We start from the raw sequence: 72,089 nt of genomic DNA, 5'->3' as shown, positions 1-72,089 counted from the left end.
TTTACCCCTTGTGAAAAACAAAAGTATCAAGTTACCTTTGCAACTAAAAATAAAAATATGTCGTGCCATTTGCATACTACTTACTCATGAACTGTTTCAAAACTCAAGGCTCATCTCGTTCATAACTAGCCACCATTACACTGAACATTATGCACTCTAAAACAACTCAATGTATGTATGTAACTGTCACACTCTGCTCCAAACGGAACTAAAAATCACAAACCGGCAACATACACATCGGTCTTTATTTTTCAATTACCAAAGTCCTTGTGTTTAATACAATAAAAGGCTAAAAGCTTCATATACCTCACTTAAGTTATCTTGAACACAAATAATTTCCTTTTTCTTCCACTACAATTCGTGTTGGTTATTAATGTGAATAAGCGAAAACCCTGATAACATTGAAGAGAAAAGATTTAGTTTCATTAAAACTTATCTTCTCATTCCAGTAGTAAACAAGACTCATTAAAATTGTAAAATCGTCACAGAATAATATCTTTTTGTTCTGTTGACCAAAATAATAGTAGTCTCTTCGCTTTTCACATTGAAACTTGTCAATGGATGCTGAAATTAACGACACGCCCGGAACACTCATTGCGAACTCTGCAGCAATACTTAGGTTTCAATATACAACACGCAAACGATTTGAACCTGGTCACAACCTCTTCATATTCCCAGTAGTGCATTCCACCCCGCTAAAATATAATTGATCCTATCATAGAAACCACTTCAACTTGTTTTTCATTCACATCTTAAACCTAGTAATTGAGCGGCTCAATTCAAAGACTCAATTCAAAAACTTATCTGGTGGGAAAAGCTCACCCTTCATCGCATGCTCGTAGTTATATGCCAAACACTATGTTTCTTTGACTGATTATCCAGTTGCAAATGATTATCAAACCCGCCCACATAATCATCAGCCTAACCCACAGAAAATGTCGAAGTAAGCCCAATATATGAATACTTCCTCCTCTTTTATAGAAGCCGGAGAATAAATATGGCCGTTCTGAACTGTATCGGGATCTCTCACAAACCATTTACCTTTACAACAAGAAATTTTATTGGCTGTTTATATTAGATCCAATCTGATTGGTGTGACATACATACATCTCTCACTCACTCGCTCGCTCGCTCGCTCACTCACTCACTCACTCACTCACTCACTCACTGACTCACTGACTCACTCACTGACTCACTCATCCATTGACCCGTCCATGACATACCCCGACGCGCCGACTAAGAGGCTTTTTTTTTTTTTTTCACAAAAAAATAACTCAGAAAGTGTAATTTTAGGGTTGTGTTTTGCTTTTTGCAGGTTAAAATATGTAAATGTGAGGCTGTCTCAACAAGAAAATAATATTCAAACAACCTCAAAGTTACAGTTTTGAAACAACTTACTGAAAACATTCTTCCTGACAAAGTTTGAGAAAAATCATTTCTTTTCTATCCTGCATAGGTATAATATCTGGTCGCAAAAACTCGATTTTGGATGTCATTGATGACCAGAGAATCGCTATTTTGAGCCCTGAAATGGTTACAATAAGTAGATATTTAGCAATTAGTACATTAAAACAATGATTTCTTCATCCTCTGTTCTGAGTCCTGGGTCCTCTCTCCTGGGTCCTCTGTCCTCTGTCCCGCTCTGTCCTGGGTCCCAGGTCCTTTATCCTGTGATCTATGTCTCGTCTCTAACAACTTGCCTGCAAATCCAATATGTAACTAGGGGGAGGGGAGGAGAATCGCAATGAAATGAAGACTCCGCTCTTCTCATTAATCTCCTTATTATGACAACATAAAATTTAAATAGTTTACATATACATTAATTGCAAAAAAATTTCAAACAACATTAATTTCGGACAAAAAAAGTGTCCAGAAATATAATCGTCCGAAATTTGTAAGCACCTGAAATTTTAAGCATCCAAAATATTTACGTTACAGTATAAAGTATATACTTTCTTCTTGCATGATAAAGCTAGAACTTGGATTAGGATTTCCCTGTTCTTAATATCACTGGAGAGGAAAATTTTTGCTTCTTTTATGAGAACATAATACAGATCAATTCCATAAAATTTCCAGTCTGATTCAAGTTTTGAAGACAAAAATTTGCCTATTAAGCTATGTTCCAGCCAAGTGACCCAAACTAAAATGTCCGAAAATAATGTTAACGTCCAAATTTTTTGTGCAAGTAATACAGTACCTTTGACAAATATCAAAACAAAATTAATGTTTATCAAAAATATATCTCATTCACAGTAAGTTGCATATAATTTTCAAAATAATGGCTGACACCTCATAGGGATGAGTTACAGTACAGTGTCTGTTTAATATCCAAACTTTCGTATTAAAAACTGAACAAAACCTCTTTCTTGGAATGACACTTGAAACAGCAAAACATTGTCAACTAGTCATGATTCACACGCGTCTAAGACTCACATTCGAGGAATCAATCAAATATCAATGATTTATTTACTCGATACGTGTACATAAATCATTAATATTTGATCAATTCCTCGAATCGTGAGTCTGGGACGCCTGTGCATGATTCTGATGGAAAAGGAAATAATTATAATCATACTAACCATGCTGGCATAAAGTGCAAACTAAATCTTCCATATGGTCCAGTCTGCTGGTGTGGATGTATGTGTTCTCATCTTGTCAGGATACAGATTCTAAAAGATAAAAGACATACATGTATTAAGTAATGTGTTTTAATTAGTTCACTAGTCAATTAACCACAGTTTTTACAACGTACAATGTAGCTTAAACATAACATTAAGCAGTGGCCTTAGAATGGTATGTGCGTTAGACTCTGTATCTCGATGCTAAGGATTTTACTCCTCAATGTCATTGCCCAAATGACATGATCCTGGGCAGGAAAGTTTACTTTGACTCACAGTAACTCTTTCCACCCATGGTGTATAAACAGGTTAAACCTAGTGGTTAGACTACCCAGGAAATCTAGGGAGTAACCTTGAATGGATTTCATACAATCATGAACTGGCAGCATCCCACACAGAAGGGAGGCCTGGGAGAGACATATACTTACTGTACCATGTGCATCTAGAGTGTGAACCTTATCCTCCATTTGGTTCAGTCTGCCTGAATAATATTGGTCTGTTCACTTTCTGGTGTGCATGTTCATGTCAAGGCATGTTGCAGGAATACTGATCCTTAAAGATATAAGACACATTTTAGTTCAGTAGTAAATTAATCACAATTATTACATGTACTGTACAAATGACATACTATAAGAAACACTCTTCCTTACAAATTATTGAAAACCACTTATCCTGCTTGTGTCGATGTACATGTACAATGTATGGCTATAGAGAATTACCTACGCTGCTAACTTGCAAAGACATGTATTGTCCAGTGCACGCAGTGTAAAGAGCCCTGGTGAATATATACAAGTAATGTACCCTGCGCAAGTATAACCACCAGATACATGTTGTACAGGGTCTAATGCCTCCATGCTACAACTGTCAGCACTCTAAAGAATACTTATATCTAACAAAATAACGCACAGTCGTGTACATTGTACAAGGTGTAAAAAATGCTAAAATCCAAGACTTGTCCAGACGGTATCCGCTTGTTTCGCCAACGAGTTGTTTAGCCAACGTCTCGTTCGCCAACGTCTTAGGTCGATTCGCCAACGTCCTAAGTCGCTTCGCCAACGTCCTACTGGTCGATTCGCGAATGTCTTAATACTTCACTTGTGTGTTGACGGCAGTTCTCTTGCAATATTGTGTGCTTACCTGATTAATTATTTTGTCTGCCAGTGGATTCTTAATCAACAACAACGCTGCTTTGACCTCTTTTCTTTATTGTCTGATCGTTTGACGTCTCGTCAAACTCAAAACAACCCCAAGCTGGATAATGTGTGAATATCCTAAGCCGTCATAATCGTAATTGCGAATCTGCTACGCTACCCCTCCTGCTAAGATTTTTTTTTAAGGCACAAGAGCTTTTGCCTTCAGTCGGCTTACTCTGGTGACGATGCGGTGTACCAGTAATAACATCAGAAAGATAATGGCCCTACCATGAAAATTACCCTGAGAATTACCGCGATGTAGTGCTCACGAGCCGGCTTGTGAAAATATCAAAAACATACAAATTGATCTAAAGTCAGTCAAGCGAAACTGGCAGTGACTTAAAAATTGTTAACCCAAGGATCACCCAAGGATCAGGATCCCATTCCAAACATCAATAAGCAGCTTTTTTTTTTTTTTTTCGTTAGTACTGGATATCTGACGTTGATGACTTGACCAGTAGGACGTTGGAGAAGCGACTTAGGACGTTGGTGAATCCACTAAGACGTTGGCGAATCCACCTAAGACGTTGGCGAATGAGTCGTTGGCTAAACAACTTGTTGGCGAAACAACCACAATTTGTTAAGACACTAAAACTCTTACAAGACGACGGCCAAATCCCTAACTACTACAAACGATATGTTGACGACACATACAATCATGCCTAGCTCCAAAGCGGCTACCTCCTTTCTTGATGTTTTGAACTCAGAACACCCCTCTTTAAATTTCACCATGCAAACTGCTATGGACAACAGCCTTCCTTTTCTGGGGATGAACGTTGCAAAGAACGGCACTATACTCAGCACAAGTGTCTACAGAGAGCCAAAAAACACTGGGCTTTACCTGCATTATGATAGTCATGTTGACCATTGCTACAAGACCAGCCTATTAAAAATGATACTAAAAATTAATTCTTGCTTAAAAATTTGATGCAGGATAAGTTAAGCAAAATGTGCTATAGGGTCTGCTCAAATGGACAATAATTTATAATGCAACATGTGAAAAATAACAATTTTAAAATTGAAGATATTATTTTCCTTTCAAGGAAAAGTTGGCATTCACAGGATGTCTAGACTAATCCGGACTAATCTGGCTAAAAGCTGGCTCTGAGACAAGAAGATTTACACTGAGATGAGGATTCCAAGATTTTGAGATCAAATCGAAAGTTAGACTGTGTCAGCCAAGATTTTCAAGTTACCATTTGCAACCTCTCATATGTGTTTAAATACATTGTACATACTGTACATTTGTATTTTCAAACTCAAACACCAGGTCAAACATCAGGGGTTACATCTCTTCATGAACAGCATTTCCTTTTTTGATTAAGTGATGGTGGATAGCTTGCCATCTACAAGTAGCCGGCACACAATGTTGCTATGAAGCATCCAGGTATCAGAACAATTTCCACAAGTCACAAATTAATTATTAAGTAACCTATTAGGTACCATTCAAACATTCAAAGAAGAACATTAATTCATATCACTCACTATGACTCTTAACTTTTCTGTCTCTCATTCACATTCCATCTGACTTGAGTCTGGTCTTAGATCTTCTAACCTTCTATTTGGTTTGGATTATTAACGCCTTGGTCAGTTCCTTTATAAAAGACAAAAATAAAAATAAACAAGCCAGTTAGCCTCTCAGTATCAAAGGCACAAGAGCTTGCATGCAACAAGTCCAGCAGTTACTGATAGTACCTACAGAACTGGATCTACAGCAGAAATCCCTCCATCCCTCTCCCCCCCTCTCCCCCTGAACAGTGCTCCCCTTGCTGAGAATGACAGGAATCATAGTATGTTCTGCTCTAGAAAACATAAATAAATATAATTATATAGATTTAGGCAAGCCTTTAGAAGAGCAGAGCTCCTGGACCTTATCACTTTATTTCATCTTGTTCTATTGACGTGACAAGTTAATAAGATTGTTTTCTCAATGCCTCATACAGTTGCACAATGTCACTGGATACAGTAAAAATTAAAGCCATAATACAAATTATTATGTGAAATTCACACTGCAAAATCACTTGGTTGTGGAAGGTCATTCTCGTAATTAGTTGGTCATCCTTCTTTTTAGGTGCTCTCTTACTCTCCCGTATTCTTTCGTGTTACGCTATATGTAGATGAAGCAAGAAAAAAAGTGAAGAAGGCTACTTAGATTCTATGACTAGCACACTTCAGATGAGCTTATGATCTCCAAGAATGATCTTGCTGCCAAATCCACTTACCATGACTTTTAACTCTCCTGTAACTCATTCACGTTCTTGACTGGCTAAATCCTCCATTAATTTTGAGTGAGTTTATATCATTTTTGATCTTGTGAAGGTGAATTAATCAACATGACACGAGCGTGGGACAGAAAAATTCTGAGTCCCCGACAGGAATCGATCCCATGACCTCCCGAACACCGGGCAGGGGCTCTATCCACTGAGCTACGAGAACTCATGGAGAGCGAGATCATTTAACTGAGTTCATATATGACAGGTGTCCTGCATACTGCTACGATCAACGCTATCGACGTCATCGTGAGTAGTGATAAATTAATAAAGATGGTGAATTTTAAGCTTGGTAATGAAATGTGAAGGTGAATTAATCAACATGACACGAGCGTGGGACAGGAATTCCCCGACAGGAATTCACCTTCACATTTCATTACCGAGCCTAAAATTCACCATCTTTATTAATTTATTACTACTCACGATGACTTCGATAGCGTTGATCCTAGCAGTATGCAGGACACCTGTCATATATGAACTCAGTTAAATGACCTCGCTCTCCGTGAGTTCTCGTAGCTCAGTGGATAGAGCGCCCGCCCGGTGTTCGGGAGGTCATGGGATCGATTCCTGTCGGGGACCAAGCATTTTTCTGTCCCATACTCGTGTCATGTTGATTAATTCACCTTCACATTTCATTACCGAGCTTAAAATTCACCATCTTTATTAATTTATCATTTTTGATCTTGTTTGTCCATCAGGACCTTAAAGATGCAAAAAGATCATTTAATTTTTACCTCATGAGGTATGACATTAAATTACTATTTAAAACTTAGTTACCAACTGAGATTACTTCTACCGAGCTACATGTATACAGCAGATCTACTGTAGCAAGCAATCCCCGAATCTCACCCCCCCCCCTGCACATTCCGCCCTCCCCTCCCCCCACTTGCCACTGCAGTATTGAGATTCTCTTTTTGAGCAGTTCTGGTCAGGGGTTCTTGGATGTTAATGCGGATGCAGTGCACCCCATAACAGAAGCATGTTCAAGCGCCATGTACATGTGCATGCAGTTCAGTGATTTTTAAGTGAAGCTACCTATTTTGCCTCGTCTTTTTCTGCTATTGTCACCTGGTTTTTTTCTGGTCTTCAAAGTGAAATTTTCCAGCACTTGGCATCAACAAAGTGCTTTCTGTTTTTCTCCCAAGGTATTGACTTTTTAAAGCCAGCTGTTCAATGAACAATAGTCTTGCATCATTCAAGTTTCCCGAGTCAGTTTGAAATTTCGCTGAAAGTGAATTACCGTGCTATCAAGCGTAGCCAGCGTCATTTCCACTGCAGGACAGCCCACAGTACCAAGGAAAGTTTCAGGCAATGTTGCTTACCTGAATTTCTTGCCACAATCCACAAACACGACTCGGTCCCATGTAGAACACCTCATCAAAAACGAGTCCCATCTCAATGTTGACACTACCTTCACAAACACAAGCTTCCCCAAGTCAGGTCATTGATGTCAGGCAGCATCACAGTTCCTTCATTCATGTCTACTTTCTGTACTGTTTCTTTGCCGCCTTATTTTGCTATTGGCAGGCTCGCATTCATCGAGTGCTGGGGGCGGTGCCGTGTCCTTCATTCCAGCCATTTCAGCTTTAGCTATGTGTGTGATCAGAAAAGATTTTGTAACTGGCACAAGCTACTCTCCCATCCTGCACAAGTTGGTGCTCATTTAAATCAACAACAGAAAGTTCATCAAGCTGGCCAACCTTTTACCAGACAACCTCAGGGCAATGAGTATGAGACACACATGTTTTCAGAGGCCAAACGCGTGGTCTATCATTTTCAGCCATTGCAGTTGACATTGATTTCAGCCTGGAGAGGTAATTTAGACATAAAGAATACTTAAAAAGCTGCTTACAGGAGCGCTGTAAAATGTAATTTCTATGTTGTCATATTTTGCTTAAAAAATACAGTCATATGATTGCAGCAAAGTCTCCCTATCAATCTCAGTATACTTTAGCATACATCGTAACCCAATAACACATGCTCATGGTGTGAGTAAAGTTGTCAATTTGATTCACCAGACAGAATTATTTCCAAAAACCAAAAATTAAAGGTTTTAGACTGATTAGGTCATCTTCGGGGTAAAAGGCCATCTGCTACAGGTATATTTTATATGTTTAGGTGATTTCCAATGAGAACAGTTTTGCTCCAAAAGCGTGAATGTTCAAGCTGGGGCTCCATTATTCGATCATTACAATATAGCTCTTCAATGATTCTGCACTCAGGAAAAGATTGGGCCTTACCAAGTATTCGCCAACCAGAAAAATGGGAGAGGTTCAGGGCTCGACATTAACTTTTCAACTTACCAGCCTAGTGGCTAATGAAAACTTAGATGCTACTGGCCAAAACCTTTTTTTACTAGCCAAGCATTGTGGTTGGCTACCTTATTACATGAAATTTTTGCGACACGTTTATTTCACCATTTGGGGGTGTACATATTTTGCAACACTTTAGTTCGGTGATTTTGCAAAAAAAAAATGTATTTTGAATCACTTCGACTTCGCGTGTTTGAGTAATACAAAATGTATTTCCTTGGCAATGTTACTTAAACATGTCTTTGAATTTAGTAAACTGACTCTATCAAAGGTACAATAAAATCAAAAGTAACAAAAACACAATGGCGGTATTATATGTCAACAGTAACATAATGTGTTACTTATTTGCATCACTTTCATTGTGTGATTTTTTTTTTAAATCGCGAAATTCGCAAAATTATTGGTCGCAAAAATTTCAGGTAAATACAATAACAACAGTAGTACTAGCAAGACTTGAAAGCACAACACAAGTGACTCTCTTTAATACATAATGTTGGTAATTATACTGTACTTAAACTAGTTTCAAAAAAGTTCCAGTTACCGAAAAGACTTTCAGGACTCTGTTTTTCTGTGAGACTTCTTTGGGAAATATCGAGACCCCCAAGACGTCACGGTAAAAACTGTCGAGACTTCTTCACAGACAGGCGCTGTAGAAATGTTTCAAAAGCAAAATCACCCATGTATTGTTACGCTAAATGAAATGTTATCCCTTTACAGTTCCGTAATATTTTGCGCATGAAAAAAATTTCATAACAAAAAAACATTGGTGTGTGCTTTAAGAAAGTGCTGTCTTGTTTTTCAAATGTTTCTTTCAGCAAAAGTAACATGTTCAGTTCCCCGTTTACATACCACCCAGCGAAAAGTAGACAAACTTAAATTTGCATATATGTATGTGCTGAACAGCACATGCCCGGTACCATGATATGTCCACAAGGAAATTCTGACCTTGTTTCCGAGAAAAGTGTAAATTTTGTGTTTGTCTACCTTGAAGGAGACAGAAACTAGTTCAGCCAATTTCATTCTGTTGACTAGCCAAAGTGGTTAGTGGAAATCAACAACCTACTAGCCAAAACTAAATTTCTACTAGTCTGTAGCTAATTAGCTACCGTGACGAGCCCTGAGGTTCTCGTGCAGGTGATGGGCAGGTTCAGAATGATTACATTAACTTTTACAAGGGCTTGAATGTTCATCATTTCACATCTCTACATTTCTCATGGCTTCACCAATGCAATCAACACCACAAGAGCAGCCCCCTTTATAGATCATGTGCGAGCTGTGAATGTTTTTTGTTCTTGAGGTTGCAAAGACTTTTTACTTGTCTTGTTTACCAATCAGAATGAACAATGAAATTCTATTTGAATCCCGTGAAATAAGAAATTGTTCAGCTTGGAGATAAAGGTTTGGCAAAGTCTTTCATTTTTGCTGCAGGAAGAAAATTTGAAGAAAATCTTCTTAAACTTGTCATCGTTGGGTGAATCTTCCAGAAAACTGTACACTGTGTGAGAAATACAACAATTGAGGTATCCTGCATTTAGAAACGAAATTGTATTACTCACGTTCTACATCAAAACAATGGAAACAACCTTTTTAAATGCCAGATACCCCAAGCATTTTATTTTTCACAAAAATGAAAGACTTTGCAAAACTTGAAACAGAGCAGTTTTAACTGAAGGGACACGTCAGTCAACTTGTTTCTGCACAAAACCCACTGACCCTATAATGAGATTTTTTTACAAAAAAAAATATCTATTGCACCGATTATGATAAGAGAGATTAAGAACTAATTTCACACGTGTTTTGGCAAAATCCTAATAATTTTGCGAGCCTTCAAGCAAGGGAAATTGTAAGAATAATTTTGAAAAAAGACACATGAAATTTTTTCCTAATCTCACTTGTCAGATCATTTGATTACCGATACTAATTTTCTTAATTTTATGAGTATACCATTTGATTATGTATTAATATCATGGGTGACAAATAATTAATGATTATTAATTAAATAATTAATTACGCTTACAATTCTGGGTTTTTTCTTGTTTATTGTATTGAGAACTTTTGTGCCAAACATTGCCATGGCAAATTTGAATTTCACATGTGAAATTATAAATTGATGCCATATAAAATTTCGCACCAAAATAAGAACTTTTTTTTGTCATCTATAATATCATGCAAATTGCACGCTGTCCCAATAATTTTAGCACCTTCAGGCATCTTTTAGGAATTATTTTTGTGCAATTAAGACTCATGCAGACATTAAGCCTACTCTCCAATATTTCTGTTCAAAGCAACTAGCGTCCATGCTAAACGTTAGAAATTTAAATTTCCTGCGGGTATGGACAGGACTTAACATGTCGATAATTTCGATAGTCGATAAAAATCGATCATTGTCGATCGTTGTTGATACTAATCAATCGACAAATATCAGAAAACGATAAAAGTCGATCACACAATTTATTGTGATTATAATTGATTTTGATCGATTTTGATCGATTTTAATCAACAAGTATCGAAAATACAAAACACGATGTTTGGCGAATTTAGCCAACCTAGCGGTGAGGGAGGAGAGTCAAGCAGCTTGTATTTGTCAAATGTTGAACTGAGTAAAAACACTGATGAAAATAAATTGTCAAATTTACTTTACTTTTTAAGAATGGCTGACTGTTAGGATCGAGAAACGCCGGTCAACGTCCCATTTGACAAATCGCTCATATTTTGCCCAAAGATACCCTTAGGTGACCTAATTCTAAAAATCATATTTAGAGGTTCAGCGAATTTTTATTTTTCAGAAATTCGCGAAAATTTGAAAGCGCGGTCAAAGTGCGGTTTTTCGTGTAATAAAATGACCGAAATAAGGTGCGAGGACGAAGCGCTGCTTAAGTCTTAAAATAAACTCAATTGACTTCAAACTTCACACAAATGTGGAACAACCACTCTAATTTATTCCTCGCTTTAAACTAATCTCAGATATGTTGATATAGTGGTTTTCCGAACCATTTTAAAAACAGCTATGAAGTGTGTGAAAAATAACGGCCAAATATAGGTCATGTTTAACAGCATGAAAATGCATCTGGTACCTCACTTTCCGATTATTTTACATTACAGCCTTAAAACATCATTATTAAAGATATACCATGCCAAGTTTCATGCTCGAACTCGCAGTATTTCCCTTTGTGAAAAACGAAAATCGATGTCAATGTGTTGGGCGCAAATAACACAATAACTATGCACGAACCAGAGACAAATCAATTTCAATGGCGAAAGTAAAAGGCTATCATTAATTAGAATCCCGTCAATTCACTGCTATCAGTAGAAACATAATGTCCCCTGCATAAAAACTGTTTTCAGACGTTTTCGAACCATTGCGCGTTAACTTTGTTTAATTTCGTGTCCGCCGTCATGCCTAGTTTGTCATCGCGTGTATTTCCTTAATGTCAACAACACGTGAATGGTTGTCATAACAAACGCAAGAGATTTCCTGGAACCTTAATGTTTTCGATTCACCAAAACGCTTTAAGTTCGTTAAGACACAATAATGGGTCAACTTGGAATGCTTTTTAGCATCAAGGACGTTAAAGGACTGTAAATTAATCGAGTTGAAATATCTTGAAGCAAATCAAAATCGCGCCCTTATTCTAATTTGGTAAACAGCCGATCTCCGTTCAAGTTCAAGAAGTCGAGAGGTTAATCCGGCAATGTATTACCGGTACAACAACAAAATCAAACCGTGGTCATCAAAAGTGTAAGTTTAAAAGTGTAGTGGCAAGTTCCAAATAAATTTCGCCTACATAAATTGGAAACAAGATGTGAAGCGGTCTGACCCGAAACAAGTAAACAAAATATTAATACGACTAATTTAACCCGAAAATGTTACAGAAAACATACCTAAAAGCCGTCGATTCCCCTCGATACCACTCCGCATTGCCTTAAAGAGCCCAAGCTTTCTGCTGTAAGAATCAGGGGCCCCGTGAATCTGTATTTATTATATCGGCAACCATGCTGTGTGGCTGATATTCGAGACTCAGTAAAAGTTGTCACACAACCGTACGAGCAGCCCAGTCACGCTTTCACTGCTCTTGCGCAAATGTTCAACATTTCGCAATTTACATAAACCGACTACAAGTTTAAAGTAGTGACAGTAGATTGAAATGCGCTTTTTAAAGCTGTCCTATCGCGGAACAATTATTTCTTGTTTTTGAATGGCTCTTAGTTGTAGCTACAGTCGGGGAGGGGGGAGAGGGTATTCCCGGAAATTTCGGATATCTGTATGCCGTGGAAGATTAAGTGGTCTCCAGCTCTTAACGCCAGCACTGAAACACTAGATGATTCTCGAAGTATCACAGGGGTCACTAAGCTAAATAATTTTGAGTGTAGCTCCGCTGAGTCAATTAACCGTTGGCGCGCATATTGCATTGACCGTGCACAGGTGGAAAAACAGTTAAACCGGAAAAGCCTGTTGCACATTGTAATTTAGCGTTGTCCAACACGCAGTCGGTCTGGTTGTAATGTTAATCGTATTTGAGAGAATCTCAAGTTTTCTTTCGACACATACTGGGGTGACATACTACTAGATGGGCGTGGCCGCGAGCCACGAGTCAAGTCAGTCAACTCGCCATGCTTAACCGAGAAGAGTGACTGCGACCTTAACATCAGTGCCATTATCAACGGGTGTGACCGAGGAAGCGTCTGCTGAGGTTTCCATAGATAGTAACCATGCACGGTAGGGGTGTATTGATGTCTTCAAGGCCGCTGCATTCGTGTCTGTTATAGGCTGTCTACTTTAGAGAGGCACTTATCGCTGGAGAAATGTACTCAGTCCCTTGAAAGCTATTCCCTTATGAACTTAGCCAAAATGTGCTACAAACCTTGCTTGGAACAGGCGTTGGCGCTTAACTCAAAGCCACAATAGGTCACCAGGAAGCCCTCGTTGTTTTGAAAAAGGTTTGGGCTCTCAGGGCAGTCAGTGACAAGCAGCAATCGTATCTTATGGCAAAATTCCGCGTTGGTCAAACGACAGGCCGAAAGGTTGACGCCGAACTGGTGGCACGGGAATGCGCAGTGCCCGGGATCCTTATAATATTCGTCTTTTTCAGGTGCTACTTTTTCTCTCACCTAAGTGCGCAATGCGCCAAAGTGATCCTGATGAGATGCATGTTCACGCATGTGAAGAGGAGAGAAATTTTAGTCAGGCAAAGGAAGTTGTAGAAATACTCCAGCTCCAGCATCCTTTGGTACACGACCAGGAAGGCTCCTGTGCCTTGGCGATGGAGGGTGACCTAAAGAACCTGAAACTGTGTATGCTACCGTGCGGGTACGAAGACATGGGACTAGATATACCTCTCCCACTCGTGCGCGGAAAAGGTCCAAACTCGGCGCTTCTGAAGTATTTTACTAATAACTGCACTTGGCGGAAGTATTCTTAGAAACTGCCGGTGTTTGGCTTCTTCGTTATTTAGCAAACACCTTTTACGGGGGTGGGAGGGGGGAGGATCGTTAAATTTTTGTAGAGAAGGGGAGGAAGTAGAGGAAGAAGACACACAGTCCTTCCACTAGTGGCTCACTATCACTCTTCGCGGTTAAGCATGGTAAATTGACTGACTTGACTCGTGGCTCGCGGCCACGCCCATCTAGTAGTATGTCACCCCAGTATGTGTCGAAAGAAAACTTGAGATTCTCTCAAATACGATTAACATTACAACCAGACCGACTGCGTGTTGGACAACGCTAAATTACAATGTGCAACAGGCTTTTCCGGTTTAACTGTTTTTCCACCTGTGCACGGTCAATGCAATATGCGCGCCAACGGTTAATTGACTCAGCGGAGCTACACTCAAAATTATTTAGCTTAGTGACCCCTGTGATACTTCGAGAATCATCTAGTGTTTCAGTGCTGGCGTTAAGAGCTGGAGACCACTTAATCTTCCACGGCATACAGATATCCGAAATTTCCGGGAATACCCTCTCCCCCCTCCCCGACTGTAGCTACAACTAAGAGCCATTCAAAAACAAGAAATAATTGTTCCGCGATAGGACAGCTTTAAAAAGCGCATTTCAATCTACTGTCACTACTTTAAACTTGTAGTCGGTTTATGTAAATTGCGAAATGTTGAACATTTGCGCAAGAGCAGTGAAAGCGTGACTGGGCTGCTCGTACGGTTGTGTGACAACTTTTACTGAGTCTCGAATATCAGCCACACAGCATGGTTGCCGATATAATAAATACAGATTCACGGGGCCCCTGATTCTTACAGCAGAAAGCTTGGGCTCTTTAAGGCAATGCGGAGTGGTATCGAGGGGAATCGACGGCTTTTAGGTATGTTTTCTGTAACATTTTCGGGTTAAATTAGTCGTATTAATATTTTGTTTACTTGTTTCGGGTCAGACCGCTTCACATCTTGTTTCCAATTTATGTAGGCGAAATTTATTTGGAACTTGCCACTACACTTTTAAACTTACACTTTTGATGACCACGGTTTGATTTTGTTGTTGTACCGGTAATACATTGCCGGATTAACCCCTCGACTTCTTGAACTTGAACGGAGATCGGCTGTTTACCAAATTAGAATAAGGGCGCGATTTTGATTTGCTTCAAGATATTTCAACTCGATTAATTTACAGTCCTTTAACGTCCTTGATGCTAAAAAGCATTCCAAGTTGACCCATTATTGTGTCTTAACGAACTTAAAGCGTTTTGGTGAATCGAAAACATTAAGGTTCCAGGAAATCTCTTGCGTTTGTTATGACAACCATTCACGTGTTGTTGACATTAAGGAAATACACGCGATGACAAACTAGGCATGACGGCGGACACGAAATTAAACAAAGTTAACGCGCAATGGTTCGAAAACGTCTGAAAACAGTTTTTATGCAGTGGACATTATGTTTCTACTGATAGCAGTGAATTGACGGGATTCTAATTAATGATAGCCTTTTACTTTCGCCATTGAAATTGATTTGTCTCTGGTTCGTGCATAGTTATTGTGTTATTTGCGCCCAACACATTGACATCGATTTTCGTTTTTCACAAAGGGAAATACTGCGAGTTCGAGCATGAAACTTGGCATGGTATATCTTTAATAATGATGTTTTAAGGCTGTAATGTAAAATAATCGGAAAGTGAGGTACCAGATGCATTTTCATGCTGTTAAACATGACCTATATTTGGCCGTTATTTTTCACACACTTCATAGCTGTTTTTAAAATGGTTCGGAAAACCACTATATCAACATATCTGAGATTAGTTTAAAGCGAGGAATAAATTAGAGTGGTTGTTCCACATTTGTGTGAAGTTTGAAGTCAATTGAGTTTATTTTAAGACTTAAGCAGCGCTTCGTCCTCGCACCTTATTTCGGTCATTTTATTACACGAAAAACCACACTTTGACCGCGCTTTTAAATTTTCGCGAATTTCTGAAAAAATAAAAATTCGCTGGAACCTCTAAATATGATTTTTAGAATTAGGTCACCTAAGGGTATCTTTGGGCAAAATATGAGCGGTTTGTCAAATGGGACGTTGACCTGCGTTTCTCGATCCTAACAGTCAGCCATTCTTAAAAACTAAAGTAAATTTGACAATTTATTTTCATCAGTGTTTTTACTCAGTTCAACATTTGACAAATACAAGCTGCTTGACTCTCCTCCCTCACCGCTAGGTTGGCTAAATTCACAGTCAGCCATTCTTAATTGCTTTGGTGGCCTCGATTTTTTCCCGCATCTAGTCTAAACTTTAGCCCGTCCTGTGCCCCCGAAGAAACACAACTTCGAGTTCCCAGGATCTCTCATCTTTCCCGCCTAGAAAGACCCTGGGAACTAGGTTGGTTCGAGTTATGTTACAGATCGCGATTTAGTTCAGCTGAAACTGTTAATCGATCATTTCTCGAGGTAATTTAAACATTCTATTCTGTAATGAATAACAGACCACGTGGTTGTTCAGGTTTTTATTTAACTTTATTGCCATACAGATTTACTTTAGAGCTGTTTACACTTCCATAAAAAAAGTCATTGGAGGTATTATTGGTTTGGGTACTTGAATTTCGTAGCTCATTGAAACATTTGTCTGCATTTTTGTCGATAAAATCGATAATCAGTTGAAAATCTTGTGATTATCGACTTTTATTGACAAATTTAACTTGTCGATTGACAATTATCGACCAATATCGAGTACTATCGACTTATCGGCTACGTTTTCCATGATCGATTTTGATCGACATGTTACGTCCTGGTATGGAGAAAAGCATTTCCAAGGAGTATGTTATACAGCCAAGTTAAATTGCTTACCCACGCAATAACAAGTGAGAAAAGACCCGTAGAAAAACTTTCTTAAACAGTACCCTATTAAGTTTTAGTTTACCTCGGGTAGGAGCTTTTCATTAGCTAGGAATTGCCAGGCTATTTCAGTTTTGCAGCCACTGCAGCTATTTTTCTTTGCACCCAAATCCAACCAGACGAAGGGAAATACCTTCCAAAACTTAACTGATATCATAAAAGGCCACTTCCTCGCAGCTTCAGCGTCAAAATATGTTCATATTATCAAAATCTGCTCAGAATTATCCACTGCCATGTATCCCGCCATGTAAGATTCTCTTTCCTTTCAGTTTCTTTGGGTCGACACGGACGCGTCACGGAAAAAATTCGCGGGAACACTGTTTCACGCGGGAGCTAACGCGAAATCACGTTCATTTTAGCAATGAATCATAGCTAACCATATATATGTCATTTGCCAGCCTTGGTCGGTCCGTATTGGGAAAAGCTGTGCTCGAGATCTTGAGCACAAGACCAAGGACCGACCAAGTCCGGCATTTAGCGTGTCCGACCAAATGAAGATTTGAAAGGACACATGACCCGTTAAAGAGGAAAAATTATTTCCAGCACTGCATTGGGTTCACGTACTCTAGTCTTACGAGTAGGCAACTACTAGAAAGATAAAAGTAAGCTCTACAAGAATTACAAAACACAAAATAAGGACGCAGACAACACGATATGAAACGGTACACCCAAGGAAGGCTGCAGAACGCTGGCAATGGCCGCCCTCGAAGGACCCGGCGAATGCTAATACCCAGTCTACCTATAGGGCAAAATATGCTCCGGAGGTCTGTTACTTGTCGTCCCGTATACTTGCATATTTGCTCTGACTTAGCGGGACTTATGCCCACAAAAACTTAGCTGGAGAAACGGGGAGGGACAGGGGTAAAGACAAGTTTTGTTTTCAACACGCGTATCAAAATGTTGCCAAAAGAGTGACTTCTTGTAAATACTACGGATAGGTATGCAAAATGCAAAAATTGAATTCCCTCAAACTTTTTCACAAGAAAGCCCTCTGGAAACTATTTAAGAAAATACAACTTTTAGTTCGTTTGGATTTATATTTTTCAAGTAAAGCGCTTTTTTAATTTTCACCCTTGGAGAAGCCCTCGAACCACTGAAAAATGTACTTCGTATTTGCGACTCGTGTAAGAAAACTAAAACAATTATCAAATCTATTTTGATATTACACAATTCAATGACCCTTCCTTTACAAAGTACCGTTATTAGAATTGGAAAAGATTCAAACCTAAATTTTTTAAAAAAATTCAAATTTACCCTCCTAAACAGCATTATCAGAAAGCTTGATTTTGGGAAATTTCAACGGCAAAACTCTCTACCTGGTACATGGATTCCGCTGTAAAGATGGTATTTTATAGAAAGAATAAGGCTTCCTCTATCGTTCTGTGAAATAAAATTTTGGGGCAACTTAAACTGCGAATTTAGACGACCAAAAATATTTACCGTACTCGCTTGAAGTTTATGACCTTTGAACTTACAGTTGTCTTCATGAATACAAGAGATAACCTAAACAACAGTTGGAGTTTTAGCCTGAATGCGACCGAACAGCTCCGTTTTTCTTGTGCTTATGCTTATGCTTATGTCGAGCACGTTACTTGTGAAAACTGCACAAGGCAAAGAAGTGGGTTCGTTCTTCTTATGTTTAAGCTTATGCTTATGTTTATGTCGCGCCTGTTTTCACTTGTGCTTATGCTTATGCTTGTGCTTGTGCTTATGTTCTAGTGAAAACCAGCCTTGAGGGAACAGCTACTCGTCGGAACAATGAAACAATAGGAGGATCGAAATGCACCAATCACAGCCGACCTTTGTGATATAAATGATACCGTGCAATCAGTCGACCTTATCGCCTGAAGAAGACTAGCAGTAAGCAGTCGAAACGTCGCGATCTACATCTCAAGTGACTACATGCTGAGACAAACGATTGATAATACACTTTATTATGAGAGCCTGCGGGCAACAACATTTGAGGGTGGAGTCTACTCGACTGAACCAGATTTATCCCACGATCCCCTTTCTGGTTCTTCTTATGTTGTATCCATTGCTCTGGACAGGAACAGTTCTTTTTGGTGTTACGCCACCTTATCCCCCATAGGTCCCGATGACGAGGGCATACTGTTGTGTTCAAAATACCTTCATCCACGTCAAAACAACCTCGGAAACAAAATGTGTGATATACGTTTACTGGAAGTTTAGTTTAATGGTAAGGGTTTCGGAAAACCATGCGACAGCAACCTAACCCCGGGGATGTAAGCCCTTGGATAACATTGAGAAAGGCATCACAGAAAATGTCACGCAGTTTTATAGGACTCCGCTTTCTTACGCAATTTAAATGATACGTGAGAATATTTCGGTGACAGAAGAAAGCAGAGGAGCCATCCGCGTTTTTGTTCAGTGAATGGGATTCAATGCTGGTAGGTGCCTTTATACCTTATTTAACAAGCAAGAGGACAACAATGCGATAAGTCATCAGATTCGCGGGTTTTCATAATAACAAGCGGGGTCTACTTAACAATTAGACCCGTAGCCCGCAAGGGCTACGGGTCAATAGCCCATGAGGCGAAGCCGAATGGGCTATTGACCCGTGGCCCTTGAGGGCGAAGGGTCTAATTGTTTTAGTATAATAAAGTTAGCAAATGCAAGTTGAAGAAATATTTATTTGGGAATAAAACAAAAGAAAGCGTCACGCTCGACGGCGCCAATTTCGCTACTCGGTGACTATTACTAATAGTCCCCTAGTAGCGTAGCCAATCAAAATGCAGGATTTGCATTAGTCCACTAGTTGGGTGATACTAAAAATTATTATTATTTTTTCAGTCATCTCTGTAATTCCCTTATATGTTACTACCTTAAAGTTTCTCTTGACTTATCTCTTGTAGTGAGGCAAGCCGACAAGTATTCCGCCCCTGCCCCACCTTTAATTTGTAGTCCCACTTCTCCACGTGGTTAGTATTGGGATTATTTTTGTGGGAGAAACTTGTAAATAGCCGGGCCGCAATATAACTCAAGGAACTATAGTCTCAAGAGACTATTACGCTTTTGCACGGTCAGCTACATTGAAAGAGTGCCATTAGATTGTGATTTCGCGTATCATGAAATCACGCCTTATTGGACCTCATGGTGATTGTCTGTTACCGTAGCATTCAGTATTTTCTCGATAATCTTTCGCAATATTTTCGATCTAAAGAGAAAATTGAATTACGAATACACTGACCTGCTCTAGCCAACAGTAGCCTTGCTTCGTCCAGAGAAGAATCGCTCACATCAATAGCCTTCAAATCACCTTGAATGTCTTTGTCACATTTTCGAATTAAAACACATTGAACATGTGCGAGATTCGTAACACTAGGACCGCACGTGCCCCCAACGATTTGAGAATAACTGCAGGTGGCCATTTCTTAGTTGTTACTGTCATGTGATACCACACTGGAGGATCAGACGACCGTGGCATAAAAATAGTAGATCCAGGTTTTTTATTTCACAACAATAAGAGTTTCAAAATTTGCAGACTTATTTCACAAGAATCTTTATCAAGTAGTCTCAAAGAAAGATATTATATATACATATTTTTTGATGAATTCGATTCGCGAAAAGTGATTTGTCAATTATCGTCACACCATCTCACCGCTATCACACCCGGTGTAACGCTGCTGAGTAAATCAAGCCATGCAGGTGGACGGTAAGTCAAAAGTTATAAGTTGTTTTAAAATCTGAGAAGAAAACCTTCTACTTGGCAATATCATTTTGTTTTAATGAGAACACGAAATGCCTTGCAGCACACGAAATAGAACTTAGATGGAATAAATTTAATATTCACAAATTTCCGCCTCAGTAAACAAATACGCACGTACTCATAAACAAGTTAGAACTCCTTTTCAGCGTAAAAAATATTACTTTCGATAAAATTGTACACAGAAGATAAAAAATAACTATAAATCATTTAAATGGGAGAAAGGGTCGCATTCAGGCTAAAACTCCAACTGTTGTTTAGGTTATCTCTTGTATTCATGAAGACAACTGTAAGTTCAGAGGTCATAAACTTCAAGCGAGTACCGTAAATATTTTCCGTCGTCTAAATTCGTAGTTTGAATTTGCCCCAAAATTTTATTTCACAGAACGATAGAGGAAGCCGTACTCTTTCTATAGAATACCATCTTTACAGCGGAATCCATGTACCAGGTAGGGTGTTTTGCTGTTAAAATTTCCCAAAATCGAGCTTTCTGATAATGCTGTTTAGGAGGGTAAATTTGAAATTTTTTTAAAAATTCAGGTTTGAATCTTTTCCAATTATAATAACTGTACTTTGTAAAGGAAGGGTCATTGAATTGTGTAATATCGAAATAGATTTGATAATTGTTTTAGTTTTCTTACACGAGTCGCAAATACGAAGCACATTTTTCAGTGGTTTGAGGGCTTCTCCAAGGGTGAAAATTAAAAAATCGCTTTACTTGAAAAATATACATCCAAACGAACTAAAAGTTGTATTTTCCTAAATAGTTTCCAGAGGGCTTTCTCGTGAAAAAGTTTGAGGGAATTCAATTTTTGCATTTTGCACACCTATCCGTAGTAATTCCAGGAAGTCACTCTTAACTTCAATACTAAGAAATAACTGCTCTATACTAAGAAATAACTGGCGAGTTTCGTTTAGGATTAAACTGCGTTTTAACAAGGAAAAATGAAATAGCTGATAATTGTGGAAGGCCACTTCGCGCAATGGTACAGATAAAAGAAAACAGATGAAAAGGTGCTTGAGAAGTTGCACATAATCAAGACAAGCTTAAAGTATCGTATGCAATATTGAAGATAGAGTACACGCCGAGGATGTGTCCTGCAATGTAATTTAAACAGTTGACGCAAGTTAAAAATGTGTCGCACAATGTTGTAGATAGTAAAAACACGTTACTTTTATGTTACCTTTATTGCACAGGATGTTGCAGATAGCTAAGACAAGTCGTAATTGTTCCGCGCGTTAAAATTGTTTTGCACAATGTTGAAGAAATCTGTTCTCCAAGCCGCAGCAACACGCAAATTGTATCACATTTATACGGCGTGGATAGTGAAATGCTATCGCTTGAGAAGTCAATCTTTGAAAACTACAACTGCGGGGACCAATGCCAGAGGAAAAAAAGAACAGCCGTGTTGGTAAAAACCACGCATCAAAAGGGTCTCCATTTAGGTTAGAGTTGCCTACATCCTGGCCACAGTTCCTGCAACCTCGTGCTCTGCTGTAAGGTCTTTCAGCGCCCTTCCGCGCATTAAGACATTTTAAAGATCCAATAGGACAAGACCGACTTAGTAGCATCGCTGTTATTACAGCTGAAAGAAAAATAAGACAAGGGATTATCTACTGACATATTTGGACGTTGAAGTTATCTTCATACTTTTTTTACGTTTTATATCTCACTTCGTGTTTCCGTAGATTCGAAATTTTGATCTCGATTTACCGAGTGTATTTGCACTATTCTGATCGCGCGTGCTCTCACGGCTTGGTGAATTAACGCAACTTCACAGGCTAAATCATCTTGCATCTGTGACCAACAATTTTTATTCGCGCGAGTTATGTTCAACACCCCTCTCCCCCCCCCCCCCCCTCCCCCACCCCACTGTTTCCAACATAGTTTTTCCTTACGTCGTAACTAGACATATGTGGCACCTCATGAGTCCGTCTGATAGGAGTTGTTCTTTATTAATCCGTGAATAACCTAAAGAAGCCAGGATTCTCAGATCATACGCACGTCTTAAGGCCAACATACAAGCTGGTAAGGCGGGGAGGCTGGAAGGAAATAATGAACCAGAGACTCGGGACGAGTTTAATCCGCAATGGTTAAGTAAGAGTTCAGGATGTTTTAATCAACTGGATCAATCATTTTGCAGCCCATGGTAATGCCGAAAGAGGAGAAATTGCCCTTTCTCCAGTAGGACCTCCTAACAGGGTTCCAGAAGAAGAAGATTACCTATTGACGATGTCTGACATTGCAAAAGTTCAACTACGAGCTAAACTGGTGGTTCTTAGCTGCTGTCATAGTGCACGTGGGCAGATTAGAGCCGAAGGAGTCGTTGGGATCGCTCGAGCGTTCTTAGGAGCCGGTGCACGGTCCGTTTTGGTGGCTCTATGGGCCATAAGTGATGAAGCAACAGAGCAGCTAATGTGTCGTTTCTACGAGCATCTTGTTCGTGGGGAGAGTGCCAGTGAATCTCTTCACCAGGCCATGAAATGGATGAGAGGTAACGGCTTTAACAACGTTCGCGATTGGGTGCCGTTTATGCTGATTGGAGACAACGTGACATTTGACTTTGGGATATAACGGTAAGTATTTTTTGGAAACAAAACGCTTTTTTGGCGGAGGGAGGGGAGGGGCAAGCTAATAAACGTTAACGAAACTGTCGCCATTGCATGTCATAAGTTACGAGATCCAAATCCTGCTAGACATGTCAACAACGGTTCTTGAAATCGTTTGCATTTAGAACACTCGCGCAACGATTTGATCTGTTTGTAGTTCTCTCGAAGCCTCGCCCTCGCCAGTGAAGCGTGAGTGTTTATGCTAACCATGTAAATTATCAACTGGACAAACAATGTGATTTATAGACGCTTTTGTTTGATACTTTTCAGCAATAACCTCTAACAACTGAGTGCGCACTCTGATCATGAGTGTCTGTGTAGCCAAGGGTTATTTTCCTGTTCTTACCGAGACGCATGGTAACAGCTACGTTTCCAGGCTTTTAAGCGTTGTAATTTAAGATTGCGCTCACATGCATCAAATAAACACTGTTTAAATTCGTTGCCACTTTTTCTCCGTGTGAGATGTCCTTCGAATACAGACAATTTTGAATCAAATGGACGAGTTAGGTTTTTCACGAAATTACTCCGTGGCAAGTCTTATGAACGAGAAAGGAAAGTAATAGCTAGAGATCAGAAAGTGAGTAGTCATTAGTTAAAGATCATCAACCCATTGTCCGGGGACACCGCGGAAATACGTTTTTTGACATCACAGTAACTGGTCAGTGGTCATCACCATCGGGCTGTGCTGTCCTTCGATCGAGCAGTCTCTGAGATCGGTATTTTGCTTCGTTTTAAGGTCGAAAATATCCTTGATACTTCTCGTTATTGGTGAGTTTGACGTCCTTAAATAGGTTTTTAATACTCAAGCAGGCAAGATTTCCGTATAACCCCATACATTTATTATGCATACAGTTCTTTGTTTAACTAAACAATAGCGAAAACAATAGCGATCCTTTGAGACTTATCTGATTTGAATAACTCTAAATTTTACCATTTTTTTTTCTAAGTGTCGCATACTTTTAAACTTTTTTTCGAATTTTCTATCTAAAATACGCAAAAACGGAACGATTTCTTGGAGACCCACACTAATAATAATTTTACGAGTGTTAGGTCTAAATTACGGAAAACCGAAACGAAATTTCATAATTTTGGGCGCATTTACCGTATTTTTAAACTGAGCGCAGGCTTAAAACTGCTTAAAATAATAGCGATTTAGACCTGTTCGCTAGTTTAAAAAAGCTTAAAAATACTGTTTTAGGCCTAAGCAAAACCGGCTGCTTGCGGTTAGCTATAATCTGTTGCGCGGGTTAGCGACTATTGTACTAATTTTGTAAATGTAAACAAAGTGAAATAAAATTCTAGCTTACCTGTCGCGTCTCTTCGCGTTTTTTCCCCCTTGATTTCCTTCCTCAAATTCAGACCCATGCGATGAAGCTGTGTATTTTGTTTCTTTCCTCCATGAAGTGGCGATCAGATCACGAACAGTGTATACAGTGGTACGAGGAACAATTTACGCATCTTTGCGCACTTCGTATAAGTCGGCGATATGCTGGATAATGTTCCCAAAAGGATCATCTCCATAGTGCTGAGGCCACAACCATTGCTGTAGATAGCTTTCGAAGAGATCTTTGGATGTTCTTGTACGAGGCATACTTCGTTTGACTCCCCACCATGTATTTTCAATGTGCTGGGTGTGCGCACCTGTGTCTGGGTCTACAATGTTTAGCCTGTGGTTGACTGTGAGAAGCGATTGGGAGAAAGAAAGAAATCACCCCCCCCCCCCTTTTATTCACCAGGGACCCACACATGCGATGCATATTTTCGTGCAGCGTGCAACATGCGTTAAACACATGAAAAAGTAAATTGTAATGTTAATTTTTTGGAATGCGAACGAGTCAAGTAAAATAAAAATTATTTTTTGAAGGGGTAATTCTCAACTGAACCTCGTAGTGTAGTGGTGTAGAAGAGAGACTGGTAAGCGAGAGGTGTGCGAAAGGTAAGTGGTTCGAGACCTGATGGGGTACAAGAAAAAAAAGGGAAAAAAAATCCGTAAGGAGCCTGGGTAATATGGAGAAGAAAAAGAGAGAGGAATGGAGCTAAGGGACGAAAAGAATCGACGAAAAGACAACGCGCGATAGCGCGCCACAGCGCTCAATCAAATCCTCTTTTATTCACACAGTAAGTAGTAATTATCAATGTATATATTCAATACCTTAGGGAGTTGCTATTGTCTTCAAAAACAATAGAGCGCATACATAATTAATAATTCTGCATGCATAATAAATGTATGGGGTTATCGGAAATCTTTCCCTCAAGCAATGTTCGTAAAGAATGGCGGTACAGGGGAGTCATTTTGTGTGGAGTAATGTGTAGTCTGCTGACTCGAGCCAGCTCGAGCGGACGAAGCGTGGATCGTGTTGCTTCAGCCGCCCTCGCCTCAGAATTGTGAAAATCAACGATGGGTATCCAGCAAAGCAGAAAATTTGTCCTGTATGCAGCTTTTACAAGGATTTTGAAGACTGGTTGGATTTAAAGTGTAATTTGCACGAAATGGTTAAGGTACATGTAAGTCGGGACCGTTTTATTCACACTCACTTTGCGCCGACATGTGGTGCTTGTTCATTGAGATTATTTCGCAACGCGTCAAAGAAACTTTGATAAGAATTGGTCTTTAAAGACTGGTGTTTTAGAGTTTCTATCACCTTTCTGACTTTCTGCGCCTTTTGGAACGGGTGAAATAATTTTTTTGTACCTGCCGTTTGCTGTAAGAATAAAACATTTGTTCATTTCACTCACAAGATATTTCTCTGTCATTAAAGATTGTTTAAGCCTACATTTATATAATGGCGTTTGCGAAGGGAGTAGAAATCGAAAATATTGTGATTTGTTGGCCGCAGCGAACGCTGGAAATCTGAAAACATTTAAGACCGCTCAATATCTTCGGTTCATTGACAATATTTCCTTTTTTGAGGTCTTTTTTGTTTCCATCGATTAAATGTTGATAGTACATGGAAATTTTCAAGACCGTTTCCCTGTACATGTATGCACATGTAACTAAATATTTCAAAATGCCCAAACACCTGTATTTGTTTACACGAAACCGCTTCCACTTATGGGATGTGGTCAAGTTTCAATTCTTTTGATGCTGAAAAGTCATTCAACATTTCAGAGAGGCAGTAATCAACTCCTCAATGAAACCCACTAGTTTATTTTGTTTACTCAGTCATTTGAAGCTTTTCGATTCCTATTTCCCTATCTTACATGTGCATTGTATCAACTTACATAAATAATGGACTGTTGTTGTTTTTCCTTTCATTTAATTTAATTCAGATGAGCTCTGCTCAATCACTACAAAATAATTTTTACATTGTAATCATACATGTACATATCACGTGCTTTGAATCAATATGAAATTAATTATGATCGCCTTAGTAATAGTATTGTATCATCCTCTCTTCTGTAAGATTCTTACTTAACTTGTAACCACTTTATTACAAGACATTATAACACCTGATGGCAATAAATTATATATATATGTATGATATTATTATACTTCTTGAACTTGAACAGAATAAATTTATAGAGCGCTCGACTCTGAGAGGAGCAGTGTAGATAATAAACAATGGTGGCAATAAAACGATGAATTGAAGTCTTGCTACCATTGTTTATTATCTATTTATGATATTATTATATGTATTTATTTTTTTCCTGGGATAAATTGGCTAACAAGTGGGTTTGTTTATGCCACTGTGTCTCTGAATTGGCTTACTGTCGTCTACAAACCATTGGTAATATATCTTGGCTACATCTAACTCAGATACTAGACACAAAAGCATGTATTAAAGAACAGATACATTTCCTGCAAATTAATATTTATTGCATTTAGTTCATCACTTAAGTTCTACAACATTGCTTTTCTCCAGTGAGAAATTTTGTGCAAAGTCTGAAGTTGTAAGTTGCAAAAACAAGTTCCGTCAGTAGTTGTGAATCACTTAAAATCAGGCTTTGGTGCTGTAAACTGAATGGCAAAGCGAGGAAATTAGAAATTGTCTCAAATACACAAGTGATAAAAGAGGTAAACTTGACTGAAATCTACAGACTCCTTTTTTTTGGGTTTAGGGTTAAGGTTAGGCCTAAGGGACAAGGTGGGAGGTGCAGTGGCCTTGTGGTTAGTGCACTCAGCAATGGATCAAGTGGTCCGTGTTCAAGCCCTGGTCAAGGACATTGTGTTGTGTTTTTGGGCAAGACACCTCTATTCTCATGGTGCCTCTCTCCACAAAGGTGTACATATGGGTACTGGTGAATTTAATGTTGGGGGTAACCCTGTGATCGACTAACATCCTATCCAGGAGGTAGTAGAAATACTCCTAGTTGGTTCATGCTACAGAAACCGAGATAAGCCTTGCCTGATGGGCCACTTGGCTCTATGCAGACTTTACCTTTTACTTAGGGACAAGGTACTGCATCAAGTGGGGGGAGGGACAGCAGAGTCAGAACCTCCCACTTCCCATACCTCTATCTCTTGACTCCCACCCTTGTTCATCCTGCTCCTGTCCCCTGTAAATTAAGAGACTCAAAACACATCCTAGTCATTTAGCTGCACAGTCCTTAGGCATTTCCTTTTCCCTTTTTCCTTCGTTTTCAGCCTTGCTACTCTTACCCACGTCTTTCAAGTGAATGACCTATGACATAACCCCTGTCAAAGGGTTTCAATTTGAGCCTCATTTTGAGCCCAAGGGTGAATTTTTCTTTGCCCGTCGGCCTAGAAGTCTCTAAAGGCACTAAATGAAAGTCAAGTAACATTTTCAGTTTTTGTTTTTGAAAGTATTTGAAGCCTTAATGAATGACAAAAATTAGCATTTTGCATTTCTCTCCGGATTCCTCCCCCCTATTCTCCCGGACTCCTGCCCCTTGCCTCTCCCCACCATCAACAGATGGCTGAATGTTCAGGAGAGGAGTTGCCATATGGAGAGCATTGGTCACTGTTCTCTCAGTTGGTGTTTTTACAGCATTGATGTTGTGGAAATCATCCATGGACAGTATCTAAAAGGATTTTTGCTGAGCCAAAATAGAAAAAAATGTACAATAGAAGAAGTTTTCTATTGGGAAATCCAGATAATAGTAATATTTAAACAAATATTAATGTTACAAAGTTATAGAGTCTCAGGCTCTAAGGTAATGTGGTCAGAAATTATCTTGGTGGCCTTATAATCAGAAGATTGTTGTGTGAATACAGGGAGGATAGCCTATTTATAACTAAAAATGAACTTCATTTATTGAGTTTTAACTGGAAGTTGTTATTACCCAGATTTTATGGTAATTTTATTCTCTTATATGCATTTATTTTTAATTACCCTTTTAACAGCTTTGTATTCCATGTCTTCTGCTATGTTAAGATAATCAGATGTCATGTACTTCTTGTGGTTTTTTCTAATAGCTAAATAGCTTTTTTTCTGAACTCTAATAGCTATCAACTAGTTTAAAATAATTTTCACACTTTAGAGGCGCTAAAAGCAAAATACAGAACTGCAACAATTCGAAATTATGACAAGAAACAAAGAAACAATAATAAACATAAAAATTTTAAATTTTATTTTCGCCAGCCTCAAACTTCCTGAAGTACAGTATAATTAAAATTGGATATTTTATGAGAAAACATACCTCGGTGAATTCTTCCTCGAGTTGGGGCCAGATTTTGAACTCTTTTGGGGATTCAGTCCTACACCTGTTACACCAACGTGTCCAAGATTTATACGAAGCACTGTTTCGATTTCGGCCAACTTGGTCTATAATTCGGTGATACCGAGTGAGGACAGGATGACCGTGATTACTTACGTGAGTGCCCCCAATCGAACAAGTGGACGAACACGAGCATGTCTTCCCGACGAATTTGATCGAAATGCCGTTGACATACCGATTCATACGGTTCAAGCCCATCAATTCAACAAACTTGAGAAGTTGATGTCCTCAGAACAACGTTACAGCAACACAAAAGCTGCCTAGTTTTAGCCTTTGCGCACATCGTAACGTAAATTGCCACTGGCTCGCAGCTTGCGAGCATGAACTCTCACGAAACAACAACAATTTCACACCGTGTGCAAGTTCAGTTTGGCTTTGGCACAATATATAATATTAACTGAGAACTATCCAACAAATGAGCGGAGTTTAAAAGCTAAGTTTACAGTGTGCGCTCTAAGTTTTGTATCTTTTTGACTGTCGATAAGACTCGCTGCGAAAACATTGTTAAAGTTGCAGGCATTTTGTAGTTTTGTTAAGGTGTACCGCTGACCAGCAAAATACTGTATCGCGCCCCAAAAAACGTATTTCCGCGGTGTCTTGTCCGGGAGACAGGTGATGAGTATAGACCAATCGTCTTGATGTGACACTAAATTCTCAGAACTTACGTTAACAAAACTATATGGTAATTGAGTAGAGGGAATTAATTTTCTCTGAGTGTTGTTTAAGCCTAAATCTCTTCGATTTAACTCACTATCGCCGCTAAGCGACTGGTGGTTCAGTGTCGGTTGCAAGTTTAGGGCCTACTTACATGGTGAAAAGTTGTCCCTGCTGAGAATGTTTCCCACTCACCCCTCCCGCGACCCACTGTTACCGAGCGATTATAATGTATGGAAAATTAAAATTTCCTTCTTACCAAGCCTAGAATTTGCCTTCTCCTTCAGATAAGTGTTTGCTTGATTCCAGTTGTTTTTCACCTAGGAGTCACCTCGCGCACGACACAACTTCTGACTAGCGATTTAAACAGTGCGCCATTACTTTTAAAAAGTGTCGTTTATGGTATCATATTAAAAGTTCCATTTTTTAAATTGTTAGTTGGGATTAGTTTTCTCTTTGTGTTTTCGTCACTCAGTTTTTGACTTTTACTAATGTCCAGGAACTCAACAAACAAAAACACAACTGAGCAGGAAAAGTACTTTGCTGAAGCGTATTGGATTGTTTGCAGATTCTGTTCATTTGCAAAACGCATCAATCGCTGAGTTTAGGTGGTCCAGTTAAGAAAGCTGTGTTTGAATGCTTGATAAATGATATTGATCTCCTTATAATACCATTTAATTTAATTTGCCTCAGGCAAATATCTTGTATTACTTTAGACTATGCGCCTACTGGCGCCTCGAGAACTGATGATGACTTTAGGGTAGTTACTGTCTCTATAGTTATATTAATGCGTTTGAAATTTAATTCAATCTAAATTTAGCACTAGATAGTTTTTGATGTGTGTTCTAGTGCCTCTTGTAAATAAAGTGAGATCATTTTTAACATCACACAGTTTACTCGCTATCCCCTTTCTTATCGGTTCAGAGCTGTAGTCCAGACTGGAAACCATGCATTCCTGGTTTGCCTTCACTAATATGCAGCAGCTAAGTAAATGCATGCCGGGATCAAGTGCATGATTTCCGGGAGTTAACGCGCGGTGTCTGAGCATCTTGTATATAACGACCGCGCGAAGGCCAATATTCCCCAGTACGGCTCGAGCAAGCTAGGTTAGTAAGTAGTTTATTATATGACCACCGGGACGTGCTTACAAAAAACAAAAAAATACACGTGTTATGACCGTTTCCATGGAAACGGTTCTTATGGCAAAATCCCGACCCAGAAAGAACGAAACAGAACGCTGAGATCTGCTTAATAACTACCTTGCCATAAAATACAGGCTGCTACTGATAACATTTGTCATTAAATATTTCGGATACTACAAAAACCTCCTCTAATAGGCCGGTAAGTCCAAGAATCAAAACTCCTGCCAGGAGTAATCTGCTAGAATTCTATTACTGACCTGCTTTAGCACATGCGTCATACTCCTGCCGAAATTGTCTAAGTAGGAGTTTACGCTATCCCATAACGAAAACAACTCTCTAATACAAACAAATCTATATATTTACACTAGCCTTATTGTACAAAGAAAAACAACAACAGTTGGTGGGATGTTTTGTAGGAGTAGCATTACGTACCGATCAAAGTCAAATTCAATCGTTCTGATATAGCTTGATTGACAGTAGCTCCAGTAAAACTTCGTTCGAATTTCCTCGATTGATAACTTGGTTTTCCAAAGTGCATCAAATAATTTACACTCGCGAGTACCAAGTTACCCTACCAGGGGAGGGAGACACTGAGGATAGCGACGAATGAAATCGGAATTGCTTTATTTTGTAGGGCATTTCCAGGCGTACCCATCAAGCATGCGTGAAAATACATTACGCAGGCGGGATGTGGGAGATTTTAAATAAGTTAATGGCGGAATGCGGAAGAGAAAACTGAAAAACGTTCTTCCTCTGTAAACTTCACAGTCTTTCTAAACAAATTTCTTAAACCGCACTTTATGATCAGCTGTTTTCTTGGAATTTCTGGAAACACCCGAACCTGCAATTCGTACTTTTCACTTTTCACTTTTCAAAGGGAACCTACTGTAGTAAGTAGCTAAAATGGTATTGTTTAACCTCTCAGTTGACAATAATGTAGAGCTGTGACATTCATAAAAACCGAAAACGAAGACTTATGGCTAACTCGAAGCTGTTTGATTCTGTGCTGTCGTGGTCTGTTACAATGGAAATTAGGAAGAATGCGTCGATCGCATCGATCGTGGAAAGTTTATTATGAAGTGACTGACATAAGTGGTAAATTCACATTCCCTCGTGTCTTAATAATGCGCATGAAGAATGAAAAAAGATCGAGCGACATCAGCTAAATTCTTCTTAGCCTGCGAGCGAGCTCACGTTGGAGCACAAGGGTGCGTGGCATAGCAGCGAGCGAGAAATCCGGAAGCGAAGCCGCGACACGAGAAAGTAAACTTTGCGCCTCTTCACCAGATTCCTTCCCGCCGGATCGCATTGCTCTTCGTCGCTCGCGTGCCTGACTCAAAGGTGAGCCTGCTCGCAGGCTAAGTTCTTCTAAGGTCGCCCTCTGTCTTTAAAGCATGTCAGATAGGAAAAGTGTAACACACCCTAGATAGTTTTTTTTCCTCTAGTCGAAGGGGAAGTAACTCAATATCATTTCAGTTTCTTGTTGAGCAATCATTGCGTGAATGTCTGTGAACATGCTCAAATGTCACAAACGGCCTTATGACAAAATCACCTGAACCCAACAATTTCGTTTTTGTCTCCACTTGGCACGTCAGATGCTGTGAAACCGAAATTTTTTTATGAATGTTAATTACACGAGCGACCCTATTATGAACAGTGACACGCGGAAGTCTCTGTGCAATTTTGCTTGAGGAAAGCGGACGGCTGAACACAGACCACTGTGCAACGGTAAGTTACTCATTATTTTGTTTAAAACAATATTTGATTACAAGTTCGACTGATAAAAATTACCATACCAATTTTGCTCATTCGGGATATCGAAAAAAACCTCCTCGTATAGTTGTATCGCCTAGTGGCTATTATCTTGAGGTCCTAAATCAAATGCTCTTGGCACCAATAATTTGCTAGCAGATTGTTCCAGTGACCCACATAAGCAAATGCTTTATTTCCCTCTTAACCAGTTTTTCGAATTTACCACATTCAGAGTTGGGAGTAGAATGCAATGAATCAATCCACCCCAAGTAGATGTGAACACCTTAATCATGACAGGTTGATCCTGAACAGAGGTTTCTTTTCGCTACAAACAGATGTTCTATAAATACTGTCCTTCCTGTACGGAAGAACAAAAAAAACAAAACAAAAAAACAAAAACAATATTACGTACCGCAAACACGAATTGAATCGTTCTTATATAGTTTGATTTAGCTCCATTAAAACTTCTTTCGATTTTGTTCGATCTTGATAACTTCAAAACCGCGTATTACATTAAGCTGCCGGAAGGACGAAAATACTAAATATAACGAGAAGAAAAAATATCAGGACAATTTCTTTAGACGGCCTCTCGAGGCGTATTTCCTGCCGCTTCAGACAAAATCCACTCCTCACAGTTCATTTTAGTAACACCGTGGAGTTAAGAAACGATTCGCAATTTGCTGTTTGTCAATGCGTATCCCGCCATTAATTATTAAAGAGTGCATATTATGTTTTTACGAAGAAGTGTCATATTTCGAATCTCGCCTCTTGTTCAAACCCATCGCGCATTCCACCAAACCCCTGCGAAATATATATCATCTTTTTTCCTGAGTGTTTCATAGAATTCACTTTCGACCCTTTCCGATGTGAAGTTCCCTGTGGTAGGTAAAAGTTATCCTTTATTTTTTGGTCTTTTCTTAACCAATTAACAATTGAATGTACTCGAGACTAATAGCAAACTCCAAGCTGTTTGGTTCTGTGACTTCAAGGCCTGTTACAACAGGAATGACGACGGATATCATCAACAGACTGACACAAATAGTAAATTTACTGGCGGTGACCCTGTATGTGAGATTGTCTTTTAATACTTTGGCATTTAAAAGATTGATTAACTGAAGTATCAAACCATATTGGTCATGACGAAATTATTCCGAGCGGTCTGGTTTTTTATATCGGTGAACATAGAAAAGGTCATAAACGGCCGAATGCAAAAATCACGTGCAGACAGCAATATCATTTATTTTGTTGTTCCGTTTATGACGTCAGATGCTGGGAAACTGAAATAGTTTTACGGATGAATAATTTGAGTGAGCAACAGAATTATTAACAGTAACACACAAACACGCTTCTGCAGTTTTCTTGAGGAGAACGGACGGCTGTATACAAACTACTGCGCAACGGTAAGTAAGTCGTTGTTGTCGGCTTCTGCTAATGACATTTTACCATATCCATCTTGTTTATTCGGGATATCACGAAAACGTCCCAGTTAATTTTATTGCGTCTTGGTTAAAGCAGGAAGGTCTCGAACGAAAACCTTTCCTAGCAGTAATCTGCCAGAAGAGGATATTTGAGCTGCCTTCGCTAGCTTAAGTTATTACTACACATCCTTCCCGACTTCAGGCTTGAGCCAATAGACTGCAATAAATCGATAACACACCTTTTATTATAGTTAGGTAAGGAAGAAATTGTCCATTTCCCGACCCAAGAGGACAATACACTGAGTTCTCCTTCCGATACCTTCCTGGAGGGGGTGGGGGAGGCGCTTAGAACTACGAGGAATAAAATCTGACCAGTCAGTTTTATTTTGTTTGGGCTCTTTAGGTGCATTTTGTGTTTCGTGAGCTAATAACGTATTCCCTAAGAGATCAGTTTCGCTCGCACAAAAGTACAAAATACGTTTCTCACGGGAATGCTTCCTAGTTTTCAGTTTTCAAAGGAAGCTCCACTATGGTAAGCAGCTAATCTTGTATTGTTTGTCCTCTCACTTGACAATAATAACTCGTTACCACATTCATTAAAAAAAAACATAGGGAAGGCTGAATTCGAACTCGAAGCTTGTTTGTTCTGTGATTTCCTTAGCAGAGGTCATAAATGACTTTATCAGTCAAAGTGCACGTGCATACGGCAATGTCTTTTTCGTATTTTGTTTCTCTTTCCTCTTGTGATGTCAGATAATTTGAAACTGAAATATTTTTGTGGAACCATGATTTATGCGAACAGCACGCTATACTGTAACAATGTCACCTAGACGCCCCTCTGCAATTTTTCTTAAGGAGAGCAAACGGCTGTACACAGTCTGCTGCGCAACGGTAAGTTAGTCGTAATTATATATTGTTTCTACCATTGTATAATTTCGGCTTCCACTGTTAACAGTTACCATATCGATCTCGCTTATTCGGGATATCCCGAAAACCTCCTCATATAATTGTATGGCCTAGTGTTTATGGTCTCGATATCCCGAATCAAATGCTTTTGCCAGCACTGCTAGTGCTCTATTAGTGACCTGTTTTAGCTAATGCCTCATGTCCCTACCAACCTGTTATGGAATACATTTAGGGTTGAGATAAGACTGCAATGGATCAAGAACACACCTCTATGATAGTCACTTTACAAAGACGTTGATCATCTCCACCAGGATTTTTCAAACGGGGGGTGGGGGGAGGTCTCACTGTGTCTAAGTGACAGTACTCACCAGATTGTCATGTCGTTTTTGTCACCTGTTGTAGGTTGTTTCCTTAAAAAAGGCTTACAAAAGGGGGAGTCACGGGCACCTTAGAACCCCCCCCCCCTAAGCTACGCCCTTAAAGTAGAACCTAACTCTGTCACAGGACGGGCTTCTTTCAGTTACGAAATGCTGTACACATACTGGCCTCACTGTAAGGACGATAACTAATACAAATTTGGCATGTTTTGCTCTAGCAACATCACGAACCAATCAAACTCGAATTAAATCGTTCGCATATATCTTGAATGAGCTCGACAAATATAAGTTGGATTTTCTTCGATTGATAATTTGGGTGTCGCAACAAATCAAACGAGGCAATGTAGGATAACGAATGAACTCTGACCAGTCGTAGTAGTAGTAGTAATATTTTTGTTTTGTTTTGTTTTGTTTGTTTGATTGTTTGTATCTTTGTTTTTTTGTGGCCTCTAGAGGGGTATTTCGTGGTCATTGAGCTAATGCGCGCTCCTTGGAAATCACTTCACTGAAACTTTAGAGTTAACAGAGAAAATGCGATTTTCTGTTTTCTATATTATTCTTCTGTATCTTACCATGAACTCTAAAAGAGTCGCGCCTCCAGCTCGCCGAAAAGAGGATATTATCTTTCCACCAAGGTATTTTTACCCCGTACCCTTTTTTAAACCCACATCCCGGATACCCACAAACGCATGCGTGATACGATCATCTGTTTCCTTGAAATTTGGGCTATCTCGTCTGCATATGAAAACTAAAGAGAGCAAAGAATGTAATACTTATTAGAATTACTCTTTTATTTAGCTGTCTTCCAGCTGTTTTATTTGTGTTTGTCATTGTCTGCCTTTATCTTGCAGGGAATTCCCTCACTCCTATTTCAGTTTCTTAGTGGTGGTTTCCCTTTGATGTCAAGATAGTGTAAGTAAACACCGTAAATTTACATCGTACTTCAAAACATGAGCTTTAACTCTGCCAGAAAAGTCAATATTAAATACTATTAAATCATTTCCTCTGGAAGAAATTTGCATGTATAGCGTGACAAATGTTATTTGGGTTGCGAGCTCTAACAATGAGTCACGCAAGAAAATATAGTCACGCGAATGAATGCTCGCTAGAAGTAACGCTTTTCGATATACAATCTGCTTAACTTCTTCTTTTTTATTATTGAAACAGTTACTGTTGTTGACGCGGTTTGATTTTGGATTCATCCTGTTGTTCTGAACAGACTGGTGAGTACAAATTACTTTACAGCAGGAGGATATCATTTAAAAGTTCTTCATAACTTGTGTGCAAGAAGCAAAACTTTGTTTATTGTGGAAGGTGCTGCATTCCCTAACCTGGGCTTAATTAATTTACCGTACTTCTGTACGAATTAAAACGGTTTACGATTTAAAATTTTTTGGAAGTGAAATTAACTGCAGTGAAACCTGTATTTAGTGCACACCCTTAGGACCCTCATTAGTGTCCGCTTAATACAGGGTGTCCGTTCAAAACAGGTTCTAACATGTCGTGCGATAATAGTTAACTAGTAACTCTTTTATAGCACAGTGTACCACAGTGTAAGATCAAACATTGCTCATAGAACAATGTTCAGTCAGTAAATGCATCAATCTGGAATAATCGCTTAGCTTTAAAACGACATCGCTGAACAATGTTAAAAGAGTCTCAGCTAGACCTCTAGAAGTAAAAAGCTCTCGAAGTGTCAGCTGATTGCTGGTTTTGTGCAACTTGGTGTCCGCGTCCGCTTAACAGAGGTGTCCGCTGAATGCAGGGTTTTTTTGCAGTGAATGTGGGATGAAAATTTTGGGACTTCAGCTAGTGTCGACTTAATAGAGGGTTTCCACTTGATATGGGGTCCGCTTAATACAGGTTTCACTGTAAATGCTGTTTCGTAGGATAAGACAAGCGAACTTTTAGTTCAACTGGTTTGAGCCGCGTTTGAAAATAATACAAAATTTAATTTGCATTTTTCCTTGACTTCCACCTGCTTTGCAGGGGAAACTCTTACAGTGTCTTTTCAGTTTCTTTCACTTTTGGTTTCACTTTAATCACAAGATCGAGAAACTGAATACGGTAAGTTTATAAACAGCAAGCTGTCTGTGACTGATAGAGTTAGATGTACATAGAACAAATTATGAATCACGTGACTGATTTTCTTCATATTCTAAGAAGTATTAGTGAGTCAGCGAATAATTGTTCGCAAGAATCGTCTGCGCAGTGCTAATTGGTTTAACTTTACTTTCTCTTCCAAAGAGCGAACAACAACATACAACAAAGAATTTTGTCTTGCTTAATAACCATTTCCATTTATTATCAATGGTAAGAAACCCAGTACACTTTCAAAGCTATTGGACTTTACTGTCAGTATTTAACAAAGAATGGGAATAGAAACATGCAACTTGTTTTCGAGTGATTTTATTTGATTGTTATGATCAATGTTTGAACTCCTATTGTCTTGCAAGGAAACTCCCTTAGTGTTATTTCAGTTTGTATCACTTTTGGTTTTCTTTTCACCAGAAGATTAAGAAACTGAACACGGTAAGTTTATAAACTGTGAACTGTCTATGACCGATAGCGTTGTGAGCACATATAATAAGTAGAGCTGATTTTTAATACTTTAAATTTACACTTGGAGAGGTTTGCATGAATCGCGTGGCTGATTTCTTTTTCTTGTAAGAGCAATTACTAAGTCACGCGAATAATTGTTTGGAAGCATCGTTTGCGCAGTAATAATTCGATTAACTTTTCTCTCTCTTCTACTTTTCAGAGGAAAAGGTCCTGTTATTGACGCATAGTCATTTTGGTTTCATTGTGGTCGACTCACCAAAACTAGTGAGTATATATCATTGTTTTAATAGCTTTGTTATTCATATTAGACTGAAACATTAAGTAAGCTGTTTGCAGTCGATCTAATTTTTGAATGTAAAGAAAGAACCTGGGAGAATTTGTTGCCGTAGCGTCGACCATAATCACTGACTACTCTTAACGTCATGTTATTAAAGGCTAATTTGAACCAGCTATAGTTAATGACGCTGGTGTGACTGAAACACGATTGAAAAATGTTTTAGAAACATTAGTGTTCCAAACACTCCCGAAAGGTAAATTTATTTCTCCAGGCATTGAGTAACTGTGATTTGCCGTTTTTCATCCCGCATCCCGTCCCTCAATATCAAATTTAAACGCACTTCCTGGTTGAAATGGGCACATGCTGCTCAAGCCAAAATATTTTTGTCCCGAATCCCACATCCCGCATTCCACATCCCGCCATGATTTTCAGCTTATCTCGCATATTCCTCCAAGTTTATGATTTGACACTCCAGAAACTTCGAAATAGATCTTCCATGGATGACGTATTATGACAATCAGTGTTTTCTCGAAACATCGAGAACTCCTCAAGTGGTTTTCGGGGTTTCATTTTGCATCGTCTGGTTTCTATCTTAACCAGTTAGAATAATATAGAGCTCGATTATGATATCCACGACCTTCAAACAATCATGCAGTGATAATTAACACCAAAGTCAATTGTTTGCTGTAAGAAACGGAAAGTTTTTAGCTCTGTGAATTGATATTGTTGCCAGGAGATGGCGGCAGAAGGAAATCAATGAGATTGTGCAAACTAAATTATGAAATGAGTGCTCGCGTATAACAAATATGAGGAATTACAACAGAACGATGGCAAAAGCCATTCGTCTTTAGTTGTCGTATTTGTCTTGTGAGCAAGTCAGTTAGTTTCTATGAAAAGAAGGCGAGGAATGTAAACTTTATTCATTAATCAACTCATAGTTAGAAGAGGAGAAACTTGCCAAACTTCTAAAGAGCAAACAAAGATGCCACGATTTATGTTGGAAGGTCCACAACAGTAAACAGTCTTTCGTTTTGCGATCATATATAATGAGATTTTACTGTCACGCCAGTAAAATATAGTTAATGGAGCGTGACGTACGTTCTCAATGAGCCGTTCATGACGGCATCACTTTCTATAGAGCTATTGAGCAGTTATATTTCAAAGGTCAGCAAACTGTGAGCCTTATTGTAACTAAACCTAAAACATTGTAGTTTCTTTACCTTCTGAACGTTATAACGTACCATAGCATTGGTGCAAAGCATTAAAGCACTGTTCATGTTTAAGATGTTATACGTGTTAGGGTAAGCTGTTCGGTAGTACAGCCGTTCCTACTGGCTTACAAGCAGACGAGCGTCTCCATATAAAAGCTCGGAAAATTGTTCAGAGTCCATTCTGAGTTCTGAGTCTGCGCAGCGACTTCCCCCAAGCTTGTTGTTTTTTCATCGCCTTTGAACATCGCTTGCTAACCGATACTCTTGTCCGATCCAGCACATGCTGTCTGTCATTCAGCTCGTGGTGCTGGGGAGATAAGTGAGGTTGTTTTGTCACGCTATCGCCGGAAGTCGCATGGGCTAACCAAACGCAAGGCAGTGTTCCCCCATTAACGCCATCACAAGTTGTTTGTAGTTGAGTAATAGCTCTGGTTCAATTGCAAGTCGCCACGGTTAACTTACTTTCGCTAGGAACAACGACATTAAGTAGGCATAAATCACATAACCGAAACTTTTTACTCGAGTTATATAGTCTGTGAAACAGAAATAATCACTTATTGTGTTTAATGCACGGTCAAGACCGAAATGAAAACAAAAACATACAACAAAGAACTTTGTCGGGCTTAATAATCATTTCAATCTATTAACTATAGTCAAAAACGCAATATGCTTTAATAAACATTAGATTTTGCCATTAGTAATTAATTCCACTGTTAATAATTTGCATTTGTTTTTGTTCTTCAGTCTCTAGCACTTTTCATTTAATTTCGTCCGAGGATCGAGAGACTGAACACGGTATGTTTGTAAACTTTAAGCTGTTCGTGATTGATACCGTTTCATACACATACAACGCGTATTTCAAAGCGATGTTTAATAGTTTCAGTTTACACTGAAAGAGATTTTTCATGAATCGCGCGCGTGACTGATTTTTTTCAGTTTTTGAGCGCTGTAAGTCACGCGGACAAATAAATCAAACGAATTATTGTTTGGAGGTACCGTTGTGGAGTAAAAATTTGCTTAACTTTTCCTCCTTAACAATTTTTACAGGAAATATTATCGTTGTCGGCGCATATTGGTTGTAGTTTCATTCTAGTGACTCAACAAAAGTGGTGAGTGCAAATCAGATTTAGCTTTGTTATACATATTGGACTGAAATCATCACGTTAACTGTTCACAGTCGCTCCGCTTTTAGGACAAGACTGACAAACCGAACACAGTAAGTTTATAAACTGTAAGCTATTTGTGACTAGTTGCGTGCACATATACAAGATCTAGAGTTTACACTGGAAGAGACGTCACGAATCGCGTGACTGATTTTCTTCCTGCTGTAAGCGCCAAAAGTGAGTCACGCGAAAAATGTAGTCACAGAAATGATTGTTTGGAACCACCGTTTTTCAGTAGTAACAATTTGCTCAACTTTACCTCTTTGCTTACTTTTCAGGGGGAAAGGTCCCGTTATTGACGCGTATTGGTTTTGGTTTCACTCTGGTGACTCACCAAAGCTAGTGAGTATAAATAATGATTTTAGCTTAGTTATAACATATTCATAGGAGACTGAAATAGTGATGTAAACTGTTCACAGTCAATTTCATTTTTCAATGCAAAGTCAGAACCTGAGAGAATTAGTGACGGCAACGTCGAAGCTAATCATTAACTACTTTTAACTCTGAGTCATGTATTTAAAGACTAATCAAATCCAGTTATAAGTAGCGACGTTCGTGTGAGCGAAACACGATTGGCAATCTGTTTAAAAAACTCTTCCTTTTCAACTCATTAGTGTCTCGAAGCACTCACAAAAGGTAAATTAATTCCTCCAGTCACTTTGTAGCCGTAACTTTTATTTCATCCCGCATCCCGTCCATCAGGTCCAAATTTATCCCGCATTTCCTGGTTGAACTCAACACGTGCTGCTCTCATCCCGCATCCCGCATCCCACTTTCCACATCCCGCCAGGATTTTCAGCTTATCTCGCATCCTGTCAAGCTTACGTTTTGACACTCCAGAAACTTCAAAATACATCTTCCATGCTTAGCGTACTATGATAATCAGTGTTTTCTCGAAATTTCTAGAACGCCTCGAGCGGGTTTCGTAGTTTTACTTTCCAAAGCAAGTTCCGACGTGGTAAGCACAATTCTAGCTAACTTTGCATCGTCTAGTTTCTATCTTAACCAGTTGGAATACTATTATAAGCTTTATTATGATAGCCACGAAATTCAAGCAATCATAAAGTGATGATCAATTGCAAACTCCATTGTTTGCTTGTAAACAAAAAAGTTTGTGGCTCTGTCAGTTCTGATGTCTGTTGCCACCGAAAAAAGGAGTTTGAAATCAATCAAATCGTACAAAGTACATTATAAAGTAATTACTGACGAAAAGTTAATTCAAGGCCTTCCATATTTTACAAAAAAACGATGGCAAAAGTAGCTTTCATTAGTTGTCTTATTTCTCTTCAGAGCAAGTCAGTCTGTCTATGACAGGAACCGGCGTGGAATGTAAATTCTATTAATCAGCCCACACGGAGTTAAATTAATAGTAAACTGGAGTGGTTTCTAAGCCTGAGAAACTTCAAAAGAGCAAACAATGATGCCAAGATTTATGTTGAAAGGTCCAGGACTGTGAACAATCCTTCAATAGTGTATTAATTAGATAACCGAAACGTTTCTGTTGGTTAATTTATAAGACAAAACTGACTTAACACCTATTGTGTTTTATCCATGGTTAATACAAAGAACGAACAACATACGAGAAAGAACTTAGTCTCAGTACCTTGATAAATATTTCACTGATTATTAGTTATGGTCAAAAACCCAATCTGCTTTGAAAGCTATAACGAAAAATGGGGACTAAAAAGATACAATTTGCTTTCAATTTTTTTTTTTTTATTTGATTATTTTGCAGAACGTTTGAAAAATATGTCAATTTCAAATTGTTTTAACTTTCTATTGGACCTCCTATTGTCCTGCAGGGAAAACACCCAGTGTTGTTTCAGTTTCTATCAATTTTGGTTTCATTTTCGTCAGAAGACTGAGAAACTAGACACGGTAAGTTTATAAACTGTAAACTGTCTGTGCATGACTGAAAGCGTTGTCTTCGCATTTAACAAGCATAGCCGATTTCTTAATACTTTAAATTTACACTGGGAGAGGTTTGCATGAATTGCGTGACTGTTATTCTTCTTGTTGTAAGAGTTGTTATTGAGTCACGCGAAAAATAAAGTCACGCGAATAACTGTTTGGAAGCATCGTTTGCCCAGCAATAATTGGCTTAACTTTTCCTTCTCTTTTACTTTTCAGACGAGAAGGTCCTGTTATTGACGCGTATTCATTTTTGGTTTCATTGTGGTCGACCCACCAAAACCAGTGAGTATAAATCAATATTTTTTATAGCTTTGTTATTCATAGTAGACTGAAATCATTAAGTAAACTGTTCACAGTTGATCTACTTTTTGAACAAAAAGAAAAAACTGGCAGATTTTGTAGCCGTAATGTCGACTGTAATCACCAGCTACTTTCAACTCTGACGCCATGTAGTTAAAGACTGATTTGAATCGGTGTTAATATATGATGCGATTGGCATGTTTTATAAACCCCTACTCTTTAACTCATTAGTGTTTCCAAACATTCCCGAAAGATAAATTAATTTCCTTAGTCACTGTGTAACGTGAATTTCTGTTTTTCATCTCACATCCCGTCCCCTAATATCAAATTTATCCCGCATTCCCTGGTTGAAATGAACACATGCTGCTCAAGCCAAGATATGTTATCCTGAATGTCGCACCCCGCATTCCGCATTGCACATCCCGCCTTGATTTTCAGTTTATCTCGCTTCCCACCAAACTTAAGTTATGATACTTCAAAAACTTCGAAGTAAAGCTTCCATGCATGACGTAGTATGATAATCAGTGTTTTCTCGAAATATTTAGAACCCCTCAATCGGTTTTTCGCAGTTTCACTTTCAAAGCAAGTTCTGTCGGCCGTGTTAAGTACAACTCTAATTAACTTTGCATCCTCTGGCTTCTATCGATCAGTTAGAATAATATATAGCTGGATTCTGATAGCCAGGGCATTCGTAAAATCTCAAAGTGATGATCAATTACAAGCTCCATCGTTTGCTGTTACATAACAAAGTTTTTTGCTCTGTCAGTTCTAATGTCTGTTACCATGAGAAAACGAGAGTTTGAAATCGACCAAATCGCGCAAAGTGCATTATAAAGCGAAAACTGAGGAAAACTTAATTCACGGTCTTCCATCTTTTACAACAGAACGATGACAAAAGTAGCTTTCATTAGTTGCTTTATTTCTCTTTAGAGCAAGTCAGTCTGTCTATGATAGGAAGGCTTGGAATGTAAATTGTATTTATCAGCCAACAAATACTTAAATAGTAGACTGGAGCGGTTCTTTAGCCCGAGAAACTTCAAAATAGCAAACAAAGATGCCAAGATTTTTGTTGAAAGGTCCAAGATCGCTTTGCGATCATGCACTATGCATTAGTTACATAACCGAAACGTTTCTGTTGGTAAATCTATAAATCAGAACTGAGTTAACACCTACTGTGTTTTATGCACGGTTAAGCCAAAGAGCGAACAACAATATGCAACAAAGAACTTTGTCTAGCTTGATAACCATTTCACTGATTATTAGCTATGTTCAAAAACCCAATATATTTTGAAATCTATTGGACTTTACCGTCACTGTTTAACAAAGAATGGGAATGGAAAAAATGTAACCTACTTTCGAATGATTTTATTTGATTGTTTTGCACAATGTTTGAAACTTGTTTCAATTTTGATTTGTTTAGAATTCCTATTGGACCTCCTATTGTCTTGCAAGGAAGCTCCCTAAGAGCTGTTTCAGTTTTTACCACTCTGGGTTCCACTTTATAAGAAGACTGAAAAACTATACACGGTAAGTTTATAAACTGCAAGCTATTTGTGACTAATAGCATGCTTATACACGAGATCGAGAGTTTACACTAGAAGAGACTTCGTGAATCGCGTGACTGATTTTCTTCCTGCTGTAAGTGCCAATAGTGAGTCACGCGGATTATTATTAAAAGTAACACGAATGATTGCTTCGAAGCACCGTTCTGTGCAGTAATAATTCGCTTAACTTCTTCCCTTTTGCTTATTGCCTGGGCTTCCGTAGGAGAGCCCGAGTCTTAAAATGCTAGCGTTTTGGTCGCCAAAAGGGGGGTCATGGTCTCAGGCGTTCCATGCGTAGACCATAAAAACTGGGGACGAGAAACCCGACATTGCTCGCTCTTCGTGACAGAATGCGGTGTTTTGGGAAGAAAGTTTTGGCAAGAATCGCGCCTTATACTTTCATCTCACATACAAAGATGTCGATCGTTTTCAGAAAGGGTCGGTCCACGAATTATATTGCTTGAAAGCCAGCCAGGTAAGCAAAGTTCACGCTCGAAACGTTCTCGTGAGATAACAACTGAGCCGATTGCGGTATGAGTTCAGTCTACGAAAACACTGGCAAAAAACAGGCAGTCAATGATGGCGTGTGGCTACTGCTGTTATTATTTAGAACATTGCAGTAAAACAAATCATATTGCAATAAAACGAGCTAAATACGAAAACGTTTTTGGACTCGTAGTTCATTAAAAACATGCCGACTTGTTTCTTTCACCGCGTAAAATATGTCGATCTGCAAAGTTGTAAAGATAAGACTTTCGGTAACTGAATAAAATATCCTACCTCCAAGTTAGTTGGCTTTCTATTAGGGTGCAGGAAAAAAAAAATAACGTGCTAATTTGGAGGCACACTGTGCGGGAGAATTAAACCTTCGATTGTGCGGGGAATTGTTTGGGATTATTGACGAACCAATGTTCTTGCCAAGTCCTAACGAAAATCTGCATTGACGATAGTTTAGCCAGTTATTTCACTAGTAGTTCAAATATATTTAGCAGTCTCAGCAATCGCCAACTCTTTTACGATGTTACTAAAACTGGTAACGGGGAACGGGGAACGGGGAACGGGGAACGGGAGTTTGGGAACGAGTGTACAGCGGTAACCCGCCTAAACCCTAAGAATTCAACATGGCGGACAAAGGAAAAGAAAAGGGAACACTTTGGGGAAATGTAAGGAAGTGTTACGGTTGTAAACTTTACTTTCTACCGGCTGTGCCTCAAAGTCCAAAATGGTACTGAGTAAAACAAAGCATGAAATAGCGCCTGGGGAGAAAATCGAATCGGTATTATCACATGCTACCCCAATCGGTCAGTACAAAATGCAGACTGCAGACCGGGTACAAAATGCAGACTAGGTACAAAATGCAGACTGCAGACTGGGTACAAAACGCAGACAGAGAATAAAGACTGTTTTCCGTCTGATACGTGACAACATGTCATCTAAAAACATACCGAGTGTCATGCAGTCGCTTTTCCGCGATCATCTGTCACCAACGTTAGCATTATTGTGGAATATTCCTTGCTCGTTTCTTCATATATTTTGTCTTTAACAAAGCGGCCAGGCCACAGGTTATTTATCTGCTGCTCACCTGATTTGCCAGCTGACTTGCCGATCTCGGAAAGGCCGCCTTTCTAGCTTCCGAATGCGAAGACAGCGGACGAGCCACAATCAATGATGCTCGTGTGTTATGTCACTTGTCCTCGATATCATACTGCGTGTTGCTATTTTTAAATATTGATATGACAGCTTGCGCACAAAGTGAGAAGATATGAGTAGACTATGAAGGCTTGAAATTCTATGTAAGAAAGACTGTGGCCTGACTGATTGGCGGACGTAGCTTGTGATAATACAGGATAATACCGATTCGATTTTCACCCCAGGCGCCATTTCATGCTTTGTTTATCCCAGTACCAATCGGACTCTGCTCTAGCAAGCATGTACTGGGCCATGATCTGGTGGCACAGCCGGTAGAAACTCACGTTAACAACCGTAACACTTACTCACATTTCCCCAAATTGTTCCCTTTTCTTTTCGTTTGTCCGCCATGTCGAGGTTTCACGCGGGTTACCGCTGTACACTCGTTCCCAGACTCTCGTTCCCCGTTACCAGTTTTAGTAACATCCATTCTTTTAGAAAACTGTCTGACTGCAAAAGAAAATCATGTTGCGAGAACTAGACGACATGAACTAGACAAGCATGAAACTAAAATAAATAGCAAAACAAAATGCCGCATCTTCCCTTATAAATGAGAGTCCTTTTTAAAAATACTCCTGCCTTGATTTAAGAAAGATATGTAGCTTGAATATTTCTTCATAAACTGCGTTAAGGGTCGCAAATTCTTGGAAGTTATCCGCAAAATACACAACTTGAAAGTTTATGCAAATTATGTGCAATGTAACTTGAGCTTAGTCACAGGACTGTTGTTTTCGCGAAGGAGCTTGTCATGATTCATTTTGGCTCTCTCGAAAAGATTATTCGTTCTCCAAAGGAGATATGACTCTTGAAAAGGGTTTAAGATCGAAACACGGCAAAGATGTCAGTTCAGCTACACAATTTACACGGATCGCCACGACCAGCAAACAAACTTCGGACAATTTCTGCCAGCATGTACAAAGTAATAACCATAAGTTGTAAAAAGACCTCGAAAATTCTATGCAAACAACTTCTCCATCAATGCGAAGGCAGTTGTACTTCATTCTTGAACCAAAATGGTTTAAACTCACAACTTGCGATAGGATGAGGAGGATACTCAACGAATTAACTTGAATAGTAGATATCTAAGCGGAACTCTTGTGCTAAAATATCCTGATTCTTTAATTTGCTTTTATTGTGTCAATTACGCGTTTTCGTAAAGTACAATTTGATACTGTGGTACGAAGCCCGAGTAAACGCTCCTAGAGCCTCTAGTTTTCAGAGGAAAAGGTCCTGTTACTGACGCGTGTTAGTTTTGGTTTCACTCTTTTGACTCACCAAAACTAGTGAATATAAAACGAGTATAGCTTTGTTATTCATAGTAGGCTTATAATCATCTAGTAAACTGTTTTCATTCGATCTACTTTTTCAACACGAAGAAAGAACTCAGTCCAAAATTTTGATCCTGCTTTGGAAACTTTATGTTAACAATCGGACCCAGTTTCTAATCATATTTACTGTATGACGCTGTTGTGACCATAGATGAAGCGCGATTGAGAAGTCGAAAACGCGTCCTTCGTGTCTCATCAGAGATTACAATTAAGGTATATTAATGTGTTCAGTTATATTTATGTGTTCAGAGTGATTTGCTGGTATTCATCATGCATCCCGTCCCTCAATAGGGATCTTACGCAAAACACGACGGCAACGGCAACGAGAACGTCACCAAACAAAAGGTTTAATCAGCAAACCTGGCTGAATGGCTGTGCTCGCGCGTTACAATTCTTGATACATTTCTTTGCCGTCCTCTGCAAATCAACATCGTGAAATGACCAAATTCTGCGTTGTCTGGAGAACGCGAACCACAACGGCTAATTTTTTCGTATTTCTATTTGGGACTGAACGCATTTGTAGCATATTCAGTAGGGGCAAGTTTTAATACCGACAGACACACTGGATAGATAATAATAATTTAATAATAATAATTTATTGATTTATAGTGCGCTTTTTAACATACCAGGTGATCAAAAGCGCATTACAACAATAAATAACCTAAAACTATGCAAGTATTAAAAATCTACAATAAACTTTAAAAATAATAATAAGAAGAAAAAAAATATATCTAATAAATAAACGAAAAAATTAATTCCAAAGTAAAATAGAAACACATTTTTTTTTTTACCAGGCGTCGTCCTCGCCGTCGCCGTCGTATATGACTAAGGTCCCTAATATCACATTTATCCCACATTTTCTGGTTAAAATGAGCACATCATGTCTTCTCAGGCCAGGACAGGATATTTTATCCTGAATCCCGCATTCCGCATCCCGCCTGACTTATCTCGCCTCCCAACAACCTAATATGTTGACATTCCGCGTCGAAATGAATCTTCCATGCATGACGAGTTATGATAATCAGTGTTTTCTCGAAACTGATCGAGAACCCTTCAAGCGGTTTTCGTAGTTTCACTTTCCAAAGCAAGTTCCGCCGTGGTAAGTACAGCTCAAGCTAACTTTGCATCGTCTGGTTTCTATCTTAACCAGTTAGAATAATATATAGCTCGACTATAATAGCCATGACATTCAGACAATCATAAAATGATGATCAATTTCAAGCTCCGTCGCTTGCTAGTAAACAACAAAGCTTTTGGCTCTGTTATTTCTAATGTTTGTTACCATGGGAAAACGAGAGTTTGAAATCGATCAAATCGTACAAAGTGCTTTAGTACTTTATAGAGTGAAAACTGACGAAAAGTTAATTCACGATCTTCCATATTTTGCAACAGAATGATGTCAAAAGTAGCTTTCATCAGTTTTCTTATCTCTCTTCAGAGCAAGTCATTCTGTCTGTGACAGGAACCAGCGTGGAATGTAAATTTTGAAAGTGAAGAATGATCATCGCAGTAAATTTTCCAATTTAAGCAATTGGAAAGAAGAAGCCTGAAAAAATCAGGGCTTCAACGGGATTCGAACCCGTGACCTCCGCGATACCGGTGCGATGCTCTACCAACTGAGCTATGAAGCCACACATTGCAAGCGAGGTCAATTTATTGAGTTCATATCTTCCCGTGAGTAGTGAAATGATGTGAAATTTATATGAAACTACTCACGGAAAGATATGAACTCAATAAATTGACCTCGCTTGCAATGTGTGGCTTCATAGCTCAGTTGGTAGAGCATCGCACCGGTATCGCGGAGGTCACGGGTTCGAATCCCGTTGAAGCCCTGATTTTTTCAGGCTTCTTCTTTCCAATTGCTTAAATTGGAAAATTTACTGCGATGATCATTCTTCACTTTCATCTACAACCGCAGTTCATATATGAATTATTTCATATAAACTTCAGAATGTAAATTTTATAAATCAGCCAACACAGAGTTTAATACTAAACTGGAGTGGTTTTTAAGCCCGAGAAACTTCAAAAGAGCAAACAAAGATGCCAAGATTTATACTGAAAGGTCCAGGACTGTGAACAATCTTTCGTTTTTCGATCATACACAGTGCGTTAATTACACAAGCATAACATTTCTATTGGTTAATCAATAAGACAGAACGGAGTTAACATTGGCTTATTGTGTTTTATGCATGGTTAAGCCGAAGAACGAGCAACATACAACAAAGAACTTTGTTTAGCTTGATAATTAGGTCACTGATTATTAAAAACCCAGTATACTTTGAAAGCTATTAGACTTTACTGTCTATTTAACAAAGCATGCAGATAGGACAAAAATGTAAATGTATTTCTTCAGTCACTAAGTAACCGTGAATTGCTGTTTTTCACCCCACATCCCGTCCCTCAATATCAAATTTATCCCGCATTTCCTGGTTGAAATGAGAACATGCTTCTCAGGCCGAGATATTTTCATCCCGAATCCCACATCCCGCATCCTGCCTGGATTTTCAGCTTTTCCCGCATCCCGCCAAGGTTATATTTTCAAACTCCAGAAACTTTAAAAATACATCTTCCATGCATGACGTATTATGATGATCCGTGTTTCCTTGAAATGTCTAGAACCCCTCAAGCGATTTTCGTAGTGTCACTTTCCAAAGCAAGTTCCGCCTTGGTAAGTACAGCTCTAGTTAACTTTGTATCGTCTGGTTTTTATCTTAACCAGTTAGATTAATGTATAGCTCGATTATGATGGCCACGACATTTAGACAGTCATAAAGTGATGATTAATTGCAAGCTGCATCGTTTGCCTTTACATAGCAAAGCATCGTTAATCTATAAGACAGAACTGAGTTTAAAACCTATTGTGTTTTATGCACAGTTGAGCCAAAGAGCGAACAACAAAGAACTTTGTCTAGCTTGATAACCATTTCGCTGATTATTAGCCATGGTCAAAGACCCAATATGCTCTAAAAACTATTCGACTATCCGTCATTGTTTAGCAAGGAATGGAAATAGAAAAAATGTAACTTGCTTTCGAATGTTTGATTTGATTGTTTTGCCGAACGTTTGAAACTTATTTCAATTTTAATTTGTTTTGGCCTCCTATTGTCTTGCAGGGAAACTCCCTCAGTGTTGTTTCAGTTTCTATTACTTTAGGTTCCGCCTTTATCAGAAGAGTGACAAACTGAACACGGTAAGTTTATAAACTGTAAGCTATTTGCGACTAGTAGCGTGCACATACCCAAGATCTAGAGTTTACACTGGAAGAGACTAATAGTGAATAGCCAATAGTGAGTCACGCGAATTATTAAGTAGCACGAATGACTGCGTGGGAGCACGTTTTGTGCAGTAATAATTCGCTAAAATATCTCCCTTTTGCTTATTTTCAGAGGAGCAGGTCCTGTTGCTGACGTGTTAGTTTTGGGTTCACTCTGTTGACTCACCAAAACTAGTGAGTAAGGTAGTCGGTAGTAATCAAAGATTATAAATGCGTTCGACGCCGTCACTAATATATATACTTTAAATGACTTCACTTGCTGACTTTCAACCTCTGGCTATTACTGAAGTCAACATTTTTCATCAGCAATCGAGGTTTTACAGACAGATATATTTTTATTTTGAGGTCCGCCGTATAAAATACGATTTGTTGATACGTTGCGTGACGGCGCCTGTTTCCGTTGACTCACAAAAATATTTACATAAGTCTTCTAATTTCGCGCTAAAGATTTTCACATTAACTGGTAATCGGTTTCAGCGTCAAAGCTAATTTGTAAAAGTGTTTTTTTAACGTACATTATTTTAAGCTTTAAGCACAAATGTAAGCAAACATTTGCAATCGCGAACTGGTTTATCGTAAACATTCGAAGGAGCGATTATCGCGTCCAAGGAAAAAAAAGCTCCGCACTGCGTACTTGTGTGTGCGTAACGTCCTTTTTTTCTTTTTTTTTTGAATTTTACGGGTTGAGGAAATTAAACTGGGATGCTTCTTGGAAACGAGCGTCTTCATCGGGATAGGGTGCTCTTCCCTTTCTTTCACGGGTTTTTCTTTTTTTTGCCTCCCGATCCCTACCACGTCCCCGTTTGCGCCCGCAACATGGGGTATATTTGTTGGTATGTTTAGATAATAGCTAGTCTACTTACGTTAGACCGTTAGCGCCACTGTTACGTCACGTTGTATCGTTTCGTGCATGCTCTAATTCCCAGAAAATGACGGTCGAATCAATGACATCAAAAATTGTAGGGTCTAGATTTTCCTCCACATCAGTCGTTTACCCTATATACACTTTGCAGCACATCATTTGTGTCAACCAAAGCATCACCTTAATTGCACACTTTTTATTGGGTAACATGTTTCAATTTTGGCATGAGAATTAACGTCTTGGCTCAGAGAATTGTCGCAAATTCTCCACAATACGACATCGTCGTCCGTAATTGAGGCCACGCACATCATATTTCATAACTGATCCTTAAAATGTGATAAGACTTCCTGTGCATTCACGAAATGGTTATAAAAGCCGATTCTTGACCGGTATTGTTCGTATACTAACTTTTGGTTTTGAAAAAGCAACAACAGGGTGTCTGTTAACCCTATTCAAGTGTATTTCTAACAATTCAAGTACAATGCAAGTGCAATACAGTCGTTTTTAGTTTCTGATAATCCCTGACAATATGCTTAACTTTGAAATGCTTCCTACATCAATCAGTTCAAGCCCATATAAATGTTGGCTAGCGAAATTACAATGACTCCCTTCGCTCTATTGGGCAACCCGCGCCGAACATTCAGGCCGATAAATTTTAGCTCGCGAAAGCGTACCAGCCCCTGTGCAACCTGCACTAACCACATCAAACTACAGCCAATGAAACACAGCTGTTCCCACGGTAAACATCCCAAACCCACGGCGATTCAAAGTCGTGTTCATGAACATACAAAATAAACTATAAACCACGAGGTAGTCTTTAGATGCTCAGACTTGCTCACACCACAACGAAAACCTTGAGGTGTGTGATAGTCTTTGCGCATATGGCTTGTGACGTCATTCAAAATGGCGCAGAAAATGCAGAAGTTCGAAGAAAAAATGTCTAAATAGGTCACCTTGAAACCACAGTATACCCAAGATTATGAACTGCGTCCTGCGAACGCAAGAAAAGTTCAGCTTTGTCATTCACAGTCCCTACATATCAAATTTATCTCGAATTTCCTGGTTGAAATGATCACCTGCTGCTCAGGCCACATCCCGTCTGCTTATTTTCAGCTTTTCTCGCCTCCCGCAAAGCTTGTGTTTTGACACTCTAAAACCTTCGACATACATCCGTCCATGCATGATGTAGTATGATAATCAATGTTTCATCGAAATATCTAGAACTCCCTCAAGCGGTTTTCGTAGTTTCACTTTGAAAGGCTAAGTTTCGCCGTGGTTAGTACAGCTCTTCAGTGCTAACTTTGCATTGTCTGGTTTCTATCTTAACCAGTTAGGATAATATATAGCTCGATTACGATAGCGACCATGTTCCGACAATCATAAAGAGGGGAATAACTGCAAGCTCTACCGCTTTCTAGTAGATAACAAAGTTTTTGGCTCTGTCAGATCTGATGTCTGTTACCATGGGAAAACGAAAGTATGAATTCGCCCAAATCGCACAAAGTATATTATAAAGTGCAAACTGACGAAAAGTTAATTCACGGTCTTCCATATTTTACAACAGATCGATGGCAAAAGCAGCTTTCACGAAAGATCCATGCGATTTATGCTGGATGGTCTAGGACTGTGAAAAATCTCTCGCTTTGCGATCATGAACAGTTCATTTAAAATTACTTAAGCGAAACATTTAAGTTGGTTAACCAATAAGTCAGAACTGAGTTAACACCTATAGTGTTTTATGCACGGTTAAACCAAAGAGCGAAGAACAACAGACAACAAAGAAATTTGTCTAGCTTGATAACCTGATTATTAGATATGGTCAAACACTCAATGTACTTTGAAAGCTATTAGACTTAACGGTCAGTATTTGACAAAGAATGCACATAGGAAACACAAAATGTAACATACTTTCGAATGTTTTTATTTAATTGTTTTGCTCGACGTTTAAAACATATTTCAATTTTAAATTGTTTTGATTTCCTATTGGACCTCTTATTGTCTTGCAGGAAAACCCCCCAGTGTTGTTTCAGTTTCTATCACTCTTGTTTCACTTTCATCAGAAGACCGAGAAACTGAACACGGTAAGTTTATAAACTGTAAGCTGTCTGTGCATGACTGATAGCGTTGAGTGCGCATATAATAAGTACAGCTGATTTTTAACACTTTAAATTTACACTGGGAGAGGTTTGCATGAATCGCGTGGCTGCTTTTCTTTTTCTTGTAAGAGTTATTAGTGAGTCACGCGAACACTACGTCACGCGAATAATTGTTTGGAAGCTTCGTTTGCGCAGAAATAATTTGCTAAACTTTTCCCCCTCTTCTACGTGTCAGAGGAAAAGGTCCTGTTGTTGACGCGTAGTCATTTTGGTTTCATTGTGGTCGACTCACCAAAACCAGTGAGTATAAATCACTATTTTAATAGCTTTGTTATCCATAGTGGACTGAAATCATTAAGTAAACTGTTTGCAGTCGATCTAATTTTTGAATGCAAAGAAACAACCTGAGAGAATTTGTTACAGTAGCATCGACGGTAATCAAGAACTACTTTTAACTTTAACGTCATGTTATTGAAGACTAATTTGAACCAGTTACAGTTAATGACGCTGGTGTGACCGAAACGCGATTGGAAAACTGTTTTACAAACTCATTAGTGTTTCCAAACACTTTCGAAAGGTAAATTTATTTCTCCAAGCATTGAGTAACTGTGAGTTGCTGTTTTCTATCCTACATCCCGCTACTCAATATCAAATTTATCCCGCATTTCCTGGTTGAAATGAGCACATGCTGCTCAGGCCAAGATATTTTTATCCTAAATCCTACATCTCGCATTCCACATCCCGCCATGATTTTCAGCTTATCTCTCATATCCTGCCAAGTTTACATTTTGACACTCCAGAAACTTCGAAATAGATCTTCCATGCATGACGTATTAGGATAATCAGTGTTTCCTCGAGATATCGAGAACCCATCAAGTGGTTTTCGTAGTTTCACTTTGCATCGTCTGGTGTCTTAACCAGTTAGAATAATATAGAGCTCAATTATGATAGCCACGACCTTCAGCCAATCATGCAGTGATAATAAATCCCAAACTCAATTGTTTGCTGTGAGAAAGAGAAAGTTTTTAGTTCTCTCAATTGATATTGTTACCATGAGACGGCGGCAGAAGGAACTCAATGAGATCGTGCAAAGTAACTTATGGAATGAGCACTCGCATATAACAAATATGAAGAATTACAACAGAACGATGGCAAAAGCCATTCGTCTTTAGTTGTCGTATTTGTCTTGTGAGCAAGTCAATTAGTTTCTATGAAAGGAAGGCGAGGAATGTAAACTTTATTCATTAATCAACTCATAGTAAGTGGAAGGGCATATACTGTTAAAACTTTACAAACTTCAAAAGAGCAAACAAAGATGCCACGATTTATGTTGGAAGGTCCACACAGTAAACAGTCTTTCGTTTTGAGATTATATGTAATAGGCATAAACCACGTAACCGAAACTTTTCAGTTGAGTTATATAGTCTGTGAAACAGAAATAATTACCTATTGTGTTTAAAGCATGGTCAAGACCGAAATGAAAACAAAAACATACAACAAAGAACTTTGTCGGGCTTAATAATCATTTCAGTCTATTAACTATAGTCAACAACGCAATATGCTTTAAAAGGCATTGCAGTTTGCCAACAGTAATTAATTCCACTATTTAATTTGCATTTCTTTTTGTTCTTCAGTCTCGATCACCTTTGATTTAATTTCGTCCGAGGATCGAGAGACTGAACACGGTAAGTTTGTAAACTTTAAGCTGTTCGTGATTGATACCGTTTCATACACATATAACGTGTATTTGAAAGCGATGTTTAATAGTTTCAATTTACACTGAAAGAGATTTTTCATGAATCGCGTGACCGATTTTCTTCAGTTTTTGAGTGCTGTAATTCACGCGAAGAAATAAATCAAACGAATTCTTGTTTGGAGGTACTGTTTTGGAGTAAAAATCTGCTTAACTTTTCCCTCTTGACAATTTTTACAGGAAATATTATCGTTGTCGGCGCATATTGGTTTTTGTTCCATTCTAGTGACTCAGCAAAAGTGGTGAGTGCAAATCAGATTTAGCTTTGTTATTCATATTGGACTGAAATCATGACGTTAACTGTTCACAGTCGCTCTGCACTTTCGAGGAAAAAGAGGGGGACTTTCGCGAGCTCAACGATTGGAGAAAACGGGAAACATTAAACAGTTAAAGTATCACCATCATTTGAGTAGAGTAGCCAGAACTGGAATTAGCAGTAGTACACCAGATACATAGTTTTATTATATATTTTAAAAAAATATGAATGTGACTGAGCTCGGCTATGTTCAGTGTGATTTTCTTTTACTGATCGGACGCAATCTGCTCGGCCACATTTTTATTAATAGGCCAGAGTAGAGATTTTGAAGGACCCAACACTGATAAAATAATTTTGGGATCGATAAAAAGTCACAGCAATACTTAGCTAAAAAAAAGACTAGTAAGCAGCCTGAACTTTAACGGTGATTTTTGCTGGAAAAGAAAAAAGAAAAACAAAAAGGCAAATGCAACTCTAAGAAAAAAACGCATTGCCCTGAAATGATCAACACGACGGTTTTCACACACGCCAAGACAACTAACTGCATTCAACCAACGGCCTCTTATCTTCGTCAGTTTTCTTTTCTTTAGATTGGGACTATTTCTGCTCCCCTATGACAAAATGCAAGTCCATAACAGGACTACCCCCAGCTTTGAATTCGCCATTACCCACTTAGACAACCAGGTAGAAAGACGTACAAAAATATATTATTACTCGAAATAGCTACAAATCTTGATTCCTGTTATACGCTTGACAGGGCCTATAGAAAGGGACGCCATGGGCATCATAACAGACATTTTACAAGCCATCTCTATTGGCTTGGTTGTTGCTACTTTCCTTCTCAACACTGATCGTGGTCTAAAGGCCATTGAGGTCTGCCAAGAATGTTTGATCTGCCTAAATAACGAAGTACTAAAACCGGGAAAACTTTTCAATTTAATCAACATTAGCATTTATCAAACTTTTTTCATTGCGTATTGTCATATCCCTGATTATACAAAAGCCTTAATCTACGGCAGGGAACTTCTTGAAATTTACCGCAAGTGTAGTAAAAAAGACGAGGAAAGGAATCTAACAATAGCAATGGCTAAAATATGTGAACAGCAATATAGATACAAAGAAGCAAAGGAACTTTATGAGAAAGCCATAAAAATCATGAAGGAAATGGGTGACAAAAAGGGAGAAGCCACTTCGTACGGAAACTTGGGAACTCTCTTCTTATCTCTTTGTAAATATGACAAAGCCAAAGAATATCTTGAGAAAGCACTTGCCATCAGAATACTAATTGGTGACAAAGAAGGAGAAGCAGCAGATTATGGAAACTTAGGAACTGTGTTTAAATCTCTTGGTGAATATTACAAAGCCAAAGAATATCTTGAGAAAGCACTTGCCATTAGAATACAAATTGGTGACAAAGAAGGAGAAGCAGCAAATTATGGAAACTTAGGAACTGTGTTTAAATCTCTTGGTGAATATCACAAAGCCAAAGAATATCTTGAGAAAGCACTTGCCATTAGAATACAAATTGGTGACAAGGAAAGAGAAGCAACAGATTACGGAAACTTAGGAACTGTGTTTTCATCTCTTGGTGAATATCACACAGCCAAAGAATATCTTGAGAAAGCTCTTGCCATCAAAATACAAATTGGTGACAAACGGGGAGAGGCCACTTCAAACGGAAACTTAGGAACTGTGTTTAAATCTCTTGGTGAATATCACAAAGCCAAAGAATATCTTGAGAAAGCACTTGCCATCAGAATACAAATTGGTGACAAAAAAGGAGAAGCAGCAGATTACGGAAACTTAGGAACTGTGTTTTCATCTCTTGGTGAATATCACAAAGCCAAAGAATATCTTGAGAAAGCACTTGCCATTAGAATACAAATTGGTGACAAAGAAGGAGAAGCAGCAGATTACGGAAACTTAGGAACTGTGTTTCAATCTCTTGGTGAATATCACAAAGCCAAAGAATATCTTGAGAAAGCACTTGCCATTAGAATACAAATTGGTGACAAAGAAGGAGAAGCAGCAGATTATGGAAACTTAGGAACTGTGTTTAAATCTCTTGGTGAATATCACAAAGCCAAAGAATATCTTGAGAAAGCACTTGCCATTAGAATACAAATTGGTGACAAGGAAAGAGAAGCAACAGATTACGGAAACTTAGGAACTGTGTTTTCATCTCTTGGTGAATATCACAAAGCCAAAGAATATCTTGAGAAAGCTCTTGCCATCAAAATACAAATTGGTGACAAACGGGGAGAGGCCACTTCAAACGGAAACTTAGGAACTGTGTTTAAATCTCTTGGTGAATATCACACAGCCAAAGAATATCTTGAGAAAGCACTTGCCATCAGAATACAAATTGGTGACAAAAAAGGAGAAGCAGCAGATTACGGAAACTTAGGAACTGTGTTTTCATCTCTTGGTGAATATCACAAAGCCAAAGAATATCTTGAGAAAGCACTTGCCATTAGAATACAAATTGGTTACAAAGAAGGAGAAGCAGCAGATTACGGAAACTTAGGAACTGTGTTTAAATCTCTTGGTGAATATCACAAAGCCAAATAATATCTTGAGAAAGCACTTGCCATTAGAATACAAATTGGTGACAAAAAAGGAGAAGCAGCAGATTATGGAAACTTAGGAACTGTGTTTTCATCTCTTGGTGAATATCACAAAGCCAAAGAATATCTTGAGAAAGCACTTGCCATTAGAATACAAATTGGTCACAAACAAGGAGAAGCAGCAGATTACGGAAACTTAGGAACTGTGTTTTCATCTCTTGGTGAATATCACAAAGCCAAAGAATATCTTGAGAAAGCACTTGCCATTAGAATACAAATTGGTGACAAAAAAGGAGAAGCAGCAGATTACGGAAACTTAGGAACTGTGTTTAAATCTCTGGGTGAATATCACAAAGCGAAAGAATATCTTAAGAAAGCTCTTGCCATTAGAATACAAATTGGTGACAAACCGGGAGAGGCCACTTCAAACGGAAACTTAGGAACTGTGTTTTCATCTCTTGGTGAATATCACAAAGCCAAAGAATATCTTGAGAAAGCACTTGCCATTAGAATACAAATTGGTGACAAAGAAGGAGAAGCAGCAGATTACGGAAACTTAGGAACTGTGTTTCAATCTCTTGGTGAATATCACAAAGCCAAAGAATATCTTGAGAAAGCACTTGCCATCAGAAAACAAATTGGTGACAAAGAAGGAGAAGCAGCAGATTACGGAAACTTAGGAACTGTGTTTTCATCTCTTGGTGAATATCACAAAGCCAAAGAATATCTTGAGAAAGCACTTGCCATCAGAATACAAATTGGTGACAAAAAAGGAGAAGCAGCAGATTACGGAAACTTAGGAACTGTGTTTCAATCTCTTGGTGAATATGACAAAGCGAAAGAATATCTTGAGAAAGCTCTCGCCATCAAAATACAAATTGGTGACAAACGGGGAGAGGCCACTTCAAATGGAAACTTAGGAACTGTGTTTAAATCTCTTGGTGAATATCACAAAGCCAAAGAATATCTTGAGAAAGCACTTGCCATCAGAATACAAATTGGTGACAAAGAAGGAGAAGCAGCAGATTACGGAAACTTAGGAACTGTGTTTCAATCTCTTAGTGAATATGACAAAGCGAAAGAATATCTTGAGAAAGCACTTGCCATCAGAATACAAATTGGTGACAAAAAAGGAGAAGCAGCAGATTACGGAAACTTAGGAGTATTGTATCAATGTCTCGGTGAATACGTCATGGCTGAAGGTTATCTTCAAAAGGCATTGTCAATTAGTCGAGATATTGAAGACTTAGACAGCGAGTGCAAATTTCTTTGTAATATTGCAGTGGTGAAATTATGCCAGTGCAAGATCCAGGAAGCGTTTGACTGTCTGTTTTTGAGTATGAACAGAAGCGAAACTTTACGAAGTTTGTTAGGGGACAACGACGATTTTAAGGTATCGTCTTCAGATGATCGCGATTTTCTCTACCGGAGTCTTAGTGCATTCCTTTGTTTTTCGGGAAATCCGAACCATGCACTTTATGTTTTAGAGCTGGCTCGGGCTAGAGCATTAGCAGACTTGATGGCAACTCAGTATTCTCTTAAAAGCCAAATCTCGGCTGATCCGCAATCGTGGATTGGTATTGAAAATATTATGAAAAGAGAAAGTAACTCCTCTTGTCTGTACATTTCTTATTATAATAAAGATCTGTCTTTCTGGATTCTCAAGACCAGAGGAATCATTCAGTTCCGAAGAATTACAGTGGATGAGAAACTAATTGGTGCCGGACCAGTTGGCAAGTTACATGATTTCTTCGAAAAAAGCTTTCGGAGCTTTGGTATTTTATCCGAGGAAGATTGCGAAGATCGATCTTTAAGTGACGTTGAGAACCTCGCTGCATTGAGACTTATAGAGGAAGAAGATGAAGAAAGTCAAAACTCCGAATCGAGCGTTTCTTTGTACTACAGAGCGTTAATCCGTCCGGTAGCTGATCTACTTGAGGAGCCCGAGCTCATTGTTGTTCCTGATCGCTTCTTAAACCAAGTTCCATTTCCAGCGTTAACAGATGAAGGCGGGAGGTATTTATCAGAGAAATTCAGAATCCGCATCGTTCCTTCTTTGACGACTCTCAAGCTCATTCAGGACAGTTCTGTATACTATCACAGTCAGACTGGTGCTCTGATAGTGGGGGATCCAGTTGTCGGTACCGTGCGTTACAAAGGAACGAAGAGGTGGGTTTCTAGGTTACCCTGTGCAGGAAATGAAGCAGCCAGGATTGGACGACTGCTAGGTGTTCAACCTTTGTTGGGACGGCAGGCAACAAAGCAGGCGGTACTTGACGGGCTACATTCAGTGAGTCTGATACATTTTGCAGCCCATGGTAATGCCGAAAGAGGAGAAATTGCCCTTTCTCCAGTAGGACCTCCTAACAGGCTTCCAGAAGAAGAAGATTACCTATTGACGATGTCTGACATTGCAAAAGTTCAACTGCGAGCTAAACTGGTGGTACTTAGCTGCTGTCATAGTGCACGTGGGCAGATTAGAGCCGAAGGAGTCGTTGGGATCGCTCGAGCGTTTTTAGGATCCGGTGCACGGTCCGTTTTGGTGGCTCTATGGGCCATAAGTGACGAAGCAACAGAGCAGCTAATGTGTCGTTTCTATGAGCATCTTGTTCGTGGGGAGAGTGCCAGTGAATCTCTTCACCAGGCCATGAAATGGATGAGAGGTAACGGCTTTAACAACGTTCGCGATTGGGCGCCGTTTATGCTGATTGGAGACAACGTGACATTTGACTTTGGGATATAACGGTAAGTATTTGTTAGAAACAAAATGCTTTTTTGGCGGAGGGAGGGGGGGGGGCAAGCTAATAAACGTTAACGAAACTGTTGCCATTGCATTTCATAAGTTACGAGATCCAAATCCTGCTAGACATGTCAGCAACGGTTCTTGAAATCGTTTGCATTTAGAACACTCGCGCAACGATTTCATCTGTTGGTAGTTCTCTCGAAGCCTCGCCCTCGTCAATGAAGCGTGAGTGTTTATGCTAACCATGTAAATCATCAACTGGACAAACAATGTGATTTATAGACGCTTTTGTTTGATACTTTTCAGCAATAACCTCTAACAACTGAGTGCGCACTCTGATCATGAGTGTCTGTGTAGCCAAGGGTTATTTTCCTGTTTTACAGAGACGCATGGTAACAGCTACGTTTCCAGGCTTTTAAGCGTTGTAATTTAAGATTGCGCTCACATGCATCAAATAAACACTGTTTAAATTCGTTGCCACTTTTTCTCCGTGTGAGATGTCCTTCGAATAGAGACAATTTTAAATCAAATGGACGAGTGAGGTTTTTCAAGAAATAACTCCGTGGCAAGTCTTATGAACGAGCTAGAAAGGAAAGTAATAGCTAGAGATCAGAAAGTGAGTAGCCATTAGTTAAAGATCATCAACACATTGTCCGGGAGACAGGTGATGAGTATAGACCAATCGTCTTGATGTGACACTAAATTCTCAGAACTTACGTTAACAAAACTATACGGTAATTGAGTAGGGAGAATTAATTTTCTCTGAGTGTTTTTTAAGCCTAAATCTCTTCGATTTAACCCACTATCGCCGCTAAGCGACTGGTGGTTCAGTGTCGGTTGCAAGTTAAGGGTCTACTTACATGGTGAAAAGTTGTCCCTGTTGAGAATGCTTCCCACTCACCCCTCCCGCGACCCACTGTTACCGAGCGATTATAATGTATGAAAAATTAAAGTTTCCTTCTTACTAAGCCTAGAATTTGCCTTCTCCTTCACGATAAGTGTTTCCTTGATTCCAGTTGTTTTTCACCCAGGAGTCACCTCGCGCACGACACAACTTCTGACTAGCGATTTAAACAGTGCGCCATTACTTTTAAAAAGTGTCGTTTATGGTATCGTATTAAAAGTTCCATTTTTTAAATTGTTCGTGGGGATGAGTTTTCTCTTTGTGTTTTCATCACTCATTTTTTTTTTACTTTTACTAATGTCCAGGAACTCAACAAACAAAAACACAACTAAGCAGGAAAAGTGCTTTGCTGAAGCGTATTGGATTGTTTGCAGATTCTGTTCATTTGCAAAACGCATCAATCACTGAGTTTAGGTAGTCCAGTTAAGAAAGCTGTGTTTGAATGCTTGATAAATGATATTGATCTCCTTATAATACCATTTAATTTAATTTGCCTCAGGCAAATATCTTTGTATTACTTTAGACTATGCGCCTACTGGCGCCTCGAGAACTGATGATGACTTTAGGGTAGTTACTGTCTCTATAGTTATATTAATGCGTTTGAAATTTAATTCAATCTAAATTTTAGCACCAGATAGTTTTTGACGTGTGTTCTAGTGCCTCTTGTAAATAAAGTGAGATCATTTTTAACATCACACAGTTTACTCGCTATCCCCTTTCTTATCGGTTCAGAGCTGTAGTCCAGACTGGAAACCATGCATTCCTGGTTTGCCTTCACTAATATGCAGCAGCTAAGTAAATGCATGCCGGGATCAAGTGCATGATTTCCGGGAGTTAACGGGCGGTGTCTGAGCATCTTGTACATTTGCACACAAAAACGGTAATTAAGAGGATATTTTCTTAGAAACAATGTAAAATATTAACCTGTTACTAGCCTAGCTTGCTTAAGCCGTACTGGGGAATAATGGCCCAAGGTCATTGCATTACGGACAGAGCGAAGCGAGGTCCGTACAATAACGACCGCGCGAAGGCCAATATTCCCCAGGACGGCTCGAGCAAGCTAGGTTAGTAAGTAGTTTATTATATGACCACCGGGACGTGCTTTCAAAAAACCAAAAATATACGTGTTATGACCGTTTCCATGGAAACGGTTCTTATGGCAAAATCCCGACCCAGAAAGAACGAAACGGAACGCTGAGATCTTCTTAATAACTACCTTGCCATAAAATACAGGCTGCTACTGATAACATTGTCATTAAATGTTCCGGATACTACAAAAAAAGTCCAAGAATCAAAACTCCTGCCAGGAGTAATCTGCTAGAATTCTATTACTGACCTGCTTTAGCACATGCGTCATACTCCTGCCGAAATTGTCTAAGTAGGACTTTACGCTATCCCATAACGAAAACAACTCTCTAATACAAACAAATCTATATACTTATACTAGCCTTATTGTACAAAGAAAAACAACAACAGTTGGTGCGATGTTTTGTAGGAGTAGCATTACGTACCGATCAAAGTCAAATTCAATCGTTCTGATATAGCTTGATTGACAGTAGCTCCAGTAAAACTTCGTTCGAGTTTCCTCGATTGATAACTTGGTTTTCCAAAGTGCATCAAATAATTTACACTCGCGAGTAGCAAGTTACCCTACCAGAGGAGGGAGCCACTGAGGATAGCGACGAATGAAATCGGAATTGCTTTATATTGTAGGGCATTTCCAGGCGTACCCATCAAGCATACGTGAAAATACATTACGCAGGCGGGATGCGGGAGATTTTAAATAAGTTAATGGCGGAATGCGGAAGAGAAAACTGAAAAACGTTCTTCCTCTGTAAACTTCACCAACTTTCTAAACAAATTTCTTAAACCGCACTTTATGATCAGCTGTTTTCTTGGAATTTCTGGAAACACCCGAACCTGCAATTCGTACTTTTCACTTTTCAAAGGGAACCTACTGTAGTAAGTAGCTAAAATGGTATTGTTTACCCTCTCAGTTGACAATAATGTAGAGCTGTGACATTCACAAAAACCGAAAACGAAGACTTATGGCTAACTCGAAGCTGTTTGAGTCTGTGATGTCGTGGTCTGTTACAATGGAAATTAGGAAGAGTGCATCGATCGCATCGATCGTGGAAAGTTTATTATAAAGTGACTGACATAAGAGGTAAATTCACATTCTCTCGTATCTTAATAATGCGCATGAAGAATTAAAAAAGATCGAGCGACATCAGCTAAATTCTTCTTAGCCTGCGAGCGAGCTCACGTTGGAGCACAAGGGCGCGTGGCATAGCAGCAAGCGAGAAATCCGGAAGCGAAGCCGCGACACGAGAAAGTAAACTTTGCGCCTCTTCACCAGCCGGATGGCATTGCTCGCATTGCTCGCAGGCTAAGTTCTTCTAAGGTCGCCCTCTGTCTTTAAAGCATGTCAGATAGGAAAAGATATAACACACCCTAGATAGTTTTTTTTCCTCTAGTCGCGGGGGAAGTAACTCAATATCATTTCAGTTTCTTGTTGAGCAATCATTGCGTGAATATCTCTGAACATGCTCAAATGTCACAAACGGCCTTATGACAAAATCACGTGAACCCAACAATTTCGTTTTTGTCTCCACTTGGCACGTCAGATGCTGTGAAACTGAAATTTTTTTATGAATGTTAATTACACGAGCGACCCTATTATGAACAGTGACACGCGGAAGTCTCTGTGCAATTTTTCTTGAGGAAAGCGGACGGCTGAACACAGACCACTGTGCAACGGTAAGTTACTCATTATTTTGTTTAAAACAATATTTGATTCCAAGTTCGACTGATAAAAATTGCCATATCCATTTTGCTCATTCGGGATATCGAAAAAAGCCGCCTCGTATAGTTGTATGGCCTAGTGGCTATTATCTTGAGGTCCTAAATCAAATGCTCTTGCCACCAATAGTTTGCTAGCAGATTGTTCCGGTGACCCACATAAGCAAATGCTTTTTGTCCCTCTTAAACAGTTTTTCGAATTTACCACATTCAACGTTGGGAGTAGACTGCAATGAATCAATCCACCCCAAGTAGAAGTGAACACCTTAATCATGACAGGTTGATCCTGAACTGAGGTTTCTTTTCGCCACAAACAGATGTTCTATAAATACTGTCCTTCCTGTACGGAAGAACAAAAAAAACAAACAAAAAAAACAAAAGCAATATTACGTACCGCAAACACGAATTGAATCGTTCTTATATAGTTTGATTTAGCTCCATTAAAACTTCTTTCGATTTTGTTCGATCTTGATAACTTCAAAACCGCGTATTACATTAAGCTGCCGGAAGGACGAAAATACTAAATATAACGAGAAGAAAAAATATCAGGACAATTTCTTTAGACGGCCTCTCGAGGCGTATTTCCTGCCGCTTGAGACAAAATCCACTCCTCACAGTTCATTTTAGTAACACCGTGGAGTTAAGAAACGATTCGCAATTTGCTGTTTGTCAATGCGTATCCCGCCATTAATTATTAAAGAGTGCATATTATGTTTTTACGAAGAAGTGTCATATTTCGGATCTCGCCTCTTGTTCAAACCCATCGCGCATTCCACCAAACCCCTGCGAAATATATATCATCCTTTTTCCTGAGTGTTTCATAGAATTCACTTTCGACCCTTTCCGATGTGAAATTCCCTGTGGTAGGTAAAAGTTATTCTTTATGTTTTGGTCTTTTCTTAACCAATTAACAATTGAATGTACTCGAGACTAATAGCAAACTCCAAGCTGTTTGGTTCTGTGACTTCAAGGCCTGTTACAACGGGAATGACGACGGATATCATCAACAGACTGACACAAATAGTAAATTTACGGTGACCCTGTATATGAGATTGTCTTTTAATACTTTGGCATTTAAAAGATTGATTAACTGAAGTATCAAACCATATTGGTCATGACGAAATTATTCCGAGCGGTCTGGTTTTTTATATCGGTGAACATAGAAAAGGTCATAAACGGCCGAATGCAAAAATCACGTGCAGCAATATCATTTATTTTGTTGTTCCGCTTGTGACGTCAGATGCTGGGAAACTGAAATAAGTTTACGGATGAATAATTTGTGTGAGCAACAGAATTATTAACAGTAACACACAAACACGCTTCTGCAGTTTTCTTGAGGAGAGCGGACGGCTGTATACAAACTACTGCGCAACGGTAAGTAAGTCGTTGTTGTCGGCTTCTGCTAATGAAATTTTACCATATCCATCTTGTTTATTCGGGATATCGCGAAAACGTCCCAGTTAATTTTATTGCGTCTTGGTTAAAGCAGGAAGGTCTCGAACGAAAACCTTTCCTAGCAGTAATCTGCCAGAAGAGGATATTTGAGCTGCCTTCGCTAGCTTAAGTTATTACTACACATCCTTCCCGACTTCAGGCTTGAGCCAATAGACTGCAATAAATCGATAACACACCTTTTATTATAGTTAGGTAAGGAAGAAATTGTCCATTTCCCGACCCAAGAGGACAATACACTGAGTTCTCCTTCCGATACCTTCCTGGAGGGGGTGGGGGAGGCACTTAGAACTACGAGGAATAAAATCTGACCAGTTAGTTTTATTTTGTTTGGGCTCTTTAGGTGCATTTTGTGTTTCGTGAGCTAATAACGTATTCCCTAAGAGATCAGTTTCGCTCGCACAAAAGTACAAAATACGTTTCTCACGGGAATGCTTCGTAGTTTTCAGTTTTTAAAGGAAGCTCTGCTATGGTAAGCAGCTAATCTTGTATTGTTTGTCCTCTAAGTTGACAATAATAAATCACTACCACATTCATAAAAAAAAAACATAGGGAAGGCTGAATTCGAACTCGAAGCTTGTTTGTTCTGTGATTTCCTTAGCAGACGTCATAAAAGGCTTTATCAGTCAAACTTCACGTGCATACGGCAATGTCTTTTTCGTATTTTGTTTCTCTTTCCTCTTGTGATGTCAGATAATTTGAAACTGAAATATTTTTGTGGAACCATAATTTATGCGAACAGCACGCTATACTGTAACAATGTCACATAGACGCCCCTCTGCAATTTTTCTTGAGGAGAGCAAACGGCTGTACACAGTCTGCTGCGCAACGGTAAGTTAGTCGTAATTATATTTTGTTTCTAACATTGTATAATTTCGGCCTCCACTGTTAACAGTTACCATATCCATCTCGCTTATTCGGGATATCGCGAAAACCTCCTCATGTAATTGTATGGCCTAGTGTGTATGGTCTCGATATCCCGAATCAAATGCTTTTGCCAGCACTGCTAGTACTCTATTAGTGACCTGCTTTAGCTAATGCCTCATGTCCCTACCAACCGGTTATGGAATACATTTAGGGTTGAGATAAGACTGCAATGCATCAAGAACACACCTCTATGATCATCTCCACCAGGATTTTTCAAATGGGGGGGGGGGGGTGGGGGGAGGTCACACTGTGTCAAAGTGAGAGTACTCACCAGATTGGCATGCCGTTTTTGCCACCTGTTGTAGGTTGTTTCCTTAAAGAAAACTTAAAAAAGGGGGAGTCACAAGCATCTTAGAACCCCCCTCCCTAAGCTACGCCCTTAAAGTAGAACCTAACTCTATCACAGAACGGGTTTCTTTCAGTTACGAAATGCTGTACACATACTGGCCTCACTGTAAGGACGATAACTAATACAAATTTGACATGTTTTGCTCTAGCAACATCAGGAACCAATCAAACTCGAATTAATTCGTTCGCATATATCTTGAATCACCTCGCCAAAAATAAGTTCGATTTTCTTCGATTGATAATTTGGGTGTCCACAACAAATCAAACGAGACAATTTATACCTGCTCGCATTATGTCACCCTACTGGGGAACGGAGGACGGAGGGAGACACCGAGGATAACAAATAAACTCTGAACAGTAGTAGAAATAGTAATCTTTTTGCCTTGTTTTGTTTTGTCTTGTTTGTTTGTTTGTTTGTTTGTATCTTTGTTTCTTTGTGGCCACCAGAGGAGTATTTCGTGGTCATTGAGCTAATGCGCGCTCCTTAGAAATCAGTTCAGTGAAACTGTAGAGTTTCCAGAGAAAGTGCGATTTCCTGTTTTCTATATTATAATTCCGTGTCTCACCATGAACTCTAAAAGAGTCCCGCCTCCAGCTCGCCGAAGAGGGCAGATTATCTTTCCACCAAGGTATTTTTACCCCGTATCCTTTTTTTAAACCCACGTCCCGGATACCCACAAACGCATGCATGATACAATCAAAAACATGCTTCCTCTATGAACTCCATAGTCTTTCTTAACTAATTTCTTGGAGCGCACTTTATGATCATTTGTTTTCTTGGAATTTCTTGAAACACCCGAGTCTGCAATTCGTACTTTTCAAAGGGAACCTACTGTAGAAAGAAGCTAAAATGGTATTGTTTACCCTCTTGATCAGTTGAGAATAATGTATAGCTGTGACATTCATAAATACCGAAAACGAAGATTAATGGTAAACTTGAAGCTGTTTGATTCTGTGATGTCGAGGTCTGTTACAATGGAAATGAGGAAGAATGTCATCGATTGCATCGTGGAAAGTTTATTATGAAGTAACTGACATAAATGGTAAATTCACAATCTCTCGTGTCTTTTTTTATTTATTTATTTATTTATTTATTTATTTATTTAAAGTAACACGTCTTAACAAATTACACGTATCACAAATTACAAAAATTACAATAACAAAGTACTTTGGTATTGCTACTCCGATACTACAATGTACATTACTTATTTACATCAGGTGTTACTTACTTACATTAGGAAAACGAATAACATAAAGTAATTAATTAATTCTGACAGCACACATTAGCTACAATTAAATTAAACAGGATAAAAAGCAAGAAATAAAAATAAAAAGAGAAAGAAAAAACAATAAAAGGAAAGGAAAACTTAAAATTACAAAAGAAGCAAAGAAGCAAACAAACAACTAGTAGCGCGGGGAAGGGGGAGGAGGGACAATTTCTAATCTTGATTTAATACAATTAAAAGTAACTTAGTCTATAAAGTTTGTGAGGAGCATTGTTACGTTACGAGTACTTTTTCGGTGTAAATTTACAAATTTTCAACTTTGTATTTATAGTTGATTCTAGCAATAAAGTGAACTGTTGTTTAGTTTACTTACATACACGTAGAACTTCATAAAAAGGAGGGTGTAATTGAATTTTCTCACTAGCTCCATGTATGTTGGGTGTTTAAAGGTGGCGAAAAGCGTTTCTTTTGTATCTGGTTTAAAGTTTGAACCATTCTGAGTGTTAAACCAATTAATGACTTTGCATGTGAAGGTTTTTGTAAATTCGCAGTCGATGAAGGTGTGATTTTTGGAGTCTGGCTCACCACAGTAGATGCAGTCACTGTCTTTTTTTATCCCATATCTGAAGAGTTCTTTCTTTGTAATGACAATCCTATGGATAAGTTTGAATTGGAATTCTTTCAACTTATTTTCTTTGCATGTTTTTGAAGCCCTTTTAAAAACATCTGTCCAATTCTCAGTGTCTATTGAAATATCTCTTTTCCATCTTTCCGGCCAGTAGGAGGTGATTGGTGTTTCTTAACAAGAAGTAGGCGGTAATAGTCTCTTGCCTTATACGTTTCAAAATTGATTTGATTAGTTTCGTTCACTAAAAAAGATTTCCAGTTTTCTCTATAATTAAAGATCGAGTTTTGCTCTAGGACTCGCGCTCTGTTCTTCAAGCTCACAGGAATTGCACTCAAGATTTGATAGAACTGGAGAAAGTTTGTGTTACAATGATATTTAGCGTGAAATTCTTGAAAAGTTAGGTATTGACCGTTTCCATTAAAAAGCTGTTGGATCGTGTGGATACCCTTGATAAACCATTCCGTTATAAATAGCGGTTTTCCATGAACTAAGATTTCTTTGTTATTAAAGAGAATGGTTTCGGTTCCTTGATCATAATTGTACAGAGTCTTGATTTCATCAAATGCAATAAGTATGTCTCTGTAGAATGTTGGAATGTGCCTTAAATATTTGACATCGTAGTTACATCGAAGCACGAAATTGAGACCGTGTTTGTTAAAAAAAAATAGTCCGGTACTACTTTCCAATTGCAGTTATCTTTAAAGAGAAGTCTTTTGATCCATGGAAGTCTGAGCGATTTTATCGTAAGTTCGATGTCAACCATCCGTAAGCCTCCGGTGGAAAGGTCTTGGTACATACTAGTCCGTTTTATTTTGTCCTTCTTATTTTTCCAAAGGAAACGAAGCATTTTATCTTTTACCATTGGCACTATTTCCTTAGGGACGTTAACATTTGAAATTGAGTATATTAAGTTAGATAACCCCAAAGATTTAATTATCAGTACTTTTCCATAGAGTGTTAATCCTCTCGCTTTCCAAATGTCTAAATTTGTCTGCAGTTTTTGTACTTTCAAATTAAAGTTCATCTGGTTATTACCTTTTTCGTCATAGGAAATATGGATTCCCATTAATTTTGTGAGAGTATTCATCCATTTCATCCCTAGTAGTTTGGTTATATTATTCAACCATTTCCTAACCAGAATGCTTTTGTTTTCTCTACGTTGAGCACTAATCCAGAGAAATTCCCAAAAGCGCTCATAGTTTTCAGTGCTTGTTCAGCAGAAGCCACATCAGCACAAAATAAGTTGGTATCGTCTGCAAATTGGCTTAGTTTGATCTCTGAGCCAAAAATTCTGATTCCTTTTATGGTTGAGTTTTGTCTTATTTTGTTTGATAGTATTTCTGCTGTCAGGATAAACAGATATGGCGAGAGTGGGCATCCTTGTCTAACTCCTCTAGAGGGTTTAAACCAGTCCATTGCAAAACCGTTGTTCAAAGCTGCGCTTTCTATGTCCATGTAGAAGATCTCGATCCATTTTCTTAAGCTATCACCAAAATTGAATTTTTTGAGAGCACTTTGAATACAAGACCATTCCAGTGAGTCAAAAGCTTTTTTAAAATCAACTGATATTAATATACCTGACGTGTTGTTCACCTGAGTTTGCTCCATAATATCACTTATTAATCTTACATTTTCTCCAATATATCTTCCTTTTATGAAGCCCGTTTGGTCCCGATGTACGAGTTTTGAGAGCATTGGCTCAATTCGCCTTGCGATGGCTTTTGATGCAATTTTCTAATCCACATTAAGTAAAGTGATTGGTCGCCAATTCTGTAAAAGCAATAATTCAGCGTCGTCTTTCGATAAAAGCGTAATTATGCCTCTACGCTGAGAGACCGATAACCTCCCATGCTCGTATGCTCCATTCAGGCTTGCTAATAGATCTGCTCCTACAAGATCAAAGAAATGCTTATAAAATTCTACCGTAAAACCATCCTCGCCTGGTGATTTTCCGTTTTCAAAACTCTCCAATGATTTTTTACATTCTCCGTAAGTCAAAGGACCGTCTAAAGCATCTCTTTCTGCATCGTCTAATTTAGGAATTTCCATGCTTTCGGAAAATATTTCAAAGCTATCCTGTGCATCTGTTTTTTGAGAATTGTACAAATTACTATAATATATTTGGATCATTAATAGCATTTGTGTTTCATCAGTAGTTGTTTCATCATTTTCCAATTTAATTTCGTTGATAGTTTTTCTATTATAGTTCTTTTTTTCTAAATTAAAAAAGTATTTTGTGGCTTTTTCGCCCTCTTCTACCCAGCGGCATTTAGATCTGAAGATTGCAGCTTTACCTTTATTATTATATTGATGTTGGAGTTCTTTTTTGAGGTCATCATATTGTTTAAGAATTCCGTCAATGTTATCAAGGTTCTGGCTATTGCAGATTATTTTATCCAGCTCATCAAGTTGTTGTTTGATCTCCGCTTCATGCTTACGAATCGCCTGTGCCTTTCCTTTAGAGAACGAAATGGTTGTGCATCTTATTTCCATTTTAATCAGTTCCCAAAACAGCTGTTGTTCATTTACATAATTATATTTTTCGCGAATCTGAGGATATAATTCTAGAATTTTGGTTGTGTATTCCTCGTCCACTAATAGAGAATTATTGAATTTCCAAAAACCCGGTCCTCGAGGATTCTCGTTCGGCCACGACAATGATAATAATATCGTGTTGTGATCTGGTGCTACTGAGGTTTGGATGTCCACTTTTTTAACAAATTTTGTCAAGTGCTTGGATATTAAAAAGAAGTCTATCCTTGATTTCACGCCTAACGTTTTAGACCTGTAAGAGAACTTGCTAACATTCGGATAACGAGTTCTTTGTATGTCGACAAGGTCAAGGGTATCCATGGTGATATTTACCAAACTCCTATATGCTGTTGGCCTCCAAGGAGAACCACCTTTTTTGTCTTTTTTAGATAGCGTACAATTCCAACCTCCTCCTACTACAAGAGTTGTAATTTCCGATTTATCAATTAAGAGACAATTTACTTCTTGAATGAAACTTACTTGTTGTGTGTGGTCGTTGGGCGCGTATATATTACAAAATGACAATTTTAGACCGTTGTAAGTGAGGTTGATTAAGATTATTCTACCGTCCGCGTCACTGGATGTGAAGGTCACTTTTTCTTTCACCGCTCGGTTAATCAAGGTACAAACACCTTTGCTATGAGAAGTCCCGTGAGAAAAGTAAATTTCACCTCCCCATTCATTTCTCCAAACGGCTTCGTCGCTTACTTTGGAAAAAGTTTCTTGTAGAAAATAAAAATTGGCCTCCTGATCTT

The 72,089-nt window shown here is 38.8% G+C and overlaps 1 protein-coding gene and 2 long non-coding RNA genes across 4 annotated transcripts; all 3 read left to right on the top strand.

Moving 5' to 3' along the window:
* The first annotated feature begins 22,723 nt into the window (after nt 1-22,723).
* LOC149107821 (uncharacterized) lies at nt 22,724-23,543 on the top strand. Its single transcript, XR_016209144.1, has 2 exons — nt 22,724-23,015; nt 23,319-23,543. It is a non-coding gene; the product is annotated as an uncharacterized LOC149107821 (long non-coding RNA).
* Nucleotides 23,544-37,527: 13,984 nt separating this feature from the next.
* Nucleotides 37,528-40,179, top strand: LOC149107820 (uncharacterized). Its single transcript, XR_016209156.1, has 3 exons — nt 37,528-37,802; nt 39,771-39,821; nt 40,074-40,179. It is a non-coding gene; the product is annotated as an uncharacterized LOC149107820 (long non-coding RNA).
* Nucleotides 40,180-42,333: 2,154 nt separating this feature from the next.
* LOC149107819 (tetratricopeptide repeat protein 28-like) lies at nt 42,334-60,995 on the top strand. 2 transcript variants are annotated; one of them, XM_089295923.1, is made up of 9 exons: nt 42,334-42,385; nt 43,824-43,930; nt 49,581-49,632; nt 50,078-50,154; nt 50,351-50,412; nt 53,107-53,181; nt 54,831-54,881; nt 55,130-55,191; nt 55,963-58,290. In XM_089295923.1, exon 9 carries the CDS (start codon nt 55,983-55,985, stop codon nt 57,774-57,776), a length of 1,794 nt encoding a protein of 597 aa, XP_089152049.1. In that variant the 5' UTR covers nt 42,334-42,385; nt 43,824-43,930; nt 49,581-49,632; nt 50,078-50,154; nt 50,351-50,412; nt 53,107-53,181; nt 54,831-54,881; nt 55,130-55,191; nt 55,963-55,982; the 3' UTR covers nt 57,777-58,290. The 2 variants fall into 2 exon arrangements, with proteins under 2 accessions (XP_089152049.1, XP_089152048.1); XM_089295922.1 differs by lacking the exons at nt 42,334-42,385; nt 43,824-43,930; nt 49,581-49,632; ... (3 more) ...; nt 54,831-54,881; nt 55,130-55,191 and adding exons at nt 53,448-53,496; nt 60,822-60,995 and having other exon boundaries at nt 55,963-60,517.
* Nucleotides 60,996-72,089: the final 11,094 nt, after the last annotated feature.

The sequence above is a fragment of the Orbicella faveolata genome, unplaced genomic scaffold (genome assembly GCF_042242905.1).
Source record: "Orbicella faveolata isolate gen_17 unplaced genomic scaffold, um_ofav_v1 contig_26, whole genome shotgun sequence".
NCBI classification, from domain to species: Eukaryota; Metazoa; Cnidaria; class Anthozoa; order Scleractinia; family Merulinidae; genus Orbicella; species Orbicella faveolata.
The sequence above is the reverse complement of the archived record's forward strand: the minus strand, read 5'-3'. Positions and strand labels throughout refer to the sequence as shown.

Excerpts from the sequence above, each read along its gene's own strand:
- LOC149107819 (XM_089295923.1), top strand. The coding sequence starts at position 55,983 with ATGGGCATCATAACAGACATTTTACAAGCCATCTCTATTGGCTTGGTT.